Source organism: Eurytemora carolleeae, unplaced genomic scaffold (genome assembly GCF_000591075.1).
Source record: "Eurytemora carolleeae unplaced genomic scaffold, Eaff_2.0 scaffold1584, whole genome shotgun sequence".
NCBI classification, from domain to species: Eukaryota; Metazoa; Arthropoda; class Copepoda; order Calanoida; family Temoridae; genus Eurytemora; species Eurytemora carolleeae.
The window spans coordinates 1-65,317 of record NW_019397471.1 but is presented as its reverse complement, the minus strand read 5'-3'; the positions used below and the strand labels follow the sequence as shown (position 1 = coordinate 65,317).

General features: G+C 31.0%; 1 protein-coding gene across 1 annotated transcript; it reads right to left on the bottom strand.

Moving 5' to 3' along the window:
• Nucleotides 1-34,551: 34,551 nt before the first annotated feature.
• Nucleotides 34,552-63,987, bottom strand: LOC111714472 (uncharacterized). Its single transcript, XM_023489582.1, has 8 exons — nucleotides 63,494-63,987; nucleotides 59,573-59,621; nucleotides 58,233-58,326; nucleotides 45,916-45,992; nucleotides 43,832-43,919; nucleotides 43,273-43,327; nucleotides 39,281-39,408; nucleotides 34,552-35,496 (listed from the first exon to the last, which is right to left on the bottom strand). The coding sequence occupies exons 1-8, from the start codon at nucleotides 63,528-63,530 to the stop codon at nucleotides 35,401-35,403; spliced, it is 624 nt and encodes a 207-aa protein (XP_023345350.1). The 5' UTR covers nucleotides 63,531-63,987; the 3' UTR covers nucleotides 34,552-35,400.
• Between the last annotated feature and the right edge of the window lie 1,330 nt (nucleotides 63,988-65,317).

Sequence of the window (65,317 nt, the reverse complement as noted above, 5' to 3'; positions counted from 1 at the left end):
TCAGTGTAGTTGCACATGTCAAGATTAAACGCTAAGAATCCATTCACATTTTCTGCAAACATGCGTTTTCATTTTTGAAAAAAAGATAATTATTTCAATGAAACTTTAAAATCAATGGTCTTTTTTCTGAAGAAGATTATATGAAATGCATTAGAACAGTTTCTCTAATTAAACTATATTGTATCCCTCCCCGTCCATTGTTTTGATTATTGGAAACCGGTTTCACAATAATAATACAAATATCGAGAATAACATGAAAACTGGCAATTTCATACTTTTTAAAATCCAACTAAATAAATGATATACAAATAAAACCTTATTAGATTCGTATTTTATCATTAAGGGATTAAAGTAATATGTAAAAAATCTAAAATTCAAGGCTTTTCTGTCATCATTCAACAATTATTATAAATCTCCATAATGTTGTGTATTGATGACATAACAAAATAAAAGAGTTTTTTTCCCTTTTGAAAACATTTAACTTTTTAATTTTTAAAACAAACTAAATTTTGTTCCTGGAAGAAAACTTTTGTTTTTAATTGTTTTCAACTTGATTCAAGCTAAAACTTTTTAAACTGTTGGAAAGTTGCATTTGTTTTTCCTTTTATTAAAATATAAAAAGTTAAAATCAAATTTAGTTTCTGATGTTGGAAGATATAAACACTTGAAGGATTTAACTTGATTTTCATCTTGAAAATTATAAATTATGAATTTTGCTTTAAAGATGAATAATACTATTTCTGATTAAAAATTTTGTAGATATAAAACACTAAACTAGAAAACGGAAATTATTGAAATTTAAAGGCATTGTTGTAGTTTATTATAGAAACTCAAAAAAATAAAGAATCAATTTTTAAATTTCACGTAATTGACCAAAATATTCAATTATGTTTAGAATTGATACCTTAATTTTTTTCAACCATGGGTCAAAGATAGGGTTATTTAAATAATAATGGCCCCATCTTGTGAACAAAAGAGTAGAAGAGTGAAACTACTTTTGTTAACATAAATTCGAAAATATAAGGAAGACGATTTTACCGGCCCAAAATGCCTCTGTTAGTTCTCTGAATGCGTGTGTACACAGGAACCACGAAGTGAAGCAAACACGCCCCACATGTCAAATCCCCGCTCAACCTAGCTCCTACTCCATACAGCGTCAGTTAGCTTTAGAATGTCGAGATGCGAACACCTCTAACATGGAACTACTAACTCCTTCATCCCGCCGCCGATGTCTACTCTAGCAACAAATGCTGCTAATGTCTAAGCCGACCTCCACAGAGTCGCATGTCCAGGGGACTGAGAGGCAAATCAAGTTCCTCCCTTCACATGTTACAGACTGCAAAACCCCCCTCCAGAGTTGCATGTCCTAGGGGATGAGAGGCAAATCAAGTTCCTCCCTACACATGTTACTGACTGCTAATCCCCCAGAACTGTCGCTTAGATGTGAACCCTTTGATGCCAAGATGCTGACACCTGTGAGCTGACCATCATGAAGCTCCAACTGTTCCAATCCTTACAACACCATTACCAACATGAAGTTGCTGCTGATGTTTGTCTTTTCCTTTATTAATTTCAATCAACCAATTTTAACTTAGCTAAATGTGCAAATATTTCAAAACAATTTTATTTTTCTTTAATAAACGTTATAGAATATTTGGGTTTTTCCTGATTTCTTTATTAGAATATTTTTTGACCTTTTTAAAGGTCAACAACTTTATTTATAGTGAACACAAGAAATTTTCTAATCCCAATCTACGCAATTAACCCAATGTCATAATCACTGATATTTCAAAATATCAATTCTGTAAGATCAATTATTCTGAGTTTGAAATATCAAAGGTTTAGACCGTCAAGTTGGGGAAATATAGAAATTAGGAAATTTGATTCAATTCCTTTGTAATGGTTACTGTAGAAAATCTGTGCAGACTGACTACAGCAGTGCAAACAAATAAGCAATATGTTTTTGATTTTTTAATAGATTTTCTTGCTAAATATATAAATATAATGTGACAAATGTATAGATTTAATAAAAGAATAAAAAAGTTTTAAAAGAATGTAAAATAAACTAAGAATAAGAATCTAAGATGAACTAAGGATAAGAATCTAAGATGATCAAAGAATAAGAATCTAAAATGAACTAAGGATAAGAATATAAGATGAACTAAGAATAAGAATCTAAGTTAAACTAAGAATAAGAATCTAAGATAAACTAAGGATAAGAATAAAAGATGAACTAAGAATAATAATCTAAGATGAACTAAGAATAAGAATCTAAGATGAACTAAGAATATGAATCTAAGATGAACTAAGAATTGGAAGCTAAGATGAACTAAGAATAAGAATCTAAGATGAACTAAGAATTAGAATTTAAGATGACCTAAGGAAAAGAATCTAAAATGAACTAAGAATAGGAATCTAAGATGAACTAAGAATAGGAATTTAAGATGAACTAAGAATAAGAATCTAAGATGAACTAAGAATAAGAATTTAAGATGAACTAAGAATAAGAATCTAAGATGAACTAAAAATAAGAATCTAAAATGAACTAAGGATAAGAATATAAGATGAACTAAGAATAAGAATCTAAGTTAAACTAAGAATAAGAATCTAAGATAAACTAAGGATAAGAATAAAAGATGAACTAAGAATAATAATCTAAGATGAACTAAGAATAAGAATCTAAGATGAACTAAGAATATGAATCTAAGATGAACTAAGAATTGGAAGCTAAGATGAACTAAGAATAAGAATCTAAGATGAACTAAGAATTAGAATTTAAGATGACCTAAGGAAAAGAATCTAAAATGAACTAAGAATAGGAATCTAAGATGAACTAAGAATAGGAATTTAAGATGAACTAAGAATAAGAATCTAAGATGAACTAAGAATAAGAATTTAAGATGAACTAAGAATAAGAATCTAAGATGAACTAAAAATAATAATCTAAGATGAACTAAGAATAAAAATCTAAGATGAACTAAGAATAAGAATCTAAGATGACCTAAGGATAAGAATCTAAGATGAACTAAGAATACGAATCTAAGATGAAATAAGAATACGAATCTAAAATGAACTAAGAATAAGAATCCAAGATGAACTAAGAATAAGAACATAAGATGAACTAAGAATAAGAATCTAAGATTAACTAAGAATCTAAGATGAACTAAGAATAAAATTCTAAAATGAACTAAGGATAAGAATACCCAGGGTTTAAGCCACGTCTATTCAACGCTAGGTTTTACATTATACCAAGGTACTAATGGAAGGAAAGTTAATTACAGTTGTGTATACTTTGCGTACTTATTGAAACCAGTTCTCTCTGGGCGGAATTTGTAAACAAGAACAGATGCATCAGTGTTCGTCTAGTATCCGAGAAAGATAAAAGCATTTAATTTTGGTAATTCACATTATAGTTTCCCATGACCAGAATATTTCATAGATTATTTTTGTAAAAGATGGATTCCGTCCACTCTTTTTAAAAAAGGGTCACTTCCCTTATTCAAAGCAATAACTCTTTGATTCGAGTTAATTTTTGTAAGGCATATTTTACTGAAGCATTTTGAGATTGTTTATGTTTACTACAATTAATAACTTCATAGGAGCCTACTAAATTGCTAGAATAGTTAAGATACAGTTTATTAATTTTTCATTGGAACTCATAGTTCTTTAGAACCCCATATTATTTTGATATATGTATATCTTATGTATTTTTAGATGCAGTATTGTCTAACTGAGAGACAGAATTGTTTCTTAAAACCACCTGGGAGGGTTTAAGTCCTAGAACACACCTTGGTGGAGTAAACATCAAGAAGTTTCATCTCAACTTTCAAAAATCCTCATGTCTAAAAACCTACTTATATAATGTTAATATAAATATTTACTTGTTTGCGTCTGAAAAATTATTAATTTCTTTTTTTATTCCCCTCCATTGATTGGGGATTATTTGTTTGCTTTTGCACGCAACCTTTTGGATTAAAGGACTCCATACCTACAATAATTCTACAGAAGTAGGTAGGGATGGGCATGTATATACCTACAATAATTCTACAGAAGTAGATTTTAAGTAAAGTTTAGGTACAATTCAAGTACAATTCAAGTACAATTCAAGTACAATTCAAGTAAAGTATAGGTACAATTCAAGTACAATTCAAGTGCAATTCAAAAATATTAGCTGAGATCTGTTAAAAGTTTAGTGAGCAGTTTTAAACAATATTATAGAAGGAGAGTTCTGTAAATCAAATATTTCAAGAACATTAGTTTCATAAACCAAGTTTATACCAAGTAAATTAAATCTATAAGAGTTCTATGGACTGCTTCAAAATTTGATTTTATCCTATATATTTCAAGAAGTTCCTACTTCGCATTTTGTTACAGATATCTGTTACCAGGCATTAAAACTATACCGCATGGGATTTTCCAGAACTCTGAAAACAGAGATCCACACTGCATTGAAAAGCTGCGTTACTTCTTAAAGGGACTGTAAAGGAAAAGTGAAAGGGGGTTTAGGCTTAAAGCTAATCACTTTAGCTCTTGATCGCGACCCATGAAAGTTATATCTGATGTTCCTGTCTCGAGAAATTGATTTACAACTTTGTCAAATTTATACGAAAATTAATATATATACAATTTTGTATAAACGTAGTGGGTTTAAAAAGATCAAATTCAGCAAATATGCAACCAATCTGAAAACGATGATATCCCAGAGAAAGCTAATTGTAACTTAGGTTTACTCCAATTCTTATTTTATATTTGTTATTTCTATTTTTTATAGATTTAATTCATAATATTATTTATACGTCCGTATTGCTTGACCGGACATTTCACCAATTGCAGTGCAGTAAAGTGGTCACGTGATACAGGCGGAGACACGTGACCAGTATACTGCTCTGCCATTGGTGGTAGTTCTGGTCACGTGATTTAAAATTAAGATTTTCTACATTTTACATATATGAACTTTCGTATAATTTTAACACAGTTTTATATCAATTTCACGAGACAGGAACATTAGATAAAACTTTCATGGGTCACGATCAAGACCTTAAGTGATTAGCTTTCAGCCTATACCCCCTTTCATTTTTCCTTTACAGTCCCTTTAAAGAGACTTTTTTCCTCGATATTCTGCATGGTTTCGTACCCAGTGAGGGGTTGAAGGGAGAGGAACAACTGGAACGCAGATATGGAAAGGTTTTTTTTCTAAAGATCCTAAAATTAAAAGTCCACACAGTGGATATTGAGATCAAGTGATTGAGATTGTGAGTATCCAGCACAAAAGTTCCCAGCTCTGGTTCTATATAATATCTGGTTCATGGTTCTATATAATATCTGGTTCTGGTTCTCTTTAATATCTGGTTCTGGTTCTGGTTTATAAATTATAGAAACGGTATTCAAGGATATTTAAACTTTGTAAACTAATTTAAAATTCAAACAAAAAGTTTCAATGAGAAATATTGTTTTGACGGGATAAAATCTTAAATATTCAAGAACATAGGTAATTTCAGAATGAGCTAAGAGGTAATTATGCAAAATTTTTAATGATATTTATTGATGCCTCTTGGGATAGAATAAAAATAAACCTTTTTTATTTCAAATAACAATACAATTCCTTTAATATATTTATTTTCTTCGGCCTTTTTAGATTCTATACATAACCAGCTACGCTTTGGGTGTCTTAAACCCACTTTTAAATTAAAATCCAAATCCATTCCTGTACTAATATAAAAGGTGTAAGTATTGCAGACAATTTAACCAATAAACTTTGAAATTAGATACAGTGAAACTCTTAATAACGAATACATCGGATGAATTTATCAAATGTCGTCTTGACAATTTTTCAATAAGTTTTATACTACAGGGTGTCCCACATCATATTAGACCGTCAACAGGTCTAAATTGCGATTTTCGGGACTAATAAGAAAATTTAATTAGAATAAATCAATTTGAAAAATAACATAAGGCTTATATAATAATTTTCTTGCGGAAAATGATAAGTTTTTCAAGTATTAAGGGTTTATTTTGTCGTTAAAGATTAGAGATAATCTAATATGATATGGGACGCTCTGTATATTACGTAAATTTCAGTATCTGCGAAAATAAATAAATATCCATGAATATGCAGGAACAGTTTTAAAGAGCTCCGTATAATCATTTAATTAAAAAAATAAATAGCTGCAACATTCCATTATCAGAAAGTGAAGAATACGACATTTGATGAATTCTTTCGATGTATTCTTTATTAAGGGTTTCACTGTATTATATTACCCTAATATCATTAAAAACTTTATAAGGAGTTAAATAAAATTTACAGCTTCTGTTATTTATAAAGTTTTCCGGACGCTGATATTTCTTTTCTAGTTTTTATACAATGATTCAAGGACAATTTTATGCTTGGTCGGAAATAAAATTATTTGCCTGTAAAACAATGACAATAGAAAAATTTGTTCATGTCCAGAAAGATAAAGTTAAGATTATTACCAAGAAACCTAAAGGTAACAAAATAACAAACTGTTATCTGCGTTATGTTACATCAATTTGCAAGACCGAGTTGACTTGGATTTGCCTCACTTTAACTCTTACTTTTCTGTAGCACTAGAATTGAATAACTATGTGTATAACTATGAAGCACTTTTTTTTAGCTTCAGCTTTCTAGAAGTAAATAAAAATTATGCGCATGAAAAATAATGTTTTGATAATATTAAAGTATGCTATTTTGAAATGTTTCTAAATAAATAATTCTAGTTCCATAAATGATTAACTATCCCATTAAAGTAAAATTAATTCCCAGAATTTAAAATTTAATGATATAAAACGGGTTTAAAACTTCAGTATTAAAGCTACTTAGAAATTGTTAAATAAATTATAAGTTTTCAATGAAGAACTAAATGAGACCTGTTAAAACTGAACTACAATCTACATCTATATAAGGTAGTATTCTCTGTTTGCCTGGGTGTTCCTTTAGATGTCCGAAAAAAACCATGAGCCCTTGGACCGATCTGCCTCAAAATGTTACTGGGAATTCGTTAGAACCACGAAAATGTTCTTAGCTTGGTTTAATATACTTAAATTGAGTGAATTGACTTTCTATGCAAAGCTGGGTTCCCATGCTAGTAATTTTATAAAATTATTTACTTCTTCTCTATCTTCTCTTAAACTCATTTATAATGTTTGTGAATAGACCAATGTTTCTATGCTACCATATTAGGACTATTTGTTTTCAAGTTTAAACATAAATGTCTAATCTAGAATATTTACTTGCATCACCTGCACCTAAACACTAGAAATAGAATACACCCAGCTATTCGAACCATCTTTATTTATTTAAACTCTATAGATGAAATCTCTCTTTACCTTTATAAGCTCTATAGAATAGAACTCTCTTTACCTCTATAAGCTCTATAGATTAGAACTCTCTTTACCTCTATAAGCTCTATGGATTTTAACTCTCTTTACCTCTATAAATTCTACAGATTAGAACTCTCTTTACCTCTTTAAACTCTATAGATTAGAACTCTCTTTACCTCTTTAAACTATATAGATTATAACTCTCTTTACCTCTATAAATTCTACAGATTAGAACTCTCTTTACCTCTTTAAACTCTAAAGATTAGAACCTTCTTAACCTCTCTAAGCTCTATAGATTAGAACTCTCTTTACCTTTTTAAACTCTATAGATTAGAACTCTCTTTACCTCTTTAAACTATATAGATTATAACTCTCTTTACCTCTATAAATTCTACAGATTAGAACTCTCTTTACCTCTTTAAACTCTATAGATTAGAACTCTCTTTACCTCTTTAAACTGTATAGATTATAACCCTCTTTACCTCTATAAATTCTACAGATTAGAACTCTCTTTAGCTCTTTAAACGCTATAGATTAGAACTCTCTTAACCTCTCTAAGCTCTATAGATTAGAACTCAATAATGAAATGTTCTCTAAACATGAACAAAGGAATGAATAAAGGAATAAATAAACCTCAAACTATATAAAGGCTCTTCTAACATCAAGGCAAACTTTAAATCATAAACTTTACCTTTAATACCCAAATATTCAGCTATACGTCATTTGTATTTTTCTTTTACCAAAATTCCTCTTTCATAATAATTTATTTTTTATAAAAACTTGAATTTCTTTCAGATTAATTTTGCTATGCTCTACAGAATTTATTTTATCCTTACTTTTCCTAAAACATAGTCTAGAGACACTGTAGAGACATTAAGCAGCTTTTCAGAATACCCATAATATCCAATAGATGTCAGCATATTTACTCTACTCTACTCTACTCTGCTCTACTCTACTCTACTCTACTCTACTCTACTCTACTCTACTCTACTCTACTCTACTCTACTCTACTCTACTCTACTCTACTCTACTCTACTCTACTCTACTCTACTCTACTCTACTCTACTCTACTCTACTCTACTCTACTTTATACTATTCTACTCTATAATTGACATGAAATAGAATATTTTGTGACATAAAATATAAATTATAAAATGTCTGCTGCAGCTAGAAAAATAATAAATGAAGTGTCCTGGGTATATAATTCTACTCAAATTGTTTTGCCTTGAATAGGCGTAATAATTCTCTCTGTGGTAGGTGTACACTGTACAAGGATTATTTATGTGTGTACCTCAATACACGCAATATTATTAAACAATTGTACCAGTGTAGAAAAAAGATGAAATAAATAGATAATGAAAGTTTACTAAATGAAATGGGATAAGAACAGAAATTCAAGAAAGGATATGAAACTTTTTATAACAGATTTTAAGTAACTAGGCTATCAGGGCGCTTCGTGCCCATCTTCTATTTCAATTGTGAGCCTTTTCTTTTTGTATACACTGTAAACAATACCCCAAAAAGTTCGCGTATTTTATAAAAATAATTTCGGGGATTTTCAAATTTAAATCGAGTTTTGTTGGAGGCTAATTTTTGAGCTTTTTAAAATCCATAAACCTTTCCTATGGGTCATTTGAGGTCCTTCTTTTTGACGTTTATTGGATGCAAACAGACAAGCAAAGTATATATGTAGGTATAGTTTGGAAAAAGTAGCGGACGAGATCTTTAGAAAATTCACTAAAAATTCTGTCATCAAATGGACAGAATCGTTCTGTAGTAAAAAAACGAACTAAAAAGAACATACAATCATTAAAGGTCGGTTGGATGTAATTTCTAGTGAGTAGCATGTCCTATTCACAACAATACCGTTTGATCGCAAATGAATGAAATATGAATGGATGATGCACGTCGAACAAAAGTAAATTTCACATAAGATTCAAATCTTATATATCTTTAATTAAAAGCTATTGAGAAGAATACTTTAAATTTCTGATATGTAACCTAGTAAATTTGATTTTCCCATACTTGCATGTACAATTAAAACTAGAGGAGTTGCGAAGCTACAAAGTTGTACCAGCAATGTCGCATACATTTTATCTTCTTCCCCGGCTAGTTTGACGTGGACAGCAGGGTTGCAGAACCTTTCGTAACATATGGAAGTTCTTAAAGTTTAGCGAAACATTTGTAATATTAATACAAAAGAAGAAGAGACTAAAATAATTCTTCTGTTTTCTAGTCACCACTGTACTGTTTTTAAAGGAAGTATTCACGAAAAATGAAAGGGTGTATAGGCTTACGGCGAAAAATAGTCGCTTTTGATTGCTACTAATCTTACTTCTATCAGTCGCGACTGGCGTCTATATGGAGGAAATTGTTAAAAACTACTTTTAACACAAAACGTAGAGTCCATACAAATTGAGAAAACAACTAACAACTCGGGTCGTAAAAACTCTTTTTAATATCAAACAAAATTTTTTTTTATTTGTCTTATATACAATTAGTTTGTCCGCCAGGTGTCTCTGCTCTCGATGCTCATAATGATTCCACGTGGCAGAGACACCTAGCGGAAAAAATCGTTGTTTCAAGTGCATTGTATATATGATTAAACAAAAATTATTATTAAATATCAACTGTATAAGAATGCGTCGAAAAATAATCGATGACTATAGGTTTTGATATCTAAATGATTTGTTTGTTTTTAAATAGATTTGTTTGCGATCCGAGTTGTATGTTTACACTGTCTCAATTTGTATGGACTCTGCGTTCTTCGGTGTGAATCGTTTTTAACAATATTCTCCTTATAGACGCAACAGATAGGAGTAAGATTAGTAGCGATACAAAGTGATTATTTTTCGCTGTAAGCCTATACCCCCATTCATTTTTCGCGAACACTCCCTTTAAGTTTAAGAATATCAAATTACTCACGCTATATTTCTGGTTACTGTTGTGAACAATTTATTTTGTTTTGCAATTTTTTAAGATTTTGACTTGAGTTTGTTCTAAAACAAAAAGGCTAAGAAGTTTGCGTTATGGTAAGTTTTCAGTGTCTATTGGAAAGTTTTCTCTCCTGTAACTAAGAAATAAGGAGCTGAAGTGTTTTTCTGTCCAAGGGTTTTATTTTCACTATTCCAGTGTTTTGTTTACTGTTTCCCCCCTTGTTAGAATATTGTTGACGGTTGAATAAATAAGTGGTTTATCTAAGATAAGGTTACAAGAGACTAAAAGACCCAAACACAAACAAAATTAAAAATCTTAATATATATATATATATATATATATATATATCTATATATAAATTGGGCTTGTCTGTTTGTTTGTATCCAATGAACGTCAATATACATATATAACTAAAATACAAAATATGTCGATGAAGTTTTCCAGGGGGCCAGAGAATAACATTTTATAATATGGATGATGGAAGACCCGTAAAAAACTGTTAACATAATTTCAAGTGACCATCCAATGGAGAGATGTGCAATTCACAACGGTACCCTCACAAGCTTTGTCTGATCAAGATGTAACTGTGTTTTACAACATGAAAATTTTTTAAACTGAGTAAACTACGTATTTTAAGAATATTTAAATTTAAATTTCAAAGCATTAAAACTTTTTAAGCCCTTTAATTCAAAAACTATCTAATTTCAAAGTTTTAGTAACAAAATCTTTCTGATGATGAAACTTAAGTTTTAAACAACCTTGGGTCTTCATATTTACCATAGTTCTAACCAATATTCTAAACGTATTTATTAATAAAAGTATTGATCAGAAAAAATAGAATCTTTGCCAAAAGCTCAGATTTTCTAATCCCCATTTATTTATTTGAAAATTCATCCCAATGCTGCAGACCTTAGATATTTCGAACTATAAATAATGAAAATTTGAAATATCAAAGGTGTACAAGATCAGGTTGCAAAGATATAGCTTGACTGCCTGACAATATTTAATTTATCAAAGGCCGAATTTAAAGAATATGCGGTTCAAATATGAGGCGAGGTTTTTGAGCTGGCACCCAATATGGGACCGGTTTTAGGCGGTTCAGCGATATGGTTCAAATTCTTTAAATTCGGCGTCTGAAGTCAGAACTTCCTTGTTTTGAACTTCGGGATCAACCGTTGATCTCCATATTATGAAGGGAGTGGATACAAAACGCCCAAAAACAAAATGTCCAAGAACTAAACACTCAAAACATAATAACCAAAAACAAAACACCCAAGATTTCAGAATGTCCAAAGCAACAAAAAGCCCAAATTACAAAATGTCCAAATTACAAAATGTCCAAAGTTACAAAATGTCCAAAGATACAAAATGTCCAAAGATACAAAATGTCCAAATTTACAAAATGTCCAAAGATACAAAATGTCCAAAATTACAAAATGTCCAAAATTACAAAATGTCAAAAGTTACAAAATATTCAAGGTGACAAAATATCCAAAATAATTATGCTTAATTTTTAATTAATATTAATAATAACACAAGCTATGACGTGCAAAAGATTTAAAGTACAAAAAATATAATTACAGAGTCTTTAGAAAGGCAAATGTTAAAAAATATATAAAATATTCTTTAGCTCATAGTTCATTGTATTCAAACACAAAAATAGTTTAAATGTGGTTCAGTTAAATTATTTATTTTTTATTAACCCTGAAGTATAAATGCATACATTTAAGCTATTTCTTGGTTCAGTTGCACTATTCATATGTTCATTTAAACTCCCAGCCGCAGCGTTTGGCCCCTAACCTATCCTAGCCACAGTGCTCGGCCCAGGAACCTTCTTAAACTAACCTATCTCTGAAATAATACAATTTCTTTTTTAAATGAACAATAAATAGTTCCACTAACCCATAAATAGTTCAAATTAGGCCCGCAACTAGACAAGCAAGGGGGGGGGGGCCAAGAAAAATGTGTATTATACTCAACCATGAAAAAACTACCTTACCAATTCAGGATGTTTTGGGCGTAAATTTTTATATTTGGGGGCATTCTTTTTAGTTTGGGGTAAATTTGTGTGGGAAAAAACTTAAATCTATATTTCAGGGGCAAATTATGTTTTTCGGGGGCAATTTTTAGTTTAAATCTTTGTTTTAGGGGGCTTTTTTCAGTTTGGGCAAATTTGTGTACGGGAAATCTTTGGAGAGCAAATTTTTTTATTGAAGTGCATTATTTTAGGTTTAGGCACTTTTTGGGCCGAGCGCATAAAGATAACATAAAAATAAAATTAGCCAAAAAATTTCAACTTTAGATATTTTTTAACGTTGGACATGTTGTAATTTTGGACATTTTGTGACTTTAAACATTTTGGACATTTTGTAATTTCGGACATTTTGTAGCTTTGGGCATTTTGGAACTTTGGACATTTTGTAAATTTGGGCGTTTTGTTTATGGGTGATGTGTAATTTTGGATGTTTTGTTATTGGACATTTTGTTCATGGGCGTTTTGTATTCGCTCATTTTTTTAAGTCTTTAAATATTTAACCAATAAGTAGGCGCACAAAAATCTTTTCTCGGCCAATGAGAGATAGTAGATACTTTTTTGCGGATTAATCTTTTTTCGCGGATTATGCCCTTTCTTGCGGATTAAGCACTTAATCACTTGAAATTAAAAGTTATTATCTGTGATTTTTGAGTTCCTGGGTGTTTTTTTTATCTAGAGCTTGTAGAATTAGATTTGTTGAATTGTAAAGATTGAATTCTTTGTAAGATTTATTATTATTGTCTACAAGATTGATTTATAATATTTGGGCAGTGTCGGCTTGATATTGGTTCATGCTGGATTATCATTATTTATTGTGACAGTTAGACACTTTGTGAATATATAATATATGTTAGATATAAATATATATTGTTTCAATTCCGACATCTTAAACACAATCCTCATGCTTCATTCAAAGTTTCGATTTAAACTTTTGTTTTAACATTTCAAAGAGGAACATTTTCTGGAAATAAACAGATTGAATTAAATTGAAATGAAACTCCTACCCTCCTGCCTTCATTGCATTTAAACTTTTTAACTGCTTGTGTCCCATGACAATAAATATGCATGAACAACGACTTCGCTCTTTAACTCCATCGTAAATTAAATAGAACCAGGATCTTAGCTACCACTCCGGGTGTATTAGCCTGAGTGTACAATTGGGATAGTTTACTGATAAAGGATATTAAGAGATTATGGCATATTCATACAGTACAAACATCAAATATGCAGTACGCTTTCGGAGTACAAGTGTATGGGGAGATTTTGTATCTTGAATTTTACTCAGTTTTCTCAGAACAGTTTATTAACGATGACATATTGCTCTGTAAAAGACTGTAAAGTAGGTATTTCTGTTAAAATGTAATCTTGAACACGATAAAGGAGTATTGGATTTTGATAGTTAAATGGAAAACAAATTCTCCATATAAATATTTTCAGAAATCACCCCCGAATACTGTAATATACAAATTGACCTTTGGACGTGAAGTATATGGCCTGTACAATTGTAAAAGATTAGCGTACATCATCACTTTATATACTATAACCTCCTTGAATACAAGGTACTAATGCAAAGAATTTATTTCAGAGGTGTACGCATTTTTTGTACTGCAGTGTAATGTCTTTGGGCGGAAAAGTAAACATAAGACGGATGTCACAGCCTGACAAGGAATCCATTTTCACAAAAATAATCTATGAAATATTCTGGTCATCGGAAACTATTATGTGAATTTTCAAAATTATCAATATTAAATGCTTTTATCCTCCTCGGATACTAGACGAACACTGATGCATTTATTCTTGTTTACAAATTCCGCCCAAAGAGAACTGGTTTGAATATGTACGCAAAGTATACGCAACCGCAATTAACTTTCCTTGCATTAGTACCTTGATAGAATAGAACTATAAACATAAATTAGCATCGTGTTGATTTTAGGATTCCCAAAATGTGTATTTGTTAAAAAATGTGTTCTATACCTGGTATTTGTTAAAAAATGTGTTCTATAACTAGTATTTGTTAAAAAATGTGTTCTTTACCTAGTATTTGTTAAAAAAATGTGTTCTATAACTAGTATTTGTTATAAAGTGTATTAAACCAATCTATTGCAACAACACTAAATACACTAATGCACGCTCAAACTTCTTTACTTTTTCAATTGTTATAGTTGGTGAACAAATTTTATGCTTTCAAGCTACAGATCTGAATCTATATTTGATAAGCCCTTGAAAAATGATATAATTAGAAGTGGCACATGTAAATATTAGTCAAAAAAAAGAAAAAAATGTTTTTTCACCTTTTTTCACCTTTTAACTAATGAGCTGCCCTAGAAAAATTTCACTAGGAACATGAATGACCTCCGATACATATTGGACAAAAACACGGGAGAGGGTAATTGAATTATAGTATAAATTGTACAAAACTTTTTAACCTATTTAGAACAATATCTTGCTGTGCTGTTTGTTAGCTAAATTTTTTTTTTCAAAAACAGAAATAAAATTTGAACAGTATTTCTTTTACTCGTTGTAGACGTTGGTTTAGAGTCAGTGCCAGATTCACAACAGTACCCACATGGCTCTAATCGTCATATGATCCGAACCCCGGTAAAAGAATTTACCGGTCTAGTGTAATCGTACCAGTAAGTCTAGACTACCCAGTGTAAGTTGATCCGGTATGTTAATCGCATCATCATGTTGGCGGGAAAGATCTCGTAAGTGTCCTTTAAACCTCCTAGGTAATAATCTATAAATATACTTTGCTCGTCTGGGTGTTTGTTTGTGTAATTGTATCCAATAAACTTCAAAACGACTGAACCGATCGGGCCCAATTTTTTTGTGTGACCTCGCGTGACCCTAGGGAAGGTTAATGGTTGAGCGAATTTTAAAAAATTTGTATCAAACAAAATTTGATTTTTGAAAATGTTGAAAATCCGTGATTTTTTGTTTTGTTTTGCAATTCATTTGCGGAAAAAAATGTTTACAAATGATATGGAAAATGGACACGAAGTGACCTAAAAAGCTTAGTATTATAATACTATTAAAGAGATTAGTAATTACATTCGCAACACACTTTAAATTTTAATAGAGAAACCGCAATTGACAATTTTGTTAAAAAATCTTCAGAAATTACATCGAATGTCAATTTTTAAAATATTTTAAAACCCCTCGTTAAGTTTCTGATAGTAATATCAAGTTTAGATTTCAATCTGTATTTCTCCTTGGTCCCTTGAGGGACAGAGACATCCTTTAAAGGGACTGTAGACATAATTTCAATTCCACACCGGCTCACTATAAATGTATATGTCCAATTGCAGTTGTGTATACTCTGCGTACATATTAAAACCAGTTCTCTCTGGGCGGAATTTGTAAACAAGATGCCTCAGTGTTCGTTTAGTATCCGATGAGGTTAAAAGCATTGAATTTTGATCATTTTGATAATTCACATAATAGTTTCGTATGACCAGTATATTTCATTGATTATTAATGTGAAAGATGGATCCCATGTCAGGCTTCGACATCCGTACGTCTTGTGTTTACATTACCGCCCAGTGACAGTACACTGCAGTACAAAAGATGCGTACACCTCTGAAATATCTTTCCTTGCATTAAATCCTTGCCCTGTGTGATGACTGGCTTGAAATTAATCAGCAATATTTTTGTGTTGATCGGATTATTCTTAATCACATATCTTTTAAATATTACCTGGTGTGTTCTGTGTAGTGTGTAATAAAGAGTAAACTCCACCTTGCTTTAAATCGCTACCATTCCCTTTAATGAAAATAGATTTCCTCCAGCTTTATTTTCAAGTTTGCCACAAATATTTGTCAAATGTTTGCAAAATAAGTTCACTATCACTGTAGAGCTCGGAAGACATCTTGAAAAAGTAAGTTATCTAGCTAATTCAATTTTACAAAGAATAGAGAGGAATTATCTTTACTAGAATTACTCCGAAAATCATGTTAAGAAAAAAGGAGAAATTACAGCCATAATTTCTAAAACAATGAACCAAACCAAGCTTGAAGGCATATAAAAAATATTTTTTAAAGATCTCATTTTAAATACCAACCATCCCCCTTTCTTGCAAGAAATTCATTAAAACTCATGAAAATATCATAATATTAGCTTTGCGTTGGAGACGAATTAAATTAGTTTTTAACTTTATCGCACCCAATTAACTTAAACATTTTAGTATCAAATTTAAATATTACTTTCTTCGGTGATCTTTGGCTGAATATACCTTCACTTAGATCATCCTGAAATAAAAATAAAATATTATATTTTTGCAAGTGGAACTATAAAACCATAGATGGACTTGGTTTTTCATAAATATGGCCGTCAATAATGACATTTCTGAATTAAAAAGCCATAGAAATCTTTCATTTAACCTCCTTAAAAACATTAATGACAAAAAAATTCGAATTTAATAATGTTTTCAACTCTTAATACTATTTTTCAAAAGATTTGAGGTAAATTGCTATTTTTATTTTCTTGTCAAGATGTAACATTCTATAAAACAAATCAATTTCCTAGAAGTTATTTTGTGTTTAATAAGAAAATTAAAAGTTCGAATTTGTTATACTTACATTATGTCTAATTTCAAGCCTGAGAGAAAATACATGAAAAACGAACCCAAACAATCGAGTTTTAAATAGACATTTTGTTTAATTTTTTCCCTCTATACTTTTCTTAGGATACAACAGAGATAGTTACAGAGATCTATTAAAGGCACAGAATAGGTAGCTTAGAAGCATCATTGACGCGGACCGCCCTGCCTGAGTGGCCCAAGAGGGATTTCCTAATCATACAGCTTCATATAGGTTTATATTTCTGAGTAATCAATCAACCGACCTGTATAAGTTGGGGTCCTTGTACATGTTGTGTACAATATTGTCTGCCACAAAATCTCTCCACAGTTGGTATATATATATTTTTTAAGCCCAATTGTGCATTTTTATGTAAACGTAGCGGCATTGAGCACTGTCTAACGACACATACTGACTTGTCAGACGCCGGTACACGTCAATTATTCTTCTATGCTACCTGTTCTGTTAATAAAGGTTAGAATGTGCCATATTTTTTGCAGCAATTTCCCTTGTGTGCAATTGGAGTACACGACCAATGAGAAGACATATATGATATATCTTTAGGGATATTTAAGGATCATTAGGAAACGAAATACGAAACCTTCAAAAATAAGTTAAATTAAAGTTTTTCATGTTTTATTTTAAAATTTAGAGTATTTCTTTAAGAATTGTAAAAACAAGTGGAGGTTAGATGGCAGTCATAAAAACACGCGGTAGAAATATAGCATGCCGTAACAGTACAGCTAAAAGCATAGCGTAAGAAAACTTTTAAAGAATACATGGTGGAACTTTATATTTATGAAACAGTACTTCGTGGTTAAAAGTCCAAAGTCATTTATAAAAATTTTATAAGTTCAAGCTAAGCTATTCCCCCTCACAGTCACTATAACCTGCCCCGTGCACGGCCAACTGCAATATAATATTTACCAGCTATAAGTTAAAAGTTTCCCCAGAGTTTGTATTTTATTCAAAACTCGTAACAGAGAACTTTATACATCAATCTGCAAGGGTTAGTAGTTTGATTTAGTATTATATAGTTGCAGCCTGCAGATCATATGCTTAGTTTATGGCTGCAGGTTCAATATATGCTTAGTTTATGGTTGTAGTTTCTTTGGATGCATAGTTTATGGTTGCAGTTTATGAATACATATTGCATAGTTTATGAATACATATTGTTTTTGTTTCAGGTCTTATGGATGTATATTTTTTTGTTGCAGGTCCTATGGATACATATTGTTTGGTTTCAGGTCTAATGGATGTATATTTTTTGGTTGCAGCTCCTATGGATACATATTGTTTGGTTTCAGGTCTTATGGATGTATATTTTTTTGTTGCAGGTCCTATGGATACATATTGTTTGGTTTCAGGTCTAATGAATGAATATTTTTTGGTTGCAGGTCCTGATGCACATTGCATATCGTATCGTTGCCGGTCCAATGGATGACTGGTTCATGGTTGCAGGTCCCATACATGCATATTTATGATTGTAGGTCCTATGGATGCATATTTAATGGTTGCGCAGTTTATGGTTTCTCGATACATATTTCATAGTTGCCTACAATAGTATGGTTGCATGTCCTATAGATGCATATTGTATGGTTGCAGGTCCTATTAATGCATAGTTTATGGTTGTAGGTCCAAACGGATGCATATTTTTAGTTTTGCAGATCCTATGGATGCATATTTCATGGTTGTAGGTCCTATGAAAGCATATTTCACATGGCTGCAGGTTCTATGGTTGCCGGTACTATGGATGCATATTGCATGAATGCAGGCACTGTCAAGTTTATCTTGTTTGAAGGCAGTCCACATTACTAAATGCAGTAAACTTGGTTTAGAACTTGGTTTTTTTCCGGTCTTGATTCTTCCGGGGTGTTCTTTGAGATTTCAGTAAATTGACTTTTTATTGGGCATTCTACTGCAGGGTGTCCCAATAAACACGGGAATTAAGAGACGACTTAAAAATTGTCTTTGATTTCAAATAAATAATAAATGGCAAAAATTGCATCAAAAAAGATAAAACATCTTTTTAGCTTTCCTAAAAGTGCTTTTAATTTGTTTATCTTTGAAAATTACGAAGATATTAATCATTTAAACAGTTTTGCTCTTCAATTTTATCAATATATCCCAAGACCAGTAGCTTCCGATGTTAAAAATTTTAACTGCAAATATAATTAAAATTGTGTTTAAGAAATAATGCCGTATACAGATATAAAGATATAAAGCCGACACTTAATTCCCATGTTTATTGACACACCCTGTATGCTATTCCATGCATTTCTTTATTCAGCCTGTCACAATAAATAAGTGCAGAGTAAATTGAAGAACATACAAGGGCTTGGGAAATGTTTACAGAAACCTCTTTAAGTTATTTCAGTCTTGAATCTTGATTTTGTAATACAACATTGAAAAACGGTTTTTCAGTTTTGATGTTGTTGTACGACATCGAAAAATGTCATTTCAGTCTTAATATTTTAGTAGTAATATCATAGAAAAATAATTACTTAATTTTTGATGTTGTAGTTTTGATGTTGTTGTACAACATAGAAAAATGTAATTTCAGTCTGAATATTTTAGTACAAGTTATATCATAGAAAAATAATTATTTAATTTTTGATGTTGTTGTCTTGATGTTGTTGTACAACAGAGAAAAATGTAATTTCAGTCTTAATATTTTAGTACAATTACACGTACAATAATCTTTTAATTCTTGATGTTGCAAAATACAACATTTAAAAAAAGTTTTTTGGTTTTGATGTTGTTGTACAACATAGAAAAATGTCATTTCAGACTTGATATTTTAGTACAATTACAAGTACAATAATTATTTAATTCTTGATGTTAAAATACAAAATAAAAATAAGTTTTTGAGTCTTGATGTTGTTGTACAACATAGAAAAATGTCATTTCAGTCATGATATTTTAGTTATATCATAGAAAAATAATTATTTTATTCTTGATGTTGGAATACAACATAAAAAAATAGCAACAATTTGATTTTACTTCTTTAACCGATATTTAAAAAACATTGATTAAATTTATTTCCGTGTGACGAATACGTTTCGCTAAACAAAATTAGTGGTACTCGTAGAAGTCTTTGCCCTGTATTTATTTTTTAAGTTTACTTTATCTATGCAGGATTATTTTTCAGATCAGCTGATGTAAATCAGGTCTTTGCTGTAATGTCAGGAGCGTTCTTCCGAAAGTAAATCAGCTTCGTTGTAACAGCAAGAACATTTTTAGAATCGTCTCAAACTTGATCCATCAATTTTACTTTACTTTTGACATCCATAATCAATCTATCCCTTTGGTCATTGGAACAAGCCCAGATCTTTATCATTTTCAAATCTTGGTTTACAACTTTGTTTACAATGTGAAAACTGACTTGCAAGCATACTTCTAGAATCTTTGCTAATAAGGTTTAAAAAAGTTGCAACATTTTAATCGTGATTTTAAAAGAAAAAAGTGTTTTTTTTTAACAGTGTATGTATATTGTTGTGGCTGACCTGTCGTAAAAGATAGGTTGTCCTAATATATTTTTGCACAAAATACCATTATATCCGGGATGATATAAATCTAGAAAGAAACATTGATTATCAGTCTACAGATCAAAAAGAAAAGAAAGCAGTAATTAAGAATTTCATTCGCACTATTTAAGTGAATCTTCCTCTTAACCCTATCCCCGCTGGGGTACTTGAAAACCAGGATACGCTGGGGGGGGGGGGGGTTGAGGACTCAGGCAGTTAGTATTAAAGCCCGGTTTTAGGCCTAAAGGGAGGGCTTTGGGTATGTAAGAAAAGTCAGAAAATTTCAACAGCCTCAGACCAATTTTTTTTGAGTTATGTAGAAAAACTTACAGGGGGGGGTCAAATTGACCCCCCCCCAGCGGGAATAGGGTTAAAGGGACTGTAAGCGGTTTTTCAAGTGATCCTCGATGCAATGAAAGCAATTCCATATTTACAACAGTTCCCTTGGAAAAGTGATAGATAACGTGCTTTTTCTGACTCGAAAGGTGTGTTTAATTCTGGTGATTTATCCATTTTTTCTTATGAGCCCGAAATGCGTCATTTTTGCACAGAAACCTCATTAAACAGTTTTACTAAACAAAAACAAGAATGTCTTATTCAAACTTGATCAGACACAAACTGAAGGTTGCAAGCTCTCTCACCAAAATCAAAAAGAATTTTACCAATTACTAAACTATATCTAAATACAAGAACTTAATAGTTCTAAAATCTATATGTCTAAGGCTTCCAAAAATTAACATCAAAGGGCAAAGCGATGCGACACTCAAAAACTAACCCAGTCTAGAAAATTGAAGCAACTTTTCATATGTTGACAAATGTTTCAAGGGTACCGTTGTAAATCAGGCGTTGAGTCGGGCATTGCCTATAGCCGGCCAAACGGTTGGTCCGATTGGGCTATATATTTTTTGTGGACATTCATGGGTAGCCGGGGGGGTGTTATAGGCTAAAAACGTTTTTTTTATAAAATTTTATGCTTACTTTTTTAATTTTTTGGGCGACGCCGGGCCCTACAGCTAGTTTTCACTAAAACTGTAAACACCTGATCTGCTTGAAAACAAAACGAAAACAGTAAACAACTGATCTGCTTGAAATCAAACAAAAACAGTAAACACATGATCTGCTTGAAATCAAACAAAAACAGTAAACACATGATCTGCTTGAAATCAAACAAAAACAGTAAACACATGATCTGCTTGAAAACAAAACAAAACTGTAAACACCTTATCTGCTTGATAGTAAAACAAAAACTGTAAGCACCTGATCTGCTTTAAAACAAAACAAAAACTGTAAACACATGATCTGCTTAAAAAAACGAAAACTGTTAACATATGATCTGCTTAGAAACAAAACAAAAACTGTAAACAGCTGATCTGTTTAAAACAAAACGAAAACTAAAAATACATGATCTGCTTGAAAACAAAACGAACACAGTAAACATCTTATCTGCTTAAAAACAAAACGAAAACTGTAAACACATGATCTGTATGAAAAAAACGAAAACTGTAAACACATGATCTGCATGAAAACAAAACGAAAACTGTAAACACATGATCTGCATGAAAACAAAACGAAAACTGTAAACACATGATCTGCATGAAAACAAAACGAAAACTGTAAACACTTGATCTGATTAAAAACAAAACATTAACAGTAAACATCTAATCTGATCAAAAACAAAATGAAAACTGTAGACATGATCTGCTTAAAAACAAAATGACGAAAACCTAATTTTCAAAAAACGAAAACGGTTCGTCTGGATTTTCTGCAAAACGAAAATATCAAGATTTCATCTGCGTCAAAACGATAACATAACGTTTTCATCTGCATCAAAACGAAAACATTAATATTTCATCTGCGTCAAATGAAAACTATAACGCACCTGATCTGGGACAGAAATAAAACTTTACATCCCGATCTGCAAAAAATATGAAATAAAATATTTGAAATAATAATAATACAATAAAAAACCTTAATGATTTTTAGACTACTAGACTACAAGACTAGACAAATATTTATCTAAGAATTCTTATATATTTCATATTTTTATTTTTATATTGGATTTCTTCAGATAAAGAGCTTCTTTCAAGAATTAAGATAACTTATCCTATTCAGCTTTTTCTCAAAAAATAAACAAGAGAAGTACGTCTTTTCAATTTAAAAAAAACTTTTTTTTTATTAAAATAAAATGAAGAAGTGGGACCAAGTGCCCTAAAAACATGATACGTATCATAGTCACTGTATCACATTCCAGCAAGTTTTTCTTTGTCTTTTTAAACCCCATTATTCCAATCAGCACAATCTGATTCTGGCTGTAAATTCTCCCTTCCACCTTTCCCGCCTAAAAGTAAATAGTGGAGAGCAAAGTGGTATAGATACATATATTACTAGGCTTCCAGAGCGCTTCGCGCCCATCTTCAATTTTAACCTTTAAGTGTCGCTCTTTTTTCATTTTTTCCCCTTAGATTTTGATAAATTGATTTTTTTAAGGCAATCCCTTGGATCATGTAAGATCCCACAACAAATTTGGACCCAATTGGTTCAGCCGTTATGACGCTTATCGGTTACAAACAAACACACAGACACCCTGTCAAGCAAAGTATGCATGTAATTATATTATAAACAGATCATGTATTTTAGACGAGAATTTTAGCTAAACAGTCATTCTAAAACTGTTACAATTTATCAGTTTGGTAGAGAATCGAACAGTGTTAAAGTTGATCTATGTAATGGTTCAAAATACAAAATTCAAAGATTGGTTGAATTGAATTGAATTTCAAGCTGAATTATAGATTGTATGGAAGTGCTGCTGATTCTCTGATTTCACAAAATGATAATTTCTCAAATATGAAATCATGAAAATCAAAAAGAAATATTTAATACCATTACATTAAACTTGTTATTACTCTGGTAATATTTGTAACCTTGTAAATTCTGTAAGTTTTATTTTACGCACTAATATGAGAAAATCAATTTTATCCAGTCACATACTAAAAGTTTTGTTCTTGACTCAATAATTCTTTATGAAGAGTCTAATTACAGATAAGATTTCCTGCTTATTAAATTATTCACAAACTGACAAAACCAGGCCTACTTAGCACGTTAGCTTTAAGTTGCATGATTCAATCCAGTACAAGAATATATGCCAGTCCAAGGGTGTAATGCAAGGAAAGTTAATTGCGGTCGTGTATACTCTGCGTACATATTGAAACCAGTTCTCTTTGGGCGGAATTTGTAAACAAGAATAGATGCATCAGTTCGTTTAGTATCCGAGGAGGCTAAAAGCATTAAATTTTAATAATTTTGTTAATTCACATAATAGTTTCCTATGACCAGAATATTTCCTTGATTTTTTATGTGAAAGATGGATCCCATGCCAGGCTTTGACATCCGTCTTGTGTTTACATTACCGCCCAGAGACAGTACACTGCAGTACAAAATATGTGTACACTTCCTTGTGCCAGTCTATTCTTGACACTACCATCCCCGTACACCTTTGTGTGCCCATTATGTGGTTAACCTCATGCGTTTTTTGCAAAAGAATTAGATGGGCTGAATTACAGTGTTTGAAGTTTAATATAACCAGGACCTCTCTATAAACTAGAAACCAGTGCTAGTGGTTCTTTTGAATGAAAGGCCATTTTTCAAAAATAGCTTGTCTGATCTCCTGAGGAGATAATAAGCACCTCTGTAAAGTGGAGAGAGGGGTGGAACAGATTACAGTTAATGCCCCTTCGGGAGATTCTATCAACCGTTTGAATAGTTAACCTGTAAATATAGTTTTGAGTGCAAACATGTTTCGTTATTCATAAATAAATGGAAAGTTTTAGTTTTCATGTTGTCCTAGGTTTTATTTGGTTCAGAGAGTCATGTTCTTAATAGAACCAACTTTAAATCATTCTCAGACCAACCTGGGTTTCCAGAGAAAAATCAAGAAATTGTAAAGTACAATTTTTTATATTTTCTTTCAGCTTTTAGCACATGTAAAAATAGATAATTTTATGAATTTAGTCTATCTTAGAAGGTTTTCAAATCGTATCCCTATATAACTTATCTGCTTAAGAAAGCGTAGAGAAACCACAATCAAAAATAATCGGTTTTCAAAGTTATAAACATTGATATCTAATTCATAAATAGTTAGATTTTGAGGGCATGTAGGGCCATTTAAAACTACGCGTTAAGCACTGTTTTGTTATGTCCTCTACACTTAAATAAAGAATAGAATTTATATTCCGTGTCACATTTAACACCATATTTAACTGCTTCAATAATTCTTTATTCATCTTTAATATATTAAAGCTCTTCGCATACATATATATATATATATACATATATGTTAGCTCAATAGCTGCAGTGAACCATATGAACTGACATTTTTTTAGGAAACAACCAAGGTTATCCCAAGGAAAACCAAAAATAACTATCTACAGCTATTTAGAAGCTCATTAACTATTTTGATATTTAGTTATCTACTATTTGAGTACAAAATGCCAAATTCTGATAAAGTATAGAATAAGCTAAAACTACTTATTTCATTGTTCTTGTTTGAAATTGTCGTTTTCGAACGTAATTACGTAATTCCCCTGAGTTTAGATTTATTACGGTCAATATTTTAGTTGCAAACAATCCCCGAACTCCGGTGACAGTGGACTTGTTTTGCAAACTTTTGACAAATATTTTGTGCAAAACTTTGAAACAAAACCAGAGGAAATTTATTTTCATTATCCTGAGCGATACGGTCTACCCCCTAGAGAGAAAACAAGCAATAAATATACAATAATTCACTTGGGATCAATAAAAAAATTGAAACTGAAACTGAAAGATCACATCACATGTAGACTTTTTGTGAAAATCGTATAGGTTAACAATTGTTTTCAAAATTCCGTCTCTTTATTTCTAGAATAAATCATGCATATCTTCAGAATATTTCAAGAAAAATATTGTTTTTATTAAAACCCAATTTTATTCATATATGCAAAACTCAGGTCAAAGATGGCAAGTTTTCCAAAAACTTTCTGGAAAGAAATATTATGATTTTCCCACGATAGGGGTTTGGGGGCCGATTGTTTAGGGGGAGCCCCTCTGATTCGTATACGCCTTTGTTATATAATGATTTGAACTTGTGAAAGTATCAGTAAGTTTGCCAGAATGAGTTGCTTTATTGGCTACAGACTAAAGTGTTGATTATAAAGCTAGGGTGTCTCAAAAGTATGGGAGTAAAGTTTAAAATCGTCCTTGATCCACGCGGCATGTGTTCACTTATTCAACGACAGCATTACAGACTGCACTACACCAATTATAAACGGAAACTGTTAATTTTGTGATTTCTTAAATTTTGTCTACCATTTTTTATTTTGTCTACCATTTTGTATTTTGTCTACCATTTTGTATTTTGTCTATAATTTTGTATTTTGTCCAAAGTGAATAAATACTAAAGTGGACCAAACTCATAGTTGGATGACGACATTTTATGTCCCAAGTATTTAGAAATATGTATATATATATATATTTTTTGTATTTTGTCTATCATTATGTATTTTGTCTACCATTTTGTATTTTGTCTATCATTATGTATTTTGTCTACCATTTTGTATTTTGTCTAAAATTTTGTATTTTGTCTACCATTTTGTATTTTGTCTACCATTTTGTATTTTGTCTATCATTATGTATTTTGTCTACCTTTTTGTATTTTGTCTATCATTATGTATTTTGTCTACCATTTTGTATTTTGTCTAAAATTTTGTATTTTGTCTACCATTTTGTATTTTGTCTACCATTTTGTATTTTGTCTATCATTATGTATTTTGTCTACCTTTTTGTATTTTGTCTATCATTATGTATTTTGTCTACCATTTTGTATTTTGTCTGCCATTATGTATTTTGTCTACCATTTTGTATTTTGTCTGCCATTATGTATTTTGTCTATAATTTTGTCTTTGTTTGCTATTTTGTATTTTGTCTACTATTTTGTATTTTGTCTACTATTATGTATTTTGTCAATAATTTTGTATTTTGTCTACCATTATGTATTTTTCTATAATTTTGTATTTTGTCTACCTTTTTGTATTTTGAGCGTTACAGAAGTATGAATAATGATTAATGCATGATAATATGAAAATGTTTCAATAAAGATGGTCGTGAAACTTTGTAGCATATTGATGGGACTTGTAGTCCTCTCCAAGTCTAAGTAATAAAAAATACATCATTTAAGTTTAAATTCTTTAAAAAACCACTTATTTTGACCCAATGCCACTTTGCAGTTTTATTAGGGACGACATACTATACGACCGATTGTGCGGTGTGCCCAAAGTTTTAGCAGGCTCATGACCACAGGGAAATTTGTGGAAATCCTCTAAAATAACATTAGAAAAATCCACAATTAATGGCACTTTCATATAGTGTATGAATAAGAAATACTTTCAGATTAGAGACAAAAAGCTAAGATGATTACTAGATAGGTGTGCAAAGCACCCTGGAGCACCTGTAACCTAGTACTGAATATTACTAGATAGGTGCGCAAAGCACCCTGGAGCACCTGTAACCTAGTACTGAATACTTCAAGAAGTCGCAAAATTATCATAAAAGAAATGAAACGAAATAAATTTTTTCAGAATCCTAATGAATCTACAGACCCTTATTCTTTTCTAGGAACACCGCATTATAATAAGAATAATAAAAACAAAATACTTGAAAATTCCTTGAAATAAAAACAAAGGCCTCAACGACAATAGAGAAATAAACAGAAATATTAATAGAATTGAAAACATTGTTCAAAATGGCACAGTAGTTGTATTTTCAAGCGAAAACCCTCCATTTTACCCGGTTTTCAAAGGTACTCTTTAAGTTCTATCCGTCAATTTCCTCCATTGTTTCTGTAGGAAGATATCCGCAAGTCATACCCCCAATCGAAAATATACAAGTTTTTAAAAAAGAAATCATGGATATCTCACTTATATATCAGATAAAGCTTTAAGTGTACCATATGCATCAAAAATGACATATAAGGTCATTCCTATAAATTCATCATTGTTTCAACAATTTATCAAGGAATATTTTTCAATTTGGAATAAGAAGAAAGGTTAAAAAAAGAGTTTATAGTTATCATGTTAAAAGGATAAAATTATGCACATTATAAACTAGATATATGTAAAATAATATAATTTTTGAAAATCTCAGATTCTTGAAGGTACAGAAACCTTGACTGTTCTAAATACGAACCAATAACCATCCCCAGTGCAGGGTGATTCAAGTAAATTCTCTAGAATTTGATCAGGATATCCACTTCAGGCACTTTTGATTGAGGATAAATGCTTAATCTCTTCTTTTCAGTTATTCCTCCAGGGTATTATAACCATGCGGGATATCGAATAAAAATTAAATTAATCAGTAGAATAATATATCAGGCATTGGTCTTGATATTCACAATACAAGAGTTTCCATCTCTCATAAAACTATATAATAGGAACTAAACTTTACTATAGTAGTTCATAATGGTTAGGGTGTAAGGGAGGATTTTTAAAAAATTCAAAAATAAGTCGTAAAATTTTCAAAAATAGTTATTTTTATTTTCAAAATTGCATTCAAATTAAGCTTATATATTTTACAATGTTTAAAATTGTATTCAAAATTAGCTTAAATATTTTACAATGTTTAAAATTGTATTCAAAACAAGATTATATATTTTACAATGTTCAAAATTGTATTCAAAATAAGCTTATATATTTTACAATGTTTAAAATTGTATTCAAAATTAACTTATATATTTTACTATGTTTAAAATTGTATTCAAAATTAGCTTATATATTTTACAATGTTTAAAATTGTATTCAACATTAGCTTATATATTTTACAATGTTCAAAATTGTATTCAAAATTAGCTTATATATTTTACAATGTTCAAAATTGTATTCAAAGTAAGCTTATATATTTTACAATGTTCAAAATTGGATTAAAAATAAGCTTATATATTTTACAATGTTTAAATTGTATTCAAATTATAAGCTTATATATTTTACAATGTTTAAATTGTATTCAAAATATAAGCTTATATATTTTGCAATGTTCAAAATTGTATTCAAAGTAAGCTTATATATTTTACAATGTTTAAAATTGTATTCAAAGTAAGCTTATATATTTTACAATGTTTAAAATTGTATTCAAAATAAGCTTATATATTTTACAATGTTTAAAATTGTATTCAAAACAAGATTATATATTTTACAATGTTCAAAATTGTATTCAAAGTAAGCTTATATATTTTACAATGTTCAAAATTGTATTCAAAATAAGCTTATATATTTTACAATGTTCAAAATTGGATTCAAAATGAGCTTATATATTTTACTATGTTCAAAATTTTCACCCTTTAAAATGATAAGCAAAACGATTTCTAAAGTTTTTTTTACTCCAAAATTACTGGCTCGACTTTGTGATCTCGTAGATCCTCTAGTTAAAATTTGAACCCTAAATTTATTTTGTTGCATATTAGATAATCTTTTTTGTTCTTCAATAGTTCTTCAGAAAGTTGAGCATTGAAAAAATGTGAGAATTCAATCTTGTAAGAAATTGGAATTGAGTCTTTCCCACAAACTCAGTTGTTCTAATCCCTATATCTTTGGAACCTGATGGTGTAAACCTTAAATATTTAGATTATTTGATCTGAAAAAATTTACAGTTTTAAATATCTAACTTTGGATTTCAAATATTTGGGTATTAGAAAATCAGCGCTTGTATATGTATAATGAAATTGTAGGTATATATACACTTTTTTCTTCATCAAAAGTTGCTGATTATAGTTAACAAAGAAGCTCAGCATGATCTAAAAAAAACATTGATATTAAGAAGAAAGTTTTTTCAAAATGAAAAGGAGTTCATTAAGTGAGTATTTATGTTATATGTAGATAGATATATTTTTCTTATTTTTAACTTCTATCTTTATGATTCAGCTGTCTTTTCAACTTTCTACCAAGTTTAAGTTCTTGATTAGATTTCGTTTCATATTCCTTCTAGAGTTTTGGAATTAATTAAATAAGTTGATATATACTAATTAGGTGACCGGATGTACATACTACATGGAGAGGGGGGGGGGGACTTTATATGCCAACCAAAGGGTTACCATCGTACAAAAGATGAACGTTCGGAATAAAGGAACTGAGTTCTTTCCACAAACTGTGATTTTGGTATTAATATATCGCCGAATCTTGATGCCGTTGTAGACCTTTGATATTTCAAAGTATGAATTCTGTGAAAATACATGATTTTAATGTTATTATTTATTTAGTATAATCAAGAGATTCGATCAAAGTCTCATTCTTTGTAATATTTCAAATATATATTTACTTTTATGCTTTTTCAAATTAATTTTTAGTCGTTTAACACAATGTCACTATGCGACATTCCTTGAAGTACTTTGTGACCTCGTAGCTCCTATAGTTTTGCAGAAATAGGATAAGCACAATTTTATCAGATTTTATTTAAAAAATTAAAAATTTTATCGTTCTAATTAGCTTTTCAATAACTGTATTTATGATTGAAAAAATTCAAGATTTCAAAATAACGTGCAATTTACTTAAGTTTAACGTGCATATTAATATCTATTCTTGGTAGCTATTTCTTGGTATTTAGTTATCACTAATCATTAATTTTGACCCTAAAGGTAGGTAAAGTAAATCTAAGAAAAAATCCTGTACCAGGGAATCTTGGTTAACCCTGGTTAATTAAACCTGGGCTAATTTAACCAGGCTTAATTAGAATCTATCTGATTACACTGTCACTATTAACGACCACATACAAATTATGTTCAGAAAAAAAAATACTTTTTCGTATTAGATTAGAAGGATGTTACTAAACTTTCCCTTGGGATATGAAAAAAATAACATGATGCTTTGTGAAGTTTTCGTGAAAAAAATTTTGCGTTTTTTTTCTGAACAGATATCTACTTAGAGAAGACACTTTTTTATTTACTTAACCACGACACACTGTGGATGTTTTTATGGAAAAGTTGTTCTGATAATTACCCCTTGGTACCGAAAAGGTTTCCTAAGGAATGCCTTAATTTTCACGTACAAAAGTTGCAAATTGTTAAAATCCTGGATTAACTGGAGATCAAAACTTAATCCCGAGATTAAAATGATCTTACTTTGCACCATATATTGCCACAAGGCATTCCTGTTTGCTGTATCAATATTTTGTATAAAACATTTTAAAATTTATTCCCGGGTAAAATATTATTTTCTGTTTGTTTTCTTGCTCTAGATAAAAACAAAGCATTCAGACACTACACAAATAAAAAATCTTTTCCTTTGTTTACTTGTTTGTTTTTATACTTAGTAATCCGGAAGTACATTATACTGTTTTCGCTGTGGATAAATTACGGAAGTATTGTGATGTATACCAACTCACCAGACTCTTGCATGTACATAATTATTTTTAAGCGTATTTTTTCTGAGAAATAAAGAAGGTCTTTCTTTTGTAGATTGAGCCTTGTAAACTGACTACTTGTATTTACTTGGAGAGAATGGATAGAGTAAAAAGTAGTCCGGGTTCCGGTCTGCTCAGCTAGAACCAAACAGTGTAGGGAAATAGATAGATCATTGAACAGTGGGGCGGTCAGTGTGATCGCTTTATAACAAGGGAAACACGAAGAAAATAATGATTAAAAATTCCCCCCTCCCCTTCTCAATAATCACCACCAACCCACCCTAAATTTATAAAGTTTTACCATAAAATCCTTTATTGGTTAGAAAATGTTACATAATTACATAAATTATGATAATTACATTTATTAATGCAGGCTTATTTTACTAAAAAATAAAAGTCTTCTTTCTTATCGTGTTATTACGCAATGGTTTAACTGTGTATACAGTTCTAATTAATAATGTAATATCTCTGATTTATTACAGTGTTATATACAGTACATATCATTAAAGGAAACAAATATTAATCACACTTCAACAATTACAGTATATAATGTTTATATCATATTCAATTCAACATTTAAAACTATTTTTTTTATATTAATTTATCAATTATTTCATTAGGAGAGAAGCACAAGTTTAACTTTTAATTGAACTATTGAAAAAAATAAGTAAAACTATTTTTAATTTTTTTTCAAAAACTCGTTGAATTTTGTTACATGGTTTCACCACTGCAATCTGTTAAAAATAATTAATTTAGTGAAAAATAATTTTGTTAATTTTTCAGTTCTTAAAGCCATCTGTTTGAGAGGACTGGAATGAGATATCATCGATGATTCACTGATTAAAAGGATAAGGTTGAGGATGAAAGAAGAATGAAATTTAAAAAAGATTAGGATACGGATGGAAGAAGAATGAAAAAGAAGATGATGAGGTTGAAAGAAGAATTAAATTATGAAGAAGATGAGGATGAGTATGGAAGAAGAATGTAATTAAGGAGAAGATGAGAATGGAATGAGAATTAAAGAAGAATGAAAGTAAGAAAGAATAAGGATGGATGAAGAATGAAAGTTAGAAGAAGATGAGACTGATGATGTAAAGGAGAATTGGAAACATATTCTATAACTGTTGAATGATGAGGATGAGGATGAGGATGAATCTAGATCTGTTGGACGATGAGGATGAGGATAAATGAGAAAGATATTCTGGCTCCGGTAGATTTCTCTGATAGTGTAGAAACTAGGATTTTGTCTCCGTCCCCAACTCCACCTGAAAAAAATAGTTTTTTTGAAAAATAAAATTCGACAAAATTTATTAAAAATGTTTCATTAGGTTAAAGACATACTACCATGAAGGGGGGGGGGGAGTTGAACAGGAACTGAACCAATTCTACGTTTATCAATTCTTTATAAAATTAAATATTCCTTCGGTTCGTAAATTGAAACATGTATTTCATCAGTTATCTCTCTCTCTCTCTGCAGTTTAAACTTTCAATGCAAACTTAAATCTTTAGAACAGAAAGGTTTAAGTTAAGAATACTTAAGCACTGTACTTGACATTTAAAGGGAAAGAAGATAAATTTAGAGTGACCATCCGTTTAGAGTTACATGTTCAATTCACAACGGTACCTTTTAACCCTCCGTAAACTGTTTTTTGTCTTTTAATGGCATAGTAACTGTAAGTGTAATTTCAAGTCCTACATGCAAAGATGGCAATAACAGATTTACAATTCGGTAACATTGAAACCTTGAACCCTTGGAACCTTGAAACCCTAAAACCTTGAAACCTTGGAACCTTGGAACCTTGAAACCTTGAAACCTTGGAACCTTGGAACCTTGGAACCTTGAAATCTTGAACCTTTGGAACCTTGAAACCTTGAAACTTTGAAACCTTGAAACCTTGAAACCTTGAAACCTTGAAACCTTGAAACCTTGAAACCTTGAAACCTTGAAACCTTGAAACCTTGAAACCTTGAAACCTTGAAACCTTGAAACCTTGAAACCTTGAAACCTTGAAACCTTGAAACCTTGAAACCTTGAAACCTTGAAACCTTGAAACCTTGAAACCTTGAAACCTTGAAACCTTGAAACCTTGAAACCTTGAAACCTTGAAACCTTGAAACCTTGAAACCTTGAAACCTTGAAACCTTGAAACCTTGAAACCTTGAAACCCTGACACCTTGAAACCTTAAAACCTTGAAACCTTGATTTCGTCAAAAATGTGGAAGATACCGTCGTTTTTTTCAGACTCATGTCGTGTTTAACTATGATCATTTCTTTAAATTGCTTCTTATAAGCAAGAAATGCTCACGTCTGTTTTACAGAGAAACCGCAAATAAAAAAATAAATAGTGTAAAGAAACAAACACATGGATATGTACTTCATAAAAAAATACCATTTGTAAATCGGACATTGCTATCTTTGCATGTTTATAACATCAACAATTATGTTAGTAAAACATTTCAGACTTTTTGAGAATTTCAGACTCTATGTTTTTGTTGGTGTAAAATTAAAAATATTTTTAGAGTAAGATCTTGTGTTTTATACTTCGCCATTGTTTTTCACTGTAAATTTTGATTAAAAAACCTGGCTAAAAATAATTAATTTTGATTAAACGGTTATTCTTTTCAGACAATATAGGAATTCTGCGAAAAAATAGTATAAAGGATATTGTGCAAATCAAAAAAATAATAGGTTTCATAATTTTAAACTGTTAAAGTTAATAATCAAAGGAGCTGGAATGTTTCTTATGAATTGTGGTAGACTCTAAATGGTTTAAATGGTTCATAAACTTGAATACATTTTCAAGAAAAACCAAGCTTTCATTGTTGTTTGGTTTAATGGCAGTCAGGGCTTAAATACAACAGAGGCACCATTTTATTCTCGTCCCTTCATCTTAGATTCTTATTCTTAGTTCATCTTAGATTCATATTCTTAGTTCATCTTAGATTCATATTCTTAGTTTATCTTAGATTCTTATTTTTAGTTCATCTTAGATTCTTATTCTTAGTTCATCTTAGATTAGATGAGATGAAACAAAACAATACAAATTAATGAACAGAAAATAAATGTTCTGGACATACAAATGTAATCACCATAGTGTACTTCACCTTCTTCAAGTACAGGGAGTACATATGTAAATCCAGTATATGTACTATACCTTCTCCAAGTACAGGGAGTACATCTGTATATCCAGATCATTTACTTTACCTTCTTCAAGTACAGGGAGTACGATTTGTATATCCAGATCATGTACTTTACCTTCTTCAAGTACAGGGAGTACATCTGTATATCCAGATCATGTACTTTACCTTCTCCAAGAACAGGGAGTACATTTGTATATATGTCCAGTACATGTACTATACCTTCTCCAAGTACAGGGAGTACATCTGTATATCCAGATCATGTACTATACCTTCTCCAAGTACAGGGAGTACATCTGTTTATCAAGATCATGTACTTTACCTTCTTCAGGTACAGGGAGGACATATGTATATCCAGATCATGTATTTTACCTTCTCCCAGTACAGGGAGTACATTTGTGGATATGTCCAGTACATGTACTATACCTTCTCCAAATACAGCGAGTACATTTGTATATCCAGATCATGTACTTTACCTTCTCCGAGTACAGGGAGTACATCTGTATATCTGTCCAGTACATGTACTATACCTTCTCCGAGTACAGGGAGTANTCCTTCTCTATATTTATTATATACAGTTTACATATCCTTCTCTATATTCAACATGTACAGTTTACATATCCTTCTCTATATTCAACATGTACAGTTTACATATCCTTCTCTATATTCAAAATGTACAGTTTAAATATTTTTCTCTATAACTATCATGTACAGTGAACATATTCTTCTCTATATTTATTATGTACAGTGTACATATTCTTCTCTATAATCATCATTTATAGTGTACATATTCTTCTCTTCGTTTATTACTTACAGTGAACATTATCTTCTCTGTATTTATCATGTACTCAATATGTTCAAGTTTACATTGAAGATATATCAATATTTATGTTATAATAAAACAAAATATTAGATATTTTGTAGAGAACATAAAGAAATATAAACTTGAATCTATTTTACCTCAGCTATAATCTATCTAATGTACCCTGTATTTCATGTATTTCCTGTATTTCCTGTCAATTAACTAAACAAGTAAATATAGAATAGTTTCCCCTTCTACGCTTTTATACACAAGATGGAGCTATTAGTATTTAAATACTAGCATTAACCTCTAGACTTCGTGTTAACAATCTTTTATCAAGGGGAATGTTACTGCTATTTTGTTTGAGCCCGTAAACCATTTTAAGTGCTACGCTACGACACCAGCATACGCTAATTTAGCACTTTTTAAACTTGAAACTTTTTTAAGGTCTCAAATAGTTAGACTTAAATATTGTTTGCTTCTGGGGTATCTTTATAAAAACATTTGGTCCAGAGGAAACCAATTTTGAATAAGATTTTTTTCTTTACCTTGAAAAATTCATATTTTTTTATTTCTAAGCCCCTTTTTAACCCGGCTTCTTATTTTAAGTAAAAAATAATTGAGAGAATATTATTCCTTGACGTGAAGATGTGAGAGATGACGTCCCTGTTGATCTTGCTCTAGATAGGGTTCAACCATTCCCTCTCCTCCCTCAAACTTCAGTATCTAGAAAATATATATGATTAATTTCAAGCTTAAGGTCAGTTTCAATCAATTGATGTAAAGGTTTCAATTAACAGTGATTTTCCATCGCGATGTCAATTTCAAAAAAAGTAAGTTTCAATCTTTAGGACAGTTTCATGCTCTGAGTCAGTTTTTAAACTAATAGATCAGTTTCAAGCTTGGGTCTGCAGTTTCATGCTTAATGTCAGTTTCAAGGTTAATGCCAGTTTTTAAACTAAAGAACATTTTCAAGCTTGGGACCAGTTTCATGCTTAATGTCAATTTTAAAACTTAAGGTCAGTTTCAAACTTAAGATCAATTTCAAGCTTTATGTCATCTTTAAGCGTAAGTTCAGTTGAAAGCTATATGTCTTTTGGAAGATTAAGGAAAGTTTCAAGCTTAATGTCAGTTTTAGCTTAAGTTCAGTTTCAAGGTTATGATCATTTCAAGGCCAGTTTTAAGCTTAAGCTCAATTTTGAGCTTAAGGTCAGTTATAAGCAGCATAATGTAACTTTTAAGCTCAAGTTCAGTTTTAAGCTTAAGATCAGTTTCAAGCTTACGGTTAGTTTTAATGAGGTTCAGTTCAATTTCAAGCTCAATGTCAGTTTTAAGCTTAAGGCAGTTTTAAGCTTAAGTTCAGTTTCAAGCTTAAGATCAGTTTCAAGCTTTTGGTCAGTTTTAAACTTAATATCAGTTGAGAACTAAAGTTGAGTTTTAAGTTTAAGTTTAGTTGTAAACCAAAGGTCAGTTTAAAGCCAAATATCAGTGGGAAGCTGGTCCTAAAGAAGGAATTGTTTACAGAAAAAGGAAAACAATGTGTTAGAATTTTGCACAAAATCACAGACAGAACTTTAGTACAAACTAATTAAATAATTGGAATTGTGGATGATATTTTTTTTGACTATTCTTAACATAAGTTCAAGTTTACCACATTTGGATTGAAAACGATACCCTTTAAAGCTTTGTCTAGGCAAGAATGAAATAGATATCGATGTTTATAATAGTGAAAACTGATTATTTTCAATTGTGGTTTCTCTAAAAAGAGACTTTTTATTGCAGAAAAACACTATTAAACCTAGAAAAACCTCAATATCTTCCACATTATTGATCGGATACAGGTTTCAATAGTACTGTTGTGAATCGGACATTACAATTTTTGCGGGGACGGTCATTTGGAATCAGGTTTACAGTCCTTTTAATTGTAAATATATCTAATTTTTTTTGTTTGTTTGTTTGTTGCTTTTATTCTATACCATTACCATGTGTACGAATAATTAGGTTGAGAAAAAATCTTCATCTGAATAGATTTTGTTTTTGTTTGCTGCAAATATTTTGATAGATGTTCCAAATAAACTGAGCTACTGTCCAGAATTTCAATTAAATTAAGCTCATTCATGTTCGCTTCTTTCCTGCTTTATCTAATCTTCATTATCCTACTTTTAACTTTCACCCCTGTTTACTACTTTTCTGAATCTTCCTTCATAACTTAATATCTCTCCTTTCCTGTTTTTTTTCCTCCTGCTCATATTTTCCTGTTTCCTTCCCTCCTCCTCATAATTTTTATTTTTTTCACTCCTGCTCATATTTTCCAGTTTCCTTCCCTCCAGTATAAATTTTCCTGTTTCCTTCCCTCTTGCTCAGATTTTCCTGTTTTTTACCTCTTCCTCACAGTTTCCTTTTTCCTTCCCTCCTGCTCATATTTTGCTGTTTCTTTTCCTCCTGCTCATATTTTCCTGTTTCCTTCCCTCCAGTTCAAAGGTTCCTGTTTCCTTCCCTCTCGCTCATATTTTCCTGTTTCCTTCCCTCCAGTTCAAAGGTTCCTGTTTCCTTTCCTCCTGCTCATATTTTCCTGTTTTTTCCCTCCTGCTCATATTTTCCTGTTTCCTTCCCTCCTGCTCATATTTTCCTGCTTTTTTCCTCCTGCTCATATTTTCCTGATTCTTTCCCTCCCCCTCATATTTTCCTGTTTCTTACCCTCCCTCTCATATTTTCCTGTTTCATTCCCTCCAGTGTAAATTTTCCTGTTTCTTTCCCTCCTGCTCATATTTTCCTGTTTCCTTTCCTTCTGTTCATATTTTCCTGTGTTTCATTCCCTCCTGCTCATATTTTCCTGTTTCCTTCCCTCCTGCTCATATTTTCCTGTTTCCTTCCCTTCTGTTCATATTTTCCTGTGTTTACTTTCCTCCTGCTTATATTTGCCTGTTTCCTTCCCTCCTGCTAATATTTTCCTGTGTCCTTCCCTCTCGCTCATATTTTCCTGTTTCATTCCCTCCAGCTCAAATTTTCCTGTTTCCTTCCCTTCTGTTCATATTTTCCTGTTAACTTCCCTCCTGCTCATATTTTCCTGTTTCCTTTCCTCCTGCTTAATCTGTCCTGTATCCTTTCCCCCCCTCTCTATCTTTTCCACAATTTCCTTTTCGATCCTTGTTTTCTCCCTAATCCGTTGCTTTCAACATAATATGTTATTTCCCCACTCTATTCCAGCACTTCTCCTTACTCTCCAATTAATAATAATAATAATTTCTACAGCCATATTGTAGCTTTAAAGGGAATTTTCACAAAACATAAGAGAAATCGTAAAGATTTTATACACAGTTAAAACCAGAAACTAATGAAAAAGTAAGACGACATTGAAGCAGTACTTAAGTGTCATTGATGTGGTTACAGAGTAAATATTTTTACTAGACACTAATTAAATCACTATTTGTGTGATGTAGGTCTGTTTACACTGCACAACTGCTGTGTCTCATTCTCATATGCTAATTGGACTTTCTAAAGTTATAGATTGATTCTAAAAGTCGTCTTACTATTTCAGAGTTTTTTGTTCTCACTGAAGGATTTTGTATTCAAAGAGCTTAAGTGAAATGTTCATATAATGGGAATGGAATTAACTGGCATTATTCGTATTGGGTTCCGACGTTTCAACTCATAAACTAATTTCATATATTAACTTCGCTTTAGCTAACTCCATTTAAGATTCATAATAAGTCCCTTTACTCTGCTCCATTTTAGTTCCCTGATCCTGCGTTCTATACATTTACATTGTAATATTCTTTTCTTTTCTATTTTTATGTCAAACTTTTTCCATTTTTCAACAGAACTTCCAGTTTTTACATCACTGCCTGCTTTATGTACCATTTAATCTTGTATAACACTCCTATTTTCCATTTTTCAACAGAACTTCCAGTTTTTACATCACTGCCTGCTTTATGTACCTTTTAATCTTGTTTAACACTCCTATTTTTCTATCCTTTAAACCCCTTCCCCTCCCACAGGGTTAATTAATAAATATTTATGAAACATATATTATTACTCACTTCATCGTAAATTTCATAATCATCGTGCTATAACGTTAAATTAGCTGTACATTATAGCTCGTTTGCTATAAAGTTTTGATTGGTTTCCGGATTTTCTCTAAAAAATTTAGGATATTTCCAAAATATATTTTTTTTCAATTGAAATGAAAATCAAATTGAAATCAACTTTATAATTTTACTTTTGCTTTGTAAAAAGGCATTAGCTTCACCTTAAATTTGATCCTACTGTTAAGTTCAGTCCTTTCCTGTCCGGTAATTTTTCGCTTTAAAGTTGTAATTTTTTTTTAACCAGTTTTTGGTTTCGTTTGAGACGTTTTGTTCAGCGTCTCGGTATCAAACAAATTTTCATAAAGATGTTCATTAATATTTTCAATGAAAAAAGTTCTATTTAAAGCTATTTTTTATGATTTATTTTATATTTATTTTAGAGTATTTATTATTTGTTAAAGACAATTTAAAAGAAAACCTACCTTGTCTTCTTTCCTCCAGATGAGAAATTCTGGAGTTTTGTGTCCGAAATCTACCCGGCAGGTTAGCGTCAGGGTGGAGAGAGGATCAACATAGATCACTGGTCCATCAAGGATTTCAGTATTTCCCTCTACAATAAATATATCAAAGTATTCTTTTGTGTGTGACTTGACATGGCCCGGTGGATAAAAAATGTCTTCTAATTAAGTTTATCTTCTAGTTGAAAATGTCGATGGAATATAATTTACGAAGATAAAAGTAATAGAAATAGGTGACAGTATAAAAAGAAAGAGGGCGCGAAACTCCCTGTCTGTATATCAACTTAAAACCTTTATAAAGCTGATTCTAGAAATGTAATTTAATCTTGAACCTCATGATATATATGCCTCAGGAGTCAGGAGTAATTCTTGTTCGTTTAGAAAAAGAAAAAAACTTGACAATGATTTAAAAAGTATCCTCAATCAAAAGCTATAAATTGTCAGAAAGATTGATTGACACATGACCATCATGACATTATATAATAATAATATATTTTACAAGCAAGCATAAATTTAAAAGGGGTTTTCGGGAAAAATCTCAAAAAAATTTGTGATATTAAATTTTTTTTTTTATTTCTGACCATTTGGATTTAAATTTTTTAAAGGAATGTTTTTCGTAAATTATTTTCGTCTTTCAATTTGATTCTTAATAAATTTAAAGATCAATAATTTAAATTTACTCAGAACAACAACTTCTGAATAAATATCTCAATCTCATTTTTTTCTAAAATAAAGGTTTTATTGTTTAAAGAACCCGAGTCTTTAAAAACAGAGAGTCCGTACAATTTTTTTAGTTCGATGAAAATTAAATATGTTTACTATGTTTCTTAGTATCATTAAATCATGGTTGAAAGGAACTGTAAGCGTAATTTCAATAAAAAATGTTTGATTAGAATAACGTTTAAGTGTTGAAAAACTATTTCAGTAAAAACTCTGTTAAGGACAAGATTTAATGAATGAAGTAGCTGAACCGTGTAGACTAAATTNTCTCGTTTTTAGCAACAAAAAATACATATTTAAGAGAAAATTTTTTTATTCTGAATAAGTTGAATTTGAGTTATTCCTATTCTGAAAAAAGACGCCTATCTAAACTTGCAAACTTTTACTTGTAATATTAACATTAATGTTAGGTGAATGCTTTTTTATTATTTTCAACAATACTCTTCAAATAGTTTGCTTAGAACTTGTTAAATCTAACATAAATATTTTTCCAGCTCAATAGGAGTGACCGGCTATATGTCAAATATGTATGGTAGTTGGACTAAGAATGTAGTATTGTGGAGATATTTTTTTGAAATCATTTGAGACCTATGAGACGTTTTTACGGTGCATATTTGTTCAGCAAGAGCAAAACTTTTATCTTTAAAATCCTCATAGATTTTTTAAAAAATTATTCAATAACGACGACGAAAAATATATATTCTGCAGTAAACTTATATGTTGTTGAGAAAATATAAATAAAATATTATCATTGAAAATAAGTAATTTTATTCAGTTATTGGTTTCTGTAATTTCTTGGTTTCTGTAGATTTCCTGGAATTTTTATTGAAAAGACGACATTTGAAGAATTTGAAGAAATCTGGAAATTCATAAGAATAAAAAATTCAATATAATGATGAAAAAGAAATAATTAATTCTAACATTGATTTATTAAGAAAATTTCAATTGAGTAATTCGTTCTTAAACATATAATTAGTTTAGCTGTAGAATATTTTTTTACATTTTGGTGTTGGTTGTTCAATAATTTAAAAAAAAAATCGATTTTCAAAACGTACCCACCCAAATGGATGATTTTAAAGGTCGATTTTGCGCTCAAACTCGGTAATTTTACTTCATTAAAGCGTTTTATATGTCTCAAATGTATCCTAAAAAATTTCTCCACAATACTACATTCTCTGTTCAACTACCATACATTGCCGGTCACTCCCTTTAAGCATTAAACATTAAATAAGAAATATAAAAATAAGTTATAAAGAATGTAATTAAAAGTTTTTCTCAGATATCCAATGTGTAGTAGGCACTTCATAGTTTATAATAACTTAATAACCCTAAACAGGCGGGGGGAGGGGGGGGGAGTTTTTAATCATTTTCATAAAAAGGGTACAGGACAGCCGAAAAGAAGATCGGTGTTTCAATCGCCCCTAAGTTGTAATTGTTTAAGCTACAGATCTAAAACTGAACTCCTTTTAAAATTTATATTTTAAAATTCGTCCAATATTTGACAAAAAACAAAATTTTACTGTTTATATTTTTTTTAAAACATGGTATATTTTTTCTCAACAAAAACCCCTTGATTAATGACCTTACTAGCTTTGCTTGAATCAGGAAAAAATTTTAATGTCATGAATTATTAAAGAAACGTAAATAAGACCTGTCAATTTTGCTTTTAAAAATGCACTAAATGCATGTTCGTGTTGTCAACTGTTGAAACTTTAAAAAATTGAAAAGAATCTACAACTATACAAAAGTTGAATTCTGAGAACTCAACTTTATACATTTAAGAAGATGTCAGGGGTTGCATATAAACATTAAATTTTGAAAATTAATTTGACCTGTGCTGTGACTTATTGAATGGGGGCTGGGGATGGGGGGGAGTAGATTTTTTGAGATCTTTATATCAGTGATAGCATAACAAAATATATCTCCTTCTTTTCCTCAAAGAACAAAGTCCAAATCAGAGTTTAAAATTTGGCCCAAATTTTTCTTTTCCTGGTTTTGTTTTCTCGATAATTGTAATATTATTGTGAAACCGGTTTCCAATAATCAAAACAACGGATAGGGAGGGATACTAAAGGTTTCAATTAATTATTTCTAATGATAATTTCATAATTAGTCCTATTTTATGAGAATTTACAAAGAACACAATAAAGTACTCTGATTTTAAGCCCTCAACTTGTTTTTTTTAAACTACACAGTAAAGGAGTTGAGTCTTTGCAACAAACTCGAATTTTCTAATCCCTATATCTGTTCAATCTCTAGACGAAAACTTTAGACATTTCAAACTTATCTTATCTGATCTAACAGAATTTATACTTTAAAATATATAAAGTCTACGGCATTGGATGGCAGACATATTAGGATTAGAACATCAGAGTTTGTGGCAAAAAAATTATCTATCTGTATTCCACAATCCATAATCCACAATAATCCATCTGTGTTCTACAAACCATAATACACAATTATCCATCTGGATTCCACAATCATAATCCACAATTATCCATCTGTATTCCACAATCATAATCCACAATTATCCATCTGTATTCCACAATCAATAATGCACAATTATACATCAGTATTCCACAATCAATAATGCTCAATTATCCATCCGTATTCCACAATCAATAATGCACAATTATACATCAGTATTCCACAATCAATAATGCACAATTATCCATCCGAATTCCACAATCAATAATGCACAATTATCCATCCGTATTCCTCAATCAATAATGCACAATTATCCATCCGTATTCCACAATCAATAATGCACAATTATCCATCCGTATTCCACAATCAATAATGCACAATATTGAATCTGTATTCCACAATCAATAATTCACAATTATCCATCTGTATTCCACAATCTATAATACACAATTATCCATCTGTATTCCACAATCCATCTGTATTCCACAATCAATAATGCAAAATTTTGAATCTGTAATCCGCAATACCTTACTATAATTAAAATTTAAATATTGACCACAATTTAGAATCCTGGATTTTAAATCTCAATTCGCCAAAAAACCGATAATAAAAATATCCAACTAACCAATAAATGAATAACCCACATTGATCCATAATCTACAAGCTCTGGTAATTACCTCTTAAATACTAAAAACATATACTTTAAGGTTATAAAATGTAGAAGTTTAAAAAGTATGGTTGAATAAATAATGTCAACTCAAAGGCCCAGACATTGCGGCATATAGCAGTCTGGATCTTTGTGAACAAACCTATAACAGTGAGAGAAACAGTCCTTGTTATCGATGTATGCTTGGGTCCAGAAACCTAACAAATCATTTAAAATAACTTTTGAAAGAGATTATTTATGATTTTTGAAGATGAAAACTTTGCATAAAATGTTTGGTTCACAAAAAAATTTAAACAGGTCTTTCAAATTTGAAATTCAATCTATAATTATGATTAAAACTATATGATGGGTACATAATAATAACAAATTAGCATTATTTCCAACGAATAAACTTTAAAAAAGAGTTAGTTTTTATAAGTCGCACATAATATCCCAAATATGAGAATTTTGATTTCAAGGAGAAGATTTCAATTTTCCTAATTTAACCCCAAAAGTAGCCTAAGTGAACCCCAAAAGAAACAAAATCAATCAATCATGAAGATGAGAAAATTTTATTTGTAAAATATCTAATTGATCCATTGACTGATTAATTGATCAATATAATAACTGATTGACTGGCTAATTGACTAATTAATTGATTGATTGGTTGATTGATTCCTTGGATGATTGATTGATTGACTGTTTGATTAATTGATTTGTTCCTGGCATTGATAAAGCCCAGCATCTTCTTCCTTCACATTCTTTACCAGAAGAACAAACTCTTTCCAGTCGGATACCAGAGCTCGAAACCTAGAACCAGAAATATATACAATCTGATACCAGAGCTCGGAACCTAGAACCAGAAATATATACAATCTGATACCAGAGCTCGGAACCTAGAACCAGAAATTTATACAATCTGATACCAGAGCTCGGAACCTAGAACCAGACAAAATATACAATCTGATACCATGCTTGGAACCTAGAACCGAGAAATATATACAATCAGATACCAGAGCTCGGAACCTAGAACCAGACAAAATATACAATTAGATACCAGACCTTGATTGGAGTCCGGAACCAGAATAATAAAAATGGAATACCAGAGCTTAATACTGCACGGATCCTATTTGGGTGTACCTATAAAGCTGTGGAATAGGAAGACGAATGTTGATTTTTAATAGTTCAAAGATCATGAAACACACCATTTGTGCAAACCCCATTTCACTTAACAAGTTGATGTTTTATACTACTGGTAAAATCATTTTCTTTTTAACAACATCAAATACACATAAGATTGTCTAACTGTCGTCTCCCTATTCCATAGATTTGTGGAGACCACTGTACAATGCAATTTAATATACCGGTGCTGATTGAATGAAATGAAAAATGTCTAAATCTGAAAGAAATAGTTTGCCGAAGAATAGAATAAAAGAGTAAGATGTCGATCCAAGATTAAGAGTTTGCCTGACTTTTATAAATTTATATCAGCCTAGGAATTCTATTCTGTGAAATCTACATTTATTCATTGAACAGGAAATATTCTGTTTCCTTTTTATTTTTCCGACTAAAAAGATTCGTCGTTTTGCTTTAAAGAGGTTTAAACTTTTATGTTGGGAATTTTGGGAATTTATCACCGTCTTTTGCAGACTTGCGGATTTATTTAATTCCACTTCGATACTCAGCTATAACTTTAATTCAGGAATTAAGCGTTGTTTCTCAAATTTAAAAGAACCCACCATGAATATCCTTGAGCATTTAAGATTAGGAGTAAGGGAAAAAAATAAGAAAATCATAAGCTTGTTCATAAACTGAAATGGATGAAATGCAAAACACAAATAAATTTTAAATTTCTAGATTCAAAACAACAAATCCATAGATAAAGATAGATTGCGCATAAGACGACATTTTTCATCTTGAAAGATATAAATGTACAGAGATGTTTTAAAGATTTTCCTATTATATAGATTAACTAGGTCGGTTGTAAACATTGGCTGTTCTTATGGCATTGAGTACTTGTGGTGTAAATGAGTTCTGTAGAGAGAAATTTTAGTTAGTTCAGTCCTTCTCATGTCCTTCTTCAGTTCTCGTCAATATGGTATATTTCTCAGTGAAATATTGTTGTTCAAATAGTTCCATTCCTGGAGTTTTTTTACACTCTATTATAAAATCCATTAAAACACCAAACCACCCCACTTATCATTGAAGTACACTTTGACCCCTAGAAGTATGAGTTCGCGTACTGTACAATTCTTGGTGATTTAGCGTACATAAGCTATCTATGTTTATTTATTTATCTATGAACAAATCTCCTAAAATATTGACGCCTTTAGGATAAGAAGTGATATTAAGCATATAGGTATTAAATAATGACTTTTGAATCGTCCATCATTGCTCAAGATCTTAAATGATGATTTTCCTTTTCTGTTTGTTTTTTATTCCAGGTTTGTTATAAAACAATTTAGTAAAACCAATATATAAAGTTCTACCCTGGAAAATAAATTGGCATGTTAGAGAATTTATTTTCTATTTTATCAACTTTTTGCTGACACAGTTTTGTAAACTTTTCATGTAAAACATAGATATTTAAAATTAAAAATGGTCTCTGAAAAAAAAATCTAAAATTAAATTTATTTGCGTCTTAAATCTAAAATTGAAATTATCTTGATTCAGATTAAAAATAAATTGAAAATTTCTTTACATCAAAATAAAACAAAGGACTTTGCAATGAAAGAGAAATAGATTTTTTAAATATATAAAAAGAACACAAAATCTTATAAATGTAATTTATTATGATATAAATTACCTGGGGTTTTGAGAGTTTGTAACGTTGTTTAGAGACATTAACTGAGGGTTAGGGTCTTTTAGACGCACCCAGGAAACCTAAATATCATTCATTTTATTTTATTTGTTGACATTTTGAACTTGAGATTGAAGATAAAGTCTAAATGAACATCAATCTGCGCGCGAAACAATATTAAAGGGACAGTAAAGGAAAAATGAAAGGGGGTATAGGCTGAAAGCTAATCACTTTAGCTCTTGATCTCGACCCATGAAAGTCATATCTGATGTTCCTGTCTTGAGAAATTGATATAAAACTGTGTCAAATCTATACGAAAATTAATATATATACAATTTTGTATAAAAGTAGTAGGTTTAAACAGATCATGTTTAGCAAATCTGCAACCAATCTGAAAACGATGATATCCCAGAGAAAGCTAATTGTAATTTAGGTTTACTTTTATATTTGTTGTTTTTATTTTCAATAGATTTCATTCATAATATTATTTTTACGTCCGTATTACTTGACCAGAAATTCCACCAATGGCAGTGCAGTAAAGTGGTCACGTGATGCAGGCGGAGACACGTGACCAGTATACTGCTCTGCCATTGGTGATAGTTCTGGTCACGTGATTTAGGTTTCAGATTTTCAAAATTTTACATATATGAATTTTCGTATAATTTAACACAGTTTTATATCAGTTTCTCGAAACAGGAACATCAGATAAAACTTTCATGGGTCGCGATCAAGAGCTAAAGTGATTAGCTTTCAGCCTATACCCCCTTTCATTTTTCCTTTACAGTCCCTTTAAACTTTTGACAATGATGGAGACATCCTCGATTTTCTATAAAAATGTCCCATTGGAATTAAATCTTTTATCAATTGTGTGTACTGTATACCAGAGCAAAGTAAGAAAATCGTCGCGTCGAATGTTGACTTATGTGATTCTTTATCTAATTTCCAATAAACATTTTTTTTGTTATTTTAAATATGATGAAAATTTCTGAACAATCCTTTTTATCCATTGATTATCTGATCACTCATCATATTAATCAATGAATCAACCTGAGATTGAGAATAGTAGAAGTATTCGATATTATCACTTCTGTATTGATTGATAAAGGTAGGAAGGGGTTTTGGTAGAGTAGGTAGGAAGGGTTAGGGGGTAGAATAGGTAGAAAGGGGGTGGGGGGAAGAAATTGTAGGAAGTAAAGGGAATAGTTTCGTTAGGAATAGGGAGGGGGAAGAGTAGGTAGGTAGGGAAAGGGGAGTGGTTAGAGTAGGGGGAAAGGGAAGGGAGTTGATTATGTAGACAGGGGGCGGGGGTAGAGTAGGTAGGAAGGGTGGAAGGGGTTGATTTGGTAGGAAGGGGGAAGATTAGGTAGAAAGGATATTGATGGGTAGGTAGGAAGGATAAGGACAGGTAGGTAGAAAGAATAAAGATTGATAGGTAGGAAGGATAGGGATAGAGTAGTTAGAAAGGATATGGACAGGTAGAAAGGAAAAGGGTAGATTAGGTAGAAAAGGGAGGGGGTTAAGTAGAAAGGGGTAAATCATGAAGAGAAGGATTTGGTTAGATTTATAGATTTAGATCCATTTATGCACTTATACATAGTACATAAAGAGATACAGAATGTTTTTATCTAGACTTCAATCAATCAAATTGATCCTCTTGTATTATCTTGTATTCTTGTATTATCTTGTATTCTTGTATTTATTTTGAAAGAGTGTTTCCTACTTTTGCAAAAGCATATTTGTTGTAAGTTAATACATATTTTTGAGTAGCAAGGGTAAAACTAATAATTAACTTTGTATATAATATAAGAGTTTCCTTGGACTAATATAAAGTTACAAGTATATCCACTACAATTAGTTCAGCCATGAGGAACATAAATAAAAACTTTTTTAATAAAATCTAGAAATCATTTCAAACCATGATTTTTCACAATTTTTCTATTTGTACTTTTTATGGTCATTGGTTACATTAGATTGTTCTACTGTTGGGTAGTTCTTCTGTCAGATAGTTTTACTGTCAGGTAGTTCTACTGTTGGGTAGTTCTACTATCAGGTAGTTTTACTGTCATATAGTTCTACTATCAGGTAGTTCTACTGTCAGGTAGTCCTACTGTCAGGTAGTTCTACTGTTGGGTAGTTCTACTGTTGGGTAGTTCTACTATCAGGTAGTTTTACTGTCATATAGTTCTACTATCAGGTATAGTTCTACTGTCAGGTAGTCCTACAGCAGGTATTTCTACAGCAGGTAGTTCTACTGTCAGGTAGTACTACTGTCAGGTAGTTCTACTGCTGGGTAGTTCTACTGTCAGGTAGTTCTACTGTCAGGTAGTTCTACTGTCAGGTAGTTCTACCGTTGGGTAGTTCGACTATCAGGTAGTTCTACTGTCAGGTAGTTCTTTAATCAAGCACTATGAACTACCCCTGACAAGCGGAAACAGAAAACAGATTTAATCCTTCCCTCGAAATTTTCCTAGAACCACTAAACTTTCAATTTTCTTCCTAACCTTTCATTTCAGAGGTCTCATGATATTTGTTGTAGAATGGAAAACTAGTCGGGGGTCTCATGCAATTTCGAAGTAGGGTTCAGGTTTTAATTCTTAATTTTTGGCGTCAAAAATAGTTTAATTTTAATTCTGTTAGAGAGACTGTAAGCGTGACCCCCCATGCGAAGATGTTAATGCCCGATCTGTCTGATCAGGTTTGAATTTTTATTAAGTTTAGCGCATTTCTATACTCCATGTAATCTACAGGAATTTTCATAAAGAAACACTTTAAAATCTGTAAAAACGACATTCTCCCACTTCTTGATCATATAAAGGTTTCAAGGGTAACGTTGTGAATCGGGCGTTGCTATTTTACTTGGAGAATCACTTAAAATTAAGCTAACTGTCCCTTTAACACTTTAATAAATATTGCTGACTCCTTGTTTTCCCGTGACAAGGAAAAGTTTAAACCTGCTTCAAACTCAATTAAAATATGTAAATTATAAAATTCTAATTTTCTAAAAATAATATAAAAACTTTAAGTTTGCGGGATTTCTATAAAAAAAGGTTCTTTTTGTATTTGTATATATATATTGTATACACTGGACCTCTAAATATACTGTTAAAAATATACTGTCATAAAATATATTGAAGATACAAAACACAGGAATTAAAATTTGATTTTTGGTTTAATCACGACAAAATTTGGGAAATGTAATTTTATCATTCTAAATTCAATGTTTCAAATTGGTAAAACCATAATTATTTTGACGACCTTGATATATACTTAGCTTATGGGTTTAGGACTTAATTGAAGGTGTAGAACTAAATGAGGTTCTAAATGAAAATGCATGCATAAAGCCAACCTGACTTCAAACTAATTTTAAATAATTAGTCTTTCTTTTAAACTTTTAAGTTAAATTCATATTGATCCCCACCTCTTTGTATTCTCCTTAGCACTTGTAAATGAAAATTTTGATAGTTTTGATAGAGAAATGGGTCTGTGAACACTGCACAATCGCTGTGTTTGCATGTTTATTAGACAGTCGTCTTGCTATTCCTGCAGTTGTATCGGTCCACTGCATGTAGTTTTTGAAGGAACTTTTTTTTATTTTTATATTGTGGGAAAATATTTATTCATGATGGTTTTTAGCAGGGTTTTCCCTGTTGGATAACCAATCTTCGACACGCCTTCATCCGGTTACGCCCACTCCGGATACGCCTACATCCGGCACCTCCACTAGCTTTTGGGCCCCCTCCAAGTTTTAACTGGTAAAATCAGCTCCCATGTAATATGGATTCAATAAAATCAAAATATTCTCGGGTTTTTGAAGGAATTTTTAAGAACATTTAAAATTGTAAGATTTGTACTAAATTTTCTCTTGATTTTGTGATAGTAAAATATGGTATTTTGAGACTTCATAAATTCAACAAATTCTGTTTCTAAATCAAAATTTTGCAATTTCTAAGGTTTGACTCAATTTTTGCATAATGTTTGAATTCTGAGGTAACCGGGAGGGCGGAGGGGCAAAAATAAAGATTATTAGATATTAATTCAAAAAGTGACTAATATAAAACAGAAAATTAAGAGTATCCTGAGAAAAGAATCAAAAACAAATCTATTATAGAATATATATTTGTTCAAAATTTTTTATATCATTACTTTTTGTGAATTCTCTAATTGAAGTAATTTGACATTAAGTGGGGATAAAGATAGTTTTAATGATTGGGTAAAAGTCAGGTTAAAGAAAGATAATTGAAATAAAGGTAAGCAAATAGAAGAAAATTGTGATAATTATAGAATAATGGGAATGAGGAAAAGCAAAAAAAATTATTGGGATATTTGTGACTCGCGCCAAGTAAGGGAAGAAATAATTGAAAAACTGAAGATGAGAAAAAAAGGAGTTTCCAAAACAAAAATAACAAAAAATTACAAAACGTTGATTGATTTTTTGCTTTTTCTAGGTTTTTGTTTCCCTAGGACAAGGTGTTGAATTGACAGCTTAGATAGATCAGTTTACATCAGCAACATGAAACCTTATAACGTATATCGGTTAGATACATTACAATATAGGATACTGCAGGTTGGATACATTACAATCATACATTACAATATAGGATACAGATTGGATACATTACAATTATACATTACAATGTAGGATACAGGTTGGATGCATTACAATTATACATTACAATGTAGGATACAGGTTGTATACATTACAATCATACATTACATTATAGGATACAGGTTGGATACATTACAATTATACATTACAATGTAGGGTACAGGTTGGGTACATTACAATTATACATTACAATATAGGATATAGGTTGGATACATTACAATCATACATTACAATATAGGATACAGGTTGGATACATTACAATTATACATTACAATATAATATAGGATACAGACTGGATACATTACAATCATACATTACAATAAAGGATACAGGTTGGATACATTACAATTATACATTACAATGTAGGATACAGGTTGGATACATTACAATTATACATTACAATATAGGATACAGGTTGGATACATTACAATTATACATTACAATATAGGATACAGGTTGGATACATTACAATCATACATTACAATATAGGATACAGGTTGGATACATTACAATTATACATTACAATATAGGATACAGGCTGGATACATTACAATCATACATTACAATATAGGATACTGCAGGTTGGATACATTACAATTATACATTACAATTTAGAATACAGGTTGGATACATTACAATCATACATTACAATATAGGATACAGGTTGGATACATTACAATATAGGATACAGGTTTGATACATTACAATCATACATTACAATATAGGATACAGGTTGGATACATTACAATAAAGGATACAGGTTGGATACATTACAATATAGGATACAGGTTAGATACAGGTTGGATACATTACAAAAAAGGATACAGGTTGGATACATTACAATACAGGATAAAGGTTGGATACATTACAATATAGGATGCAGGTTAGATACAGGTTGGATACATTACAAAAAAGGATACAGGTTGGGGTTGGATCCATTACAATGCAGGATACAGGTTGGATACATTACAATATAGGCTACAGGTTGGATACAAAACAATATAGAATTAAGGTTGGAAACATTACACAAATTAAAGGTTGGATACATTACAATGAAGAATACAGGTTGGAATTCAGGGAACCATGATTTTTCCAGGGGGTGGGGGGGTACAAAGAAGCGCGCCGCCGGCGAATTTTTAAAAAAAGTTTTTTAAAAAAGCAATGCTTGGTTTGATTTTACGGTGGTATATGGTTTCTTTCTAACCTTTTTAACAAGTGTATTTAAGCTTTTAAGGGTTACATTTTAGTGTCTGAAACTGTTCAGTTTACATTTACAATATACATAAAAAATAAATGAATGGTACTTTAGCAATTAAGGAAAAAATTCATTATTTAAAATCAAGGCTTCTTGTCCCTCGGCCTCATCATGATATTATGAAGATGAATAAAAAATAAAATTTCTAATATTTTGTTTAAAAGAGTTTATTTATTGACATTGAGACATTGAAACATTCTTAGTGAATTTCTGAGTACTCAAAAAACCCTTCTACTTTGACTAAGAATGACAAATACCCTCGCTTAAAATAATGTTTTTGAAACTCCCAAAAATGGCTATTATATTCCAAAATAAATGGATGAATTTTTTCCTTTTCCTGAGTTGACTTGACAGAGTACACCTACACACCCACTTTTAATGAGTAACACACAATAAGATTATAATTTGGTTTGGGAAGGGAATCAACTCTTGCTTGAGCTATATTATTGGTAACTAGATTTTAGAAAATTATGAGAAACAATTTCTTTTATATGAGGCTGGGGGTGTGTGCAAATTCGTCATTGCACCCCCCTTTCAGAAGAAAGGGGGGTGCACCTGCACCCTTGCACCCCCCCTTGTTACGGGCCTGACAACCACATTACAATACTTGATACCGGTTTTTTAATATCTAAATATTTATTATAGTAAAGCTTATCGTTTGCATACATACTAATTTATAGTTAGGTTTCGTTACATCCATCATTACAATAGCTTACTACTTTAACATACATTATTACAATTAATTGTATATATCTGTAGTGATGCGGAATAATTCTATTTGAGTGCTAAAACTTGTTTGCACTCCGCGGCCAAAAATACGTTTAATTCTTCAATTTTTTATGTTGTTCGTTTCTCTGCTCCCTTTCCCTTTGCGCAGAGACGAGTCCTCTTGGAACTGGATACAGATTTTTTCTGGGACATTAGTATAGACTGGGGAGTTTCCTGGGACTTCACCAGGGAAGTTGGAGTATCTTGGGACCTCACGGCGAAAATGGGAGTCTCCTGGGTTCTCACAATGGAAGTGGTAGTACTCTCTTGGGACCTTACAACGTAAGTGGGAGTCTCTTGGATCACGTGAGCCATCTGGGACATCACTACGGAACTGGGAGTCAACTGGGACATCACCACGGAACTGGGAGTCATCTGGGACATCACCACGGAACTGGGAGTCATCCGGGACACAACCACGTTCGTAAGAGTCTGCATTGACCTCACCATAGGTGCTTCCTTGGAAGAAGGGATGGTTTCATTTTCTTTTAATTTTTCTGCTCTTTCTCACCCTTTTCCTCCTTTTTCTCCTCCTGTTCGGCATCCTGGAAATATACTGGGGGAGGGTACTGAGGGTTTGGGAGAAGGAAAAACATTCTTTTCCTCCTCTAGACCATAATCTCAGCTCCACAGATTCACCGACCTTCACGAATTCCTGGTATAGAGCCAGGACCCGCTGTATTGAACCCATATTTATGTGTTAAGCTGAAGCAGGTTGACCAGGTAGAGTGGTTGTTCCCAACATTTCAGCTGATTTGGGGCCAACACAGGTTTGCGGCCAAACTAGGCAGGGAGGAGAGAACTGGTTGCTAACAGGTTAAATGCCGGGTCAATACAGGTTTGATACATTAAAATATAGGATACAGGTTGGATATAATACATGATACAGGTTGGATACATTACAATACTTGATACAGGTTGGATACATTTCAATACAGGATACAGGTTGGATACATTAAAATGTATACTATAATCTCGAAATTACGAACAAGGCAAAATGCAAAATTACAAGAGAGATTTTTACAATTTTTTACAATTTCTAATAATATTTACAAATCAATTTTCAATCATAAAAATTACTTAAGAAGATCAATTATTTGAACTACTAAGATTTAGCAGGATAAATTTGCTAATCTCATTCTTGTGAGTAAAACTAGAGGAGCTACGAGGTCGCAAAATAATCTAGAGCTTCTCATTCTGTGTGGTTTACAATCTACATGCAGTGACAGAAATTCAATGAATTAACGCATGAATTACAAACTGATGAAAAATAAAACCATATTTGAAAGAATTGCAACTTTTGTTAAGGAAGCTTTTTTTGTGTAATGTCAAGAATAATTTTTAGTATGTAAATAGGATTGAATATTTATCTGAAGACTGGAGAATATTTTTCCACAACAATAGTTTTATAGCTCATGAAGAATCCTTGTACATTTCTTTCTATCTTTTTCTTTTATTCTGTTTTTTAAAATATGCTTATAAATTATTTATTACATTCTATATTTGTATTTGCTCACTAGAATCTACCTAGGAGGCCGGGACTGATTCATTTGATGTACCGTCCCTGTTTGCCTTATATATTGTGTATGTCACGTGTACTGTACTGCTTGCTCTAGCTGGTTACAAATCGGTTCGGTACTTGAATTGAAACGGAGTTTACAGTGGCTAGGTGTGTGGGGGTTTATCTATCTTTCTGTTAGGTATATTTTCTAAATCTATTCCTAGGTATCTTATTTTTATAAGTAGGTATATTTCTACTATTCTATATATCTTTATATCACTAAGGTCTGATTGTCTACGTTTCACGGTGGACTAACCCAGTGGGGTCGGTCAAATGAACTAGGATTAGGCCGGGTACTGTAAAAAGTCTGAACGCGCCATTGGAGTTGTCATAGTTATAGCCCTCGCACGGGACTATGCCAAGAAAATTGACCCCTGTCGTATGTTAGTCTGGTTAGGGCAACGTACTGTACCATAGGATCGGGTCAGTACATACACGCTGTTATCTGGCAGACCGGTACAAACTGGGCAGGTCCTGTTCGAATTCAAATTTACTACGGGGATAGAGTGGTTTAATATACTTTATCAGACTAAGCGTTTAAAGGGTAATGGTTGTTAATCGGACATGGCACTCTCTCAATGGGAGGTCACCTGAAACAACGTTAACAGACCCTTTAACAAATATAGGTTTGATTGTGAGCATGATTACAGATTAAATGCTGGTAAAGGAAGCTGCAATTAATTAATTGTTAATGGTATCTGTCATGGTGGCCTTCAGGGACGTATACAAGAATTTGCAGGGGGGGGGGGGGTAGATACCACTTTCCCCACAAATATCACTTAGATTTTATGTCGAATTACTTCCCTATTTGCACTGGAAAGTGATCATAGAGCTGGTAGCAGGAAAATTTACCTATATCCAACTAAATAAGTATTTTTTGTCTCATTTTTACGAAAAAAAAATCTCCAAATTGAATGCACGCTTGTAAAATCTAATTAAAATGTTTTCCGTAGAAGTGTATTTGAGAAGGATTTATTATTCCCTTGAATGTTTTTTAAAACTCACCAAATATGTATTTCTTTTTTTAAACATTTTTTATATTATTCTTACAAATATTTAGATTTTCGGGGTTTTTAAAGATAAAGGTAATACAATACAGCATTTTAAATCGCAGGGTTACCAAGCTCAAAATTACTTTTACAATCACGTAAACAAAATTGCATTCAAATTGCAGTAGCAAACATGTATTTTATATATAGACAGGTGACATTTCATGTCTCATAAAATGGACATTTCAGAAAATAATTTTAAAGAAAAGAAACCTAAAAGCTCAAACTACGTAGACATTTACTGGTATATCATGAAAAATAAGAAGATATTATAAATATAATACATTCATCATTATTCAAAAATCATATGAAAATTATCTCTATGTAAAAATACTTTGTCTATAAAAATACTTCTCAGAAATGTCTTATCTATAAAAAAACCTATTTATAAAATGTCCTGTCTGTAAAATTTCCTATCTATAAAATGTCTTTTCTTTAAATTGTCCTATCTATAAAATATCCTGTCTGTATAAATGTCCTATCTATAAAATGTCCTGTCTGTAAAATTTCCTATCTATAAAATGTCTTTTCTTTAAATTGTCCTGTCTATAAAATGTCTTTTCTTCAAAATGACCTGTCTATAAAATATCCTGTCTTTAAAATGTCCTATCTTTAAAATGTCTTCTCTTTAAATTGTCCTATCTATAAAATATCCTTCTATAAAATGTCCTGTGTTTAAAATGTCCTATCTATTTTCTTTTTATGACTATGAAATTTCTTCTATGAAATACCCTTATGAGGAAAATGAGGAATATGAAAAGTCTTAATGTATAGCTGTCATGTACACTGCAATAATATTTCTGGAATATATTCTATCAATAAATTAATTAATTATTGAGGATATTAATATTACTTGCTTCCTCGTTAAGGGAATAATTAATTTTCTCCACAGTACACATTTATAGACAGCTGGGTTAAGGCTTTCTACAACGTATTTAATCATTCCCCCCCCTCCCCTCCACACATTTCCTGAAAGTGTTTCATTTAAAAAGCATAATAAGTGATTTACCAAAATTAATGTTTGAAATGGGAAAAATGAAAATTAAAAAACTATAAGAGACAATAAGACAATCAATGTTTGAAATGGGAAAAATAAAAATTGAAAACTATAATAAGACAACAAGACAATTAATGTTTGAAGTGGGAAAAATAAAAATTGAAAACTATAATAGACAATAAGACAATTAATGTCTGAAGTGGGAAAAATAAAAAATTAAAAAACTATAATAGACAATAAGACAATTAATGTTTGAAGTGGGAAAAATGAAAATTAAAAACTATAGACAATAAGACAATTAATGTTTAAAGTGGGAAAAATGAAAATTAAAAAACTATAGATAATAAGACAGTTAATGTTTGAAGTGGGAAAAATGAAAATTAAAAGCTATAGGCAATAAGACAATTAATGTTTGAAATGGGAGAAATGAAAATTAAAAACTATTATAGACAATAGGACAATTAATGTTTGAATTGGGAAAAATGAAAATGAAAATACTATAGACAATAAGACAATTAATGTTTGAAGTGGGAAAAATGAAAATTAAAAACTATAGACAATAAGACAATTAATGTTTGAAGTGGAAAAAATGAAAATTAAACACTATAGACAATAAGACAATTAATGTTTGAAGTGGGAAAAATGAAAATTAAAAAACTATAGACAAGATGACAATTAATGTTTGAAATGGGAAAAATGAAAATTAAAAACTTTAGACAATGAGACAATTAATGTTTGAATTGGGAAAAATTAAAATTAAAAAAACTATAGACATTAAGACAATTAATGTTTGAAGTGGGAAAAATGAAAATTAAAAAAAACTATAATAGACAATAAGACAATTAATGTTTGAAGTGGGAAAAATAAAAATTAAAAAACTATAATAGACAATAAGACAATTAATGTTTGAAGTGGGAAAAATAAAAATTAAAAAACTATAATAGACAATAAGACAATTAATGTTTAAAGTGGGAAAAATAAAAATTAAAAAACTATAATAGACAATAAGACAATTAATGTTTGAAGTGGGAAAAATAAAAATTAAAAACTATAATAGACAATAAGACAATTAATGTCTGAAGTGGGAAAAATAAAAATTAAAAAAACTATAATAGACAATAAGACAATTAATGTTTGAAGTGGGAAAAATAAAAATTAAGAAACTAAAATAGACAATAAGACAATTATTGTTTGAAGTGGGAAAAATAAAAATTAAAAAACTATAATAGACAATAAGACAATTAATGTTTAAAATGGGAAAATAAAAATTAAAAACTATAGACAATAAGACAATTAATGTTTGAAGTGGGAAAAATAAAAATTGAAAAACTATAATAGACAATAAGACAATTAATGTTTAAAATGGGAAAATAAAAATTAAAAACTATAGACAATAAGACAATTAATGTTTAAAATTGGAAATAAAAATTAAAAAACGAAAGACCAAAGCAAAAGTTATATTCATATTCACAATATGCCCCATACTGTTAGAAAATATGGAACTGTCGAAAGTATTTCGAAGTCAATGAAAGAAGAGGGAACTTTTGTATTGGATACTCATATACCGATTTCTTGATCTCGATATCCACTATGAACACATTAAGTTTGAGATCATTGCTTAATCTCTTAATTTCAGTTACTCCTCCCATGATCAAAGCTCCCTTAAACTGCTGACTGGGTACGATTAACATGCGGGATATCGATTATGTAGATTAAATTAATCTTCAGATTAATAAGATCGAGATCATACATTGAACTTGATATAAAAAAATATAAGAGTTCCCAGTACAGAACGTGATTTTACAAAGAAATTGAGTGTTTACAAACAACTCAAATTTTCGCATCCCTATGTCTTTGCAACCTGTTGGGGAAAACCTTTAATATTTCAAAATTAAACTATTTGATCAAAAATTATTCATACTATGAAATTCGGATGATTGGGTTGAAAAGATGTAAGGCTTAGAACTCTGAGTTTGTAGCAAAGTCTCAATTCCTTTTACAAATTTAACATTATGTTAAGTTCTAACAAAATTAGAATATCATGAGCTCTTTGTTTCTGATTTGTATAAGGTTACAAGTTAGTTTACCGATTTATCTCCAAGGTTGAGTACAGTACAGACTAGCATCACGGTCTCCCCTTGTACAACAGTCAGGTTTCCAGAGGATAAACTTTCTTCAATCCTAACCACACATCATATATGTCAAGCTAGTACTCATTTGAAGTATGAGACTGACTTTAAATCAGAGCTATAAATTGTACTGCACGCATATAGACTATAGACTGCAGAACGGGACAGTACATTTTCTTTTTTGGGAATATTGCAACTTTTACAGAGGAGCACTGGGCATTCAGGTCCATTCAACGTCTAATCAACATTGTCATGCAAGCTACATGAAGTCCCTTTAAGATGGAAACTTTATTTGATGAAAAATTAACTTTTAGATATCGTTGATGAGATTGAGATGTGATATGGGACTGGAGGACTGGAGACCCCTACTGTTGAATACTCCTCTACTAGTAACCAAGAATTCTCATGATTAAAAATAAACACAGAACCTTCCCCAACTCCTTCCAACATTTATATTCCTTACACTCTGTATGTTCATAGTATTGTGTACAATATATACTGACAGCTCATAAACCCCTGTTTACTTTATTGCAAGAAAGCAAAGGAGAAAGAAATACTGAATATCTTGAAGGTTTCCAGACGGGTCAAACTGAAATATTATAAACTTTTTGACCGACTACATTAACACATTAAAACTATTTAAAAATTGTAAAAAAAATATAAAATATTTTCCTTTTTCAGTTATGAAGGGAGGAAAAAAATGGTTCCGATTCTCTCACTTCGAATTTGTTTTAATTTATAATTAGCCTAGCTTTTGATTGTTTGGATTTGTAAAAAGCATATCAGATATTATAATAAAAACCTCTATTTTTAAATCAAGAAATTTTATTGACTGCTCGAAGCACCCCAAATGCATGATTAACGAAGCACTTCCATTAAATACGGCGCAGAATTAAAATTGTTGACAAAGCAGACATATTTTCGTATATCTCATAATCTCTTTAGCGTTTAAGTTTTTTGTAAAACGTATTTAATGACAAATATGAAATGAACCGTTCGTGATAAAACATTTTGCCGAAAACGTTTGCTATAAAATGTATGATATTTAACGTAATGTATTGAACGTTTTTTATAAAACGCATAGTTTTGACATTTATGTGTAAAACATATTGTTTAAAACGTATCATTTACAATAAATATTATAAAACCTATATCATTAAACGTATTGATATAGCGTATGTTATGAAACGTATTTACATTTAAAACAAATATTATAAAATAATATTATAAAACGTAAAACGTATTGTATAAAACGTATTGTATAAAACGTTTGTTCTAAATTATGACTATATGAATTCCTGGTTTCTGAAGAGACTCCTGCACTGCTATCACTTAGAGCCAGCATATCTAAATAATAAAATTACTCACCAGGTTTTACATTAAAGCATTTGAAAAAAGTCCTAATTTTTTTGACCAAAAAGTCCTGATGACTTTTTAAGCAAAGATTTTCTTTCCTGTTACAGTAATATTTCATCAAAGACTTTCTTAGATAGACTCATTTTAAAAGAGAGAATTCTTAGAGCGATGTAAAACGTCAATGTCCCAATTTTATCCTAGCTTAGTAGATATCTTTGTAAAGCTGTATAGTGTATTGTGTATCCGGATAGATAATGATTCCACTTAGTTAAAGTTGTTTTAGTAAATAGAAAACCGGAAGTATAAAGGAAGGTTCTAAATGTTTTAGTAAATAGAATACCAGAAGTTTAAAGGAAGGTTCTATATGTTTATATAAATAGAATACCGGAAGTATAAAGGAAGGATTTATATGTTTTAGTAAATAGAATACCGGAAGTATAAAAGTAGGTTCTAAATGTTTTAGTAAATAGAATACCAGAAGTTTAAAGGAAGGTTCTAAATGTTTATATAAATAGAATACCGGAAGTATAAAGGAAGGTTCTATATGTTTTAGTAAATAGAATACCGGAAGTATAAAGGAAGGTTCTAAATGTTTTAGTAAATAGTATACCAGAAGTAGAAAGGAAGGTCATAGATGTTTTAGTAAATATAAAACCGGAAGTATAAAGAAGGTTTTAAAATGTTTTAGTAAAAAGAATACCTGAAGTATAAAGGAAAGTTTTAGATGTAATACTAGTAATAGAAAAGAGGATTCTAGATGTTTTAGTAAATAGAATACCGGAAGTATAAAGGAAGGCTCTAGATGTTTCAGTAAATAGAATACCGAAAAGCGTATCATTAAGGTTTTGGATGTTTTAGTAAATAGAATACCGGAAGTACAAAGGAAGGTTCTAAATGTTTTAGTAAATAGAATTCCGGAAGTATAAAAGAAGGTTTTGAATGTTTTAGAAAATAGAAAACCGGAAGTATAAAGGACGGTTATAGATTTAAAAAAAAATAGAATAGATAAACGTATTTTCTAGAATCTAAATGATATAGATATATGTATTATCTAGAATCTAGATGATAGATATATGTATTATCTAGAATCTAAATTATAGATATATGTAGTATCTGGAATCTAGATGATAGATATATATATATTATCTAGAATCTAGATGATATATATATGCATTATCTAGAATCTAGATGATATATTTATGTATTATCTAGAATCTAAATGATATATATATGCATTATCTAGAATCTAGATGATATATATATGTATTATCTAGAATCTAAATGATAGATATATGTATTATCTAGAATCTAAATGATAGATATATGCATTATCGAAGTTTAGTTTTCCTATTCCGTATGTAAACTATCCCTGGCCAGTATTTGTTTTTACAAAACTTTACAGGGAAAAGTTTTATTTATACTTCGATATTTCCAATACATCTTAGACAGATTTAGATCTGTATATCTGTATAAGCAGCTTAGATCGTTGAAAAAACATATACAGTAGGGTTTTATATCCTTGATGTTCATTTTCCTTAAAGGGACTTGTGCCACGTAATATAAAGTAAACCTCGCTGTAAATACTTTATTCACAACGATTCCCTTTAGACCGTTGTCAAAGCAAAAGATGAAAACATATGTGTTTGATCATTTGTTCTTTTACCTTAAACAGGTTGGGGGAGGGTGTTTGGCGCCCCCCTGTATTTTTTTTTGTCCTAGCACTCTCATTTTTGACACTATCACCGTGAAATTTTATGACTTAAAATGAATAGTAATTTAAAGGATTTTTTGTTTTAAAAAGGTCCAGTGTGTGAAAAAAATCTAAGATAGCTCATAACTTTTTTGTGACTAAAGCTACAGATCTAAAAACTATATTTTTGAAAAGCCCTTGTAAAATTCAAATAGAAACATGTGTCACACTTTGATGTTTGTTTAAAACAAAAAAAAATATTTTAACACTTTTTTGACCCTTTTTCAGGTATTTTTTTCTACCCTCCCTAGCACCCAAACTAGTAAAGTTATCGGTCTAATTTATTTTCTTTGAGCTGGCCATGAAAAATTGGGCTATGAACATGCATTTCAACCCTATACCTAATCTCTAAGTCCTTTTTTTGGAGTGGCCGTGGGACGCCTCACCCCCTCCCCACCCCCCCCCAGGATATACATAGATTCAGACCCCCGGCCTGTATAGGGTTAAAGGATTTGTAAACGTAATTTTTAGTGACCCTTCATTTTGATTTACAACAGTACTCTTAAAGCTCTGTTTTAAATATGAATTTATATCCATGTTATTTTTTTTCTGATCATGTAAAATTGCATCAAAGACAGGGAAGAAAACTGAAAAAAATGTCTCTTTAAATTCTGGTAAAGCGACGATATCTCTTATATCGTTACTCGTATTAAAGGGACTGTAAAAGAAAAATGAAAGGGGGTATAGGATGAAACCTGAGAATCTGAGGTCTGAAATTAAACGACGACATCCCACAGGAGCGCACTACAGGCTAAAGCGTTATACAGCGTACTTCAGCTTACTACAGCATACTACAGCGTACTACAGCGTACTTCAGCTTACTACAGCGTACTTCAGCTTACTACAGCGTACTACAGCGTACTACAGCGTATTATAGCATACTACAGCGTACTATAGCGTTATGCAGCGCACTTCATCTTACTATAGCGTACTACAGCGTTATACAGCGTACTACAGCATACTACAGAGTTATACAACGTACTTCAGCTTACTGCAGCAAGCTACAGCGTACTACAGCGTTATACAGCGTACTTCAGCTTACTACAGCATACTACAGCGTTATACAGCGTACTTACACATAAGGCAGAGTACAACGTACTGCCTAGTCTATCTCGATTGAAAACCAATTTCCAATGGACATATATAGAATAGATATTAGATATTGATAGTGAGATAGATAGATAAATATTGGCTTGGATAAAAGATTGAATGTAAATGAAAGCTCCTGGGGCCATAGAGTTCCCAGAATATATGTTGGGTTCAAATATCAATATCCTAGATAAATATACCCCATGGCATGCTTTAAATATATAATTACATGTATATTAAGTTGGAAATAGATCATCATTCGGAAAGTTACAATAGACTTAAGTTAGTTTCTTTAATCAAAAGCCTTTAAGCAGTCTAAAAACGTTTATTGGACACGAACAGACAGACATCCACACAAATAAACAGATAGACAGACAAGCAAAGTACATAAATAGTATTTATTCATTCTTTAAGTTTGGAAAACAGAATCGTACTCAGTTTGTTTATAAAACTAATATTGTTAAAACATTCATTCTAATTTTGGGATTATACCAGAGGCTAAACCTTTTAGTTGGGATAGCGCTTAGTCGCATAGATTAAACTTGACTTTTACAATGTGAACTTGGAATTGAAGGGTTTATGTTCAATTCGAATAAGGTAAGATAATAACCGGTGAAGGAGAACAGACTGAACACGTTATGAACATATTAAAGGAGAACAGACTGAACGTTATGAACAGATTAAAGAAGAACAGACTGAACGTTATGAACAAATTAAAGAAGAACCGACTGAACACGTTATGAACAGATTAAAGGAGAACCGACTGAACGTGTTATGAACAGATTAAAGGAGAACCGACTGAACACTTTATGAACAGATTAAAGGAGAACAGACTGAACACGTTATGAACAGATTAAAAGAGAACCGACTGAACACGTTATGAACAGATCAAAAGAGAACCGACTAATCGCGTTATGAACAGATTAAAGGAGAACAGACTGAACGCGTTATGAACAGATTAAAGTCCAAAAGTTTGACCTCAAATAAAAGTAAAACGATTAAATGTAAATATAATTATGTTTACCTGTTGATGTTAACATAAAGAGTAGAAGAAGAATCATTTTTACAGGGTTGGGATGGGCTCAGATATTTATTAGATCAGATCAAAATAGATGCTTCTCGTTGGATCCAGATACTTCTGGTTGGATCCGGATACTTCTGGTTGAATCCGGATACTTCTGGTTGGATCTGGATACTTCTGGTTGGATCCAAATACCTTTGGTTGGATCCAGATACTTCTGGTTGGATCCAGATACTTCTGGTTGGATCCGGATACTTCTGGTTGGATCCAGATACTTCTGGTTAGATCTAGATACTTCTGGTTGATTTGAGATACTTCTGGAGTGGTTGGATCCAAATTCTTCTGGTTGATTTCAGATACTTCTTGTTGGTTAAAGAAACTTCTGATTGGATCCAGATACTTTTGGTTGGATCCAAAAAAGATAATTCTGTTTTTCTTATATCACACTTCGATCTTGTCTCGGGATAATTTTAATTCTGAAAGTAAAAAAATATAATTTCTATAGTTCCCGAATAAATGTGCAGAATGCAGAATGGTTTGAATAAAATTTTACTAAATTAGAATGTTTGTGAATTTTGAATTGATTAAACATTTATTTTACAAAATTCAGACTAATCCATAATTCATTTCCAACCAACCAAATACATTTGGGAGAACAAAATTGCCGGGATTAGTTTTTTAAAAAGTGAAATTTTGTTTGAAATAAGCAAAAAAACGGAACGAAGGAAACAAAACGAAGATGAACAATGTTAACCCTATACAGGCTGATGTCTGGTTTACCAAAACTAGTCGTGGGAGGGGGGTTCCTCTATTTCCTTATTGTAATGGATATCTATAACTTTTGATACACTTTTGGAAATTCCTTGGGCTCTACTAAAATAATTTGCAAGAAATTAGCTAAATTTCCAATATTTATTGAAATATCAAGTTTCAAGCAAAAATATGCTAAAAGAAAAAGTGCGCGAAATATGATAAATTATACATTTTTTAAAAGCTTTTACGACGGCAAATTCAAATATGCAAGAATATAATTTTTAAAAATTAAATTTGTATTTAGTGAAAACTGAAAATGTGCAAATTAGCTTTAAAGGCATCTTTGCAAAAATCTATACAAAATTTTTGCAAAAAGTGTGCAATCGGCTTCCTTTTCTTCAAGGCTTTCCAATAAGCTATAAAAAATCTAAAGCCAATGTCTGGAAGGAGGTCTAAATATAGATTTAGTCAGGTAAATTTAGAATAAGACATTCAGTCAGTATGCCTGAGGACTTAGACAGTAGGAATAAAAGCCCCGCTTTGAGCCTAAAGTTAGGGGCATTTGTTAGTTGAATAAATGATGATATTTTGATTTTAAAAAGTGTCTGGTAGCGAGGGTAACGAGAAATTGAAAAAAAAATAATTGAATAAATGTTGATATCTGTGATTCAAAGGAATCAAATAAGTCGAAGACACGTTTCAATTAACTATTTTTTTTGAGATAAACCCTCTCGTTAGTACAATATATGTATTTATTAATTGGACAAAGTACGTGAACTATGGTCTATTTTTTTTTTAATCTTTTAGTTTTCGGAGACAAACGTTATTTGGACATTAAAGTAAATATTGAAAAGAAAGAGATCAAAGGAAATTGAATCTTTGTCACAAATTAAAATTTTATTATCCCTATATCTTTGCAACCTTAAATTATTTCAAACTTAAGAGTATTTTACCTAACATTAGTCATAGTCTGAAATATCTACCCGGATAGAATCTTAGAGTCTGAAACCTAGTCTTAGACGCCGGGCCGACCTCCTCAGACCCTCTGTTTTTGGAAAAAAATATCAAATTTCA

Bases quoted from the DNA above. Each gene is read 5' to 3' on its own strand.
- LOC111714472 (XM_023489582.1), bottom strand. From the start codon at position 63,530: ATGATTCTTCTTCTACTCTTTATGTTAACATCAACAG. The intron at 43,920-45,915 runs GTAATTTATATC...TTCTGGTTCTAG, and splicing joins ACAAACTCTCAAAACCCCAG to GTTTCGAGCTCTGGTATCCG. The intron at 39,409-43,272 runs GTTTGTTCACAA...TATTTATTGTAG, and splicing joins TGTTTCTCTCACTGTTATAG to AGGGAAATACTGAAATCCTT.